Source organism: Eretmochelys imbricata, chromosome 1, assembly GCF_965152235.1.
Source record: "Eretmochelys imbricata isolate rEreImb1 chromosome 1, rEreImb1.hap1, whole genome shotgun sequence".
NCBI lineage: Eukaryota > Metazoa > Chordata > Testudines > Cheloniidae > Eretmochelys > Eretmochelys imbricata.
The window spans coordinates 154,858,837-154,930,925 of record NC_135572.1 but is presented as its reverse complement, the minus strand read 5'-3'; the positions used below and the strand labels follow the sequence as shown (position 1 = coordinate 154,930,925).

The window sequence follows — 72,089 nt, the reverse complement described above, 5'->3', positions numbered from 1 at the left end:
TAGTACATTCTAAGACAGAGTCTGTTCTCAAAGCAATTCTTTGTAACAACAACCACTCACATAGAGAGAGACTCAAAGCAATACTCTGTAACAACAGAAACAGCACCCAGAGACTCCCCGCCCTTTTGTTGTATTCATCTCGCTTTGTTAACAATTGTAATTAAAATAGAGATAGAGGATGTATGTGGATGGATGCTTGGTGTGGATAATAACTGACTGATCAGGGAGGTGCCAGCCTAAGAATCCAGTGTCCATCGGCTGAAGAAGGCGTCAAGTGGAAATAACCAGAGGACCCCCGGAGGGCAGACTGGAATCCACCCAACAGCCTCAAGAATGGGAGAACCAAAGAACAAGATAACATCTGACAGCACGGAGCCATCAGGAATGTGACATCTGCTGATTGATTCAGCAACAGCATGATGAAGCAATTCCCATAGTCTGGCATAGGAAGAAACTCCTATAAAAATGGACTCTAGAAAGTGAGAACTTTGGGGTCTGATTCTGCAAACCAACTTCCAGGAGCATCAGATGTATATCTGACGAGGCCCTGCTCCCTCCTCATTTCCAGGCCACCTGGCCAGTGGCTTGGCATGAGCAACTCTAAGGCTGGTAACTATGATAACAACCTTGCAGAACCTGCGTGTGTGTGTGTGTGTATTTGTATGAATGAATATGTGAATAAATATGAGATTGAATGGAATGTTATAGCTATAACTAACTGCTTACTATGATTCTTTCTGTATCCACAATAAATGTGGCATTTTGCCTTTTTCCCTTTAATGAGATCCTGCTGGTTTTTATTTTATTGGTATAACATTTTGGTGGAGAATTGCAAAAGGGGGAATATTGGTAAAAAACCTCAGTTATTGTAAATACTGGTGTGCACACTGCCAGCTTTATTGAGCGAGGCATTTCTATTAGGTTAACCAGACCTGCTGGCCTCCGAGAAGGTAGCAGGGAAAAACAGGTTAACCAGACCTGCTGGCCTCCGAGAAGGTAGCAGGGAAAAACAGGTTAACCAGACCTGCTGGCCTCCAGGAAGGTAGCAGGGAAAAACAGGTTAACCAAACCTGCTGGCCTCCAGGAAGGTAGCAGGGAAAAGTGTATAAATTAAGCTAAGGTTACTAAAAACGATGAGGTTTAACCAGACCTGCTTGCCTCCGAGAAGGTAGCAGGGAAAAACAGGTTAACCAAACCTGCTGGCCTCCGGGAAGGTAGCAGGGGACCTGCTGGCCTCCGGGAAGGTAGCAGGGGAAAAACGCATAGATTAAGCTATGATTTCAGAATCTAGGCTGTGTCACTTGCTAAGTAATACCAGGAGTGACAAAGAGATTAAAATATCCGTGTTAAAATGTTTAAAAGAAAACAGGGTAAGCTAGTACCAGAGGGAGGAATGGAGTCAGAAGGAACTCCAACCTCATCTTTTGTTAAAAAAAAAAATAAAAAAAATTACACCTTTTAAACAAATCCTTCAAAAATTTGGGCACAGTCCTTGGACTAAACAAGCCCTAGCTGATGTCTGCACTATTTCAGACCTAGAGGATAGATTGGCTCAGTATATCCTCATATACAAACCTTCTAGTGCTGCCAAAAGAGATGCAGCAGCAATTTGGTTGTTGTGGGAGGCATGTAAGGATTCTTCCCTCCGCTTGTCTTCATGTAAAGAGGAAAAGGCACAAACGGAAAAGGGAGCAGACAATTGGAAGGTGCTGGCTACAAATACCCAAAGCCAGCTGAAAATAGTGAAAGAGGCACTCCAGGAATACAAAAAGAGTGAAAAAGTTAACTCTGCAGAGGCTGGAGGGACACAGGTAAAGGGGGAGAAAGTCCTATGAATGGCACCCCCAGGCATAATTACAAAAAGAAAAGAGAGTAAAAAGATTAACTCTGCAGAGGCTGGAGGGAATTAAGCAGCTAAACTTTGTGAAAATGTTAAAAAGGAAAAGTGTTAGAGAAAGAGCATTCTTGGTTTCTTTGCAGCCATTCTGAAGGAAAAATGGGCCCTTTTCCAAAGGAATGTCTGTAAATTAGCCAGGCAAAAATAAACTATCTGATTAAAATCATTTGACTGGACAATTTAGTCAAATTTGCTAAAAGAACAGAAGGGGGTTCTATTGGAACTTAACTGCCTCAAATGTATAAAGGGAATGTAAGATGTAAAAAAAAAAAAAAAAAAAAAAAAAAAAAAGAGCAGCGTGGAAGGGATGTTAAGGAAAAGAAAATGTGTATGTATCTATCTGTGTGTGTGTAAATATGTAAAGTTCTAAGGACCAACTGGTTTTGTTTTTGTTTTAAATAATGCCACTAAAAATCCATTTGACTCTTTAATTCAAAGTTGCAAAACTGACAGACCTGTTTGATAGATACAGGTAATTAGTATTGTTTGGCTTTGGGATTTGGCATTTAACCCTTAAAAGGTAGCTCAATGCTTTAAAAAATTTAAAATGTTTTTAAGTTGTGGCTGCAGCAGGGCAGTCAAAATCAGGAGAATATAAAAAAAAAATTCTGGATTCTTTTTGTTTGTTTGTTTGATTTTTGTTTGTTTGTTTTTGTAACAAAATAGCAGATGAGAGTTGTAGTAAAAAAAAAAAATTAAAAAAAGACAGTGCCCCTCTGAAGCAACAGCAGGGGTGAGGTGCACAAAACAAAAAGAAGTAATGTTAGAAACACTGAGTCTTAAAATGGCTCTGAGTAATCAGACTGTCACTTTGATAAAGGTACATGAAAACTCTGTAAGCAAAAAAAAGAAATAATTACACCTTATGTAAAAATGGATCTGGATAATGTTATAGAAGTTAAACTTTGGAAGGAATGTGCATTTGCCCCAGAACATGTGCAGGGTATATTGTAGAAGGGGCAAAAGAAATGCAAACATACCATGCTACTTAATTAAAATGCTATTAGGGCTCCAAAGGGAGCCAGAATAGGTTGGGTTTTCTTTTTCAGATTGCTGTGTGTTTTGGAAGCAGAAGTTAAAAGTAATCAAAACTCTGGTGAAAGTTGATTGTGTCCCTTTTAAGATAGAGTCTCTGAGCTGCTGATGGCTTTAAATCCAAAAGCAGGAAGTGTCTGTGAAAATGCAAATGACCTAAATGATAAAGGAAGGAAAGAACTAGCAGCACAAAGGAGCTGCAGATAAAGGACTCACCTGGTCAGCAAACAAATTGTCTAACTAAAAGGCATGGGATAACAAGATAATTTTAATAAATTTAATGATAATAAGTACCCCTGTAACAACGTATAGTGTGTATGATTTTTGGAAAAATCCTTTAAGGTCGTATGGTAATGATGCTTCTCAGCTATTACCTGTAAATAAACTTAAAGCTTAACACAGCAGGAAAAACATTATAAACTTGGCCTGCTGTATAAGAAGGAAAACTGAGGTACCCCCACCTCATGGATTTAATGACTAAACAGTGGGATAATTTCCCCATAACCCTTAAAAGATAGAAGCCATTGAAACCTGGCCTGCCTATAGAACAAAAACAGGAAAATATGGGGGTAATTCCTCTGTTTTGCCTGCAATCAGCAAGGGTATTTGTAAAAGAAATATTTTAAGCAATAATCTGCCACCCCAAAAAGGGGTAGAAACATGTTTTTTTGTCTTTCAGAAAATCAGGAAAAGCTGATGCCAGCTGAAGAGCAACCCAATACCATGAATTTACTGTCACAATAGAAACTGTGTTTTCAGTTCTGTGTTTTGTCTTGTGTTTTGTCTTGTTGCTAGCACTGTTGTGTGTTTAAAAAAAAAAAAAATACTGAAGACCTGCAGGTACTTAAAAATAAATTAAGCTCTCTGTCCCAGCTACAGGACAGCCTGATACAAAAACAAGTACATGCCAATGTAGACTTGGTCCAAATTGGTCTGGGTAACCTAAAAGCCCGATGGAATCTTTGGCAATGGCTTAATACTACCACATGGCTTATGCATAAGAAAAAAATTTAGAAATAGGAAACTACACAGCTATAGCTATGGGATGCACTGAAATGCAGATACTTGCCCTAGCTACTTTGGAACACAAAACGTTCTGGGTCATATTGGGAAATATTAAGGGTTTGATGCATTTGTTAAAACAAAGAAAGAGATCATTGTTTGACACTTATCAATATGAATGGATGCAATACGTTTCCAGTATTGTAAAACCAGACTTGTTAATGGGAGAAATTGTTGTCAAAATTGCACACCAACAGTCCCTGGAGGCAAAGGTATTGAAGGTTAGCCCACTCCCCATATTACACATGGGATCCTTCTGGATACCCTGGACCTCGAGCCAGTGGGCTGGGGAGGGAGGGAAGCTACTGGACACTAGAGGTTGTACGAATGGACTCCTCAAAAGTGGGTGTGCCTCACCTTGCCTGTTGCCCCAGAACTCTGTAGTAAAGATACATCACTAGGATCATGTATGTGGGATGAATTGGAATCACAAACTCAAATTGCCTCACAGTACCTTCTCTTGAATAGGCTACATAGAAAGTGACACTGACGATTATAAATCTTAGTGTCAAAAGGGGAATTATGTTGGATCATATTAAAGAAGTTCTGTATTAAAATCACAAATGAGTTTGATTCCCCATAGTTTAAATTCCAGGGTATTACTAATTAAGAGGTCTCTTGGTTTTTGGTACTGTTTCTCTCCCTCTATGTGTGAAACTTGCAAGCTGCTAATTGTGTTAGTACATTCTAAGACAGAGTCTGTTCTCAAAGCAATTCTTTGTAACAACAACCACTCACACAGAGAGAGACTCAAAGCGATACTCTGTAACAACAGAAACAGCACCCAGAGACTCCCCACCCTTTTGTTGTATTCATCTCGCTTTGTTAACAATTGTGATTAAAATAGAGATAGAGGATGTATGTGGATGGATGCTTGGTGTGGATAATAACTGACTGATCAGGGAGGTGCCAGCCTAAGAATCCAGTGTCCATCGGCTGAAGAAGGCGTCAAGTGGAAATAACCAGAGGACCCCCGGAGGGCAGACTGGAATCCACCCAACAGCCTCAAGAATGAGAGAACCAAAGAACAAGATAACATCTGGCAGCACGGAGCCATCAGGAATGTGACATCTGCTGATTGATTCAGCAACAGCATGATGAAGCAATTCCCATAGACTGGCATAGGAAGAAATTCCTATAAAAATGGACTCTAGAAAGTGAGAACTTTGGGGTCTGATTCTGCAAACCAACTTCCAGGAGCATCAGATGTATATCTGACGAGGCCCTGCTCCCTCCTCATGTCCAGGCCACCTGGCCAGTGGCTTGGCATGAGCAACTCTAAGGCTGGTAACTATGATAACAACCTTGCAGAACCTGCGTGTGTGTGTGTGTGTATTTGTATGAATGAATGTGTGAATAAATATGAGATTGAATGGAATGTTATAGCTATAACTAACTGCTTACTATGATTCTTTCTGTATCCACAATAAATGTGGTATTTTGCCTTTCCCCCTTTAATAAGTTCCTGCTGGTTTTTATTTTATTGGTATAACAAGGGTTATGGGGCAAGTGATGCTGCTTTTCCACAATTTCAGCCCGTGCACGTCAGCGGAAGCATTCTATGTAGAAGTCCAGTCTGTTGTTTTGACCTTCAGGAGGAGTCCACCCAGAATCCTTCTTTTTGTAGTGTTGGTAGGAAGGTCTCTGTGGATTAGTATGTTGTTCAGAGGTGTGCTGGAAATATTCCTTGAGTCGGAGACGTCGAAAATAGGATTCTAGGTCACCACAGAACTGTATCATGTTTGTGGGGGTGGAGGGGCAGAAGGAGAGGCCCCGAGATAGGACAGATTCTTCTGCTGGGCTAAGAGTATAGTTGTATAGATTAACCATATTGCTGGGTGGGTTAAGGGAACCATTGCTGTGGCCCCTTGTGGCATGTAGTAGTTTAGATAGTTTAGTGTCCTTTTTCTTTTGTAGAGAAGCAAAGTGTGTGTTGTAAATGGCTTGTCTAGTTTTTGTAAAGTCCAGCCATGAGAAAGTTTGTGTGGAGGGTTGGTTTTTTATGAGAGTATCCAGTTTTGAGAGCTCATTCTTAATCTTTCCCTGTTTGCTGTAGAGGATGTTGATCAGGTGGTTTTGCAGTTTCTTTGAGAGCATGTGTCATAAATATAAAGGGAAGGGTAAAATAAACCCCTTTGAAATCCCTCCTGGCCAGGGGAAAGCTCCTCTCACCTGTAAAGGGTTAAGAAGCTAAAGGTAACCTCGCTGGCACCTGACCAAAATGACCAATGAGGAGACAAGATACTTTCAAAAGCTGGGAGGAGGGAGAGAAACAAAGGGTCTGTGTCTGTCTGTATGCTGCTTTTGCCAGGGACAGAACAGGAATGGAGTCTTAGAACTTTTAGTAAGTAATCTAGCTATGTATGTGTTAGATTATGATTTCTTTAAATGGCTGAGAAAAGAATTGTGCTGAATAGAATAACTATTTCTGTCTGTGTATCTTTTTTGTAACTTAAGGTTTTGCCTAGAGGGGTTCTCTATGTTTTTGAATCTAATTACCCTGTAAGATATCTACCATCCTGATTTTACAGGGGGGATTCCTTTATTTCTATTTACTTCTATTTTCTATTAAAAGTCTTCTTGTAAAAAACTGAATGCTTTTTCATTGTTCTCAGATCCAAGGGTTTGGGTCTGTGGTCACCTATGCAAATTGGTGAGGCTTTTTATCCAACATTTCCCAGGAAAGGGGGGGTGCAAGTGTTGGGAGGATTGTTCATTGTTCTTAAGATCCAAGGGTCTGGGTCGGTAGTCACCTAGGCAAATTGGTGAGGCTTTTTTACCAAACCTTGTCCAGGAAGTGGGGTGCAGGGTTTTGGGAAGTATTTTTGGGGGAAAGACGCGTCCAAACAGCTCTTCCCCAGTAACCAGTATTAGTTTGGTGGTGGTAGCGGCCATTCCAAGGACCATGGGTGGAATACTTTGTACCTTGGGGAAGTTTTGACCTAAGCTGGTAAAGATAAGCTTAGGAGGTTTTTTCATGCAGGTCCCCACATCTGTACCCTAGAGTTCAGAGTGGGGGAGGAACCTTGACAGCATGTGGCACAAGCTGTCAGCATAGTCTGTGTGGTATGTAGATTGTAATGGATTTTTTACCTTCAGTCCTTTTGGTATGATGTCCATCTGTTTGCATCTGGAAAGGAAGATGATGTCTGTCTGTATCTGCACGAGTTTTTTCATGAGGTTGATAGATTTCCACTCCATACGGCTAAATGCAGTGCCTTGCATAATGACAGGTTTCAGAGTAGCAGCCGTGTTCGTTGGTATTCGCAAAAAGAAAAGGAGTACTTTACATATTCTATTTCAGCTCACCATGAAAACCCTTTTTGGGAAGTCTGTCCTCGTCCATCCTGACAACATGACCTGTCCATCTAACCTGAGCTTTGGTGATCATTGTCCCAATGCTGATTGATTTTGGTCTTTCAGGGATGTTAATGTTTGAAACTTTGTCTCATCAGTGAACCTTCAGAATAGAGTGCAGACAGTGCAGATGACTTTTTTCAAGTTGCTTAATGTGTCTGTGGTAAACTGTCCATGTTTCGCACAGTTAGAAAAGGGATGCTCTCACTGCTGCACTGTATATCAGTTTTGTTGACTGTTTGATGGCGTGCTGACTGAGTATCCTATGGTAAACTCTTCCAAAGGCCTGCCTTTCATATTCTATTTACAGTAAAAGCTTTGTTATCCGGCATGTTGGAGCAATGGGAGGTGCCAGTTAGTTAAAAATTCCAGTTAACCAAGAGTTATACTTGCCAATGGAATACCAATTTTCAAAGAATTAGAAAACAATAAAATTAATAAAGTATAAAATAATATACAGGTACTCACTAATCCAGTATTAGTACTGCAATGCAAAGTGGTTGGTTTCTTGAAGCACTTAGGTGTATACAGGTAAAGTTTTCTATACAGTAGAAACAACGAGGAGTCCTTGTGGCACCTTACAGGCTAACAAATTTATTTGGGCATAAGCTTTCATGGGCTAAAACCCACTTCATCAGATGCATGGAATGAAAAATACAGCAGGCAGCTATAAATACACAGCACATGAAAAGATGGGAGTTGCCTTACCACTCGGTAGGCTCACATGGTAAGGCAACTCCCATCTTTTCATGTGCTGTAATATATGTACCTGCCTACTGTATTTTTCACTCCCTGCATCTGATGAAGTGGGTTTTAGCCCACGAAAGCTTATGCCCAGATAAATGTATTAGTCTCTAAGATGCCACAAGGATTCCTTGTTGTTTTTGCTGATACAGACTAACACGGCTACCCCCTCGGAAATCTATGCAGTAAGTTATCTTATGACACTACATATCACTGTGGACAGTGCATGGTGTACACCCAGATCACTAAAAATACACTTAACAATAAAACTATACTGAACATAATTTAAACTTTCTTTGATGATTCAGAAGGCACTTCAGGATCTTGCAGTGCCTGATGGTTATCATTATCAACATCAATTATCCTTGTAGAAGTAGAAGGTGTAGGAGCTTGGGCTGAATCTGTAATGATCCTATGACACACCCTGGAAGCTGCTTTTTTGAATAAATCCCTGATATCAGCTTGCTTGCTTGTCTTCTGCTTCTTTTGCATAAAAGTAGAGTGCAGAATGTGCAATTGTATAACTTCCTGGGCAGTGTACTCGTCCCAGTTACTGGACTGAAGATTTGTATTGGGAGATATCAGAAAAGCTGGCTAATAGAACTTTCTGGTTGATAAAGTGCTGGATAACACAGCTTTTACCGTAATATTTCTTGATCCAGGGAATCATTACTTGAGATGAGGCTGCCAAGGTATGAAAAGTGATTGACACTCTTTAGTTCTGTACCATAGAATCATAGAATCATAGAATATCAGGGTTGGAAGGGACCCCTGAAGGTCATCTAGTCCAACCCCCTGCTCGAAGCAGGACCAATTCCCAGTTAAATCATCCCAGCCAGGGCTTTGTCAAGCCTGACCTTAAAAACCTCTAAGGAAGGAGATTCTACCACCTCCCTAGGTAACGCATTCCAGTGTTTCACCACCCTCTTAGTGAAAAAGTTTTTCCTAATATCCAATGTAAACCTTCCCCACTGCAACTTGAGACCATTACTCCTCGTTCTGTCATCTGCTACCATTGAGAACAGTCTAGAGCCATCCTCTTTGGAACCCCCTTTCAGGTAGTTGAAAGCAGCTATCAAATCCCCCCTCATTCTTCTCTTCCGCAGACTAAACAATCCCAGCTCCCTCAGCCTCTCCTCATAAGTCATGTGTTCTAGACCCCTAATCATTTTTGTTGCCCTTCGCTGGACTCTCTCCAATTTATCCACATCCTTCTTGTAGTGTGGGGCCCAAAACTGGACACAGTACTCCAGATGAGGCCTCACCAATGTCGAATAGAGGGGAACGATCACGTCCCTCGATCTGCTCGCTATGCCCCTACTTATACATCCCAAAATGCCATTGGCCTTCTTGGCAACAAGGGCACACTGCTAACTCATATCCAGCTTCTCGTCCACTGTCACCCCTAGGTCCTTTTCCGCAGAACTGCTGCCTAGCCATTCGGTCCCTAGTCTGTAGCGGTGCATTTGATTCTTCCATCCTAAGTGCAGGACCCTGCACTTATCCTTATTGAACCTCATCAGATTTCTTTTGGCCCAATCCTCCAATTTGTCTAGGTCCTTCTGTATCCTATCCCTCCCCTCCAGCGTATCTACCACTCCTCCCAGTTTAGTATCATCCGCAAATTTGCTGAGAGTGCAATCCACACCATCCTCCAGATCATTTATGAAGATATTGAACAAAACCGGCCCCAGGACCGACCCCTGGGGCACTCCACTTGATACCGGCTGCCAACTAGACATGGAGCCATTGATCACTACCCATCAGTGTTGATGTTTGGCTCAGTGGTAATGGATGATGGAGCAGGTTGGAAGAGGACTTCAGTTTTTTCCAGGCATCTGATGGTGAGTCCAAACTCTTTAGTTGCCTCTTAGAAACTGTCAAGGATAAACTTAGGTCACTTTCATTATGACTAAGTTGAGCACAATCATCTGTAAAAACGCTTACGGGTTCCTAAGCCTTCAGAGACTGAAGAGTTTTCTATCAGTTCTGTGCCCCTTATGTAGATGCCATTTTGAAGATTGTCCAACTGCATAACTCAGAACATCTGCAAAGAGATCAAAAAAGGCTGGTGCCAGTACACAGCCTTGTTTCATCCCATTAGATATGGAAATGGTTTAAAAAGGCCACCACCTGAGTGTACTTGACCAGTCATGCATTTATATAATTGACATGGTGTTAATGAATTTGGTAGGACAGCCAGAGTTTTCTAGAATTTTTCAGAGCCCACTTCTGCTCACAGTGTCAAACACTTTTTTTAGATTAATGAAGGATACTTGCCTACTTTGTAAAGTGCTTTGAGATCTACTGATGAAAAACATTAGAAAGAGCTAGGTATTATTAGCAACCAACTAATATATTGGCAAAACCACAGGTGCAATCTATTCTCAGTAGGTTTAATGAAAAAAGACTAGCTGAGCGGAAGCCTCAACAGACAGTATATATAGTATCTCTAATAAGTTTGCAAAACGTGTTTTCAGTGATTTTGTACATGAATGCACTCAAATAGCAAATGTTTTACAAGGTTGGCCTGTGTACTAATGAATCAGATCTACTCTGACCAGCCTCACTAAGGTCCATGCAGCTGTAAGTAGAATAGAATAGGAGAGCGTAGGTAAGGATTCTCATTTGGCAAGTGTAGAAACATTAAAGGAGATGTTATTCTACTGATTATTGTCCATGATGCCCAGGATATTCTGCGTTATACACCAATGAATACTAGCAAGGACGAATAACACTTTTTATGGGAGGAGTCACATACTGTTGGAAGGCTACAGGTGCAATGTAAAGAATTCCCACTGGAAATCATTAGATAACTCTGACGTTTAATTCAGATTACCAGCATCCCCTTCAGGGTGTAAACTCCTCGAGGCAACAGCTGTCTTTGTTTGTGCAGCACCAAGCACTCTGTCACTGGCCTATATATACTATATGCCCTGTATGCTATCAAGACATTGGCCGCTGACTCTGCTCTGCCAACAATGCCATTTGTCAAATTTTCTAAGAGGTACTGTGGTGCTTTCTGGTATGCAGTGTTTGTGACTATTAGTCTATATAATTGTTTCCTACTTAAAGATTAACTATGAAAAATAAGTTATTTTTGATAATAAATGTTATAAACAAGTGCAAAAGAACCAATAAGTCTAAATTAGTCCATACCAAAAGGCCTACTGATATAGTTCAAGGACTATGTTAAGATTGGACTTAATAATTAAAAAATATAGGGCAACCACATTACTTATTGCCAAATTTGGCTTTATGGAAATGGATTTAATTAGTAAACAAAATAATGAGGAGATAAACTATGCTGCCCATTTTTCCCCACCTCTTTTTTAAAGGAGACTTTAAAAAATCATCTTGGCTTCTCAGCTAATCTCATGTTCCTTGACCCCAAGACAGAAGGAGCAGACCGGAGTGAAGGAAGGCCATGACATTGAGTCATCAGACCAGTGGGGATACCTAATTGTCAGAACTGCAGTCTGCAGCGGAAAATAAGACCCTGTTCTGTCTCCCTTCCCTTTTGTGTTACTTTCCCCTGCCCCACTGTTTTTTTACCTTTATGCTCTCTTAGCTTTTCAGTGGATCCCAACTTCAATTGCACTGCATGCGTTACCACAGTAAAATGAAAAAAAAAAACATTCAGCCCTGCCCTTTTGAAGGAAAAAACAAACAAACAAACAAAAAACAACCAGACAATATCCCTGACCGAAATGTAAGCCCAAGTTCAAGCAAAAAGCGTCATGGCCGATGTATCTATCTAATGCCTTGCCTCCATCCGTGACTGGCCAGCCATCAGTGTTCCAAGAGCATCCAAAAAAGCCATATTTCCCCCACCCGTTGTAACCTGTCTCTCCTCCAACTTGTCTGGTTATTAAAAACAGAAATAAATACACTTCACACAAGACTGAGTAAAATTAACCCTTTCCTTTTCACAAAAAAAAGATGTGAGTAAAAATTAAAAAACTCTAATAATTTGCCTCCAAAAGGGGAGAAACTTTAATAATACGTTTTAATTGTTTGAAATGGAATAATTATGCCAACCAGTTTCAGTGTAAATGCTTGCTTTGATTTACTGTTTTTCCTTGTGTTTAATCAATACAGTTCCAACTTTAAAATGTATGCTTTTGGGTATTTGCCAAAAAAACCCAGCATCTCTGTAGAAACCCCTCTCAACTTTTGTATCACTATTTTAATGTTGGACAATTTTAAAAAAGTTTAACAGCAATGTAACAGGATTGCTCCTTATGCTCAGAAGTCCCCATAAAAATCCACATGGCAACACATTGTCCCTCAAATACTGCCTTAAAACTTCTCTCTGTCATAAAATCTATGAAGGCCCAGCAGCAGTTAAGCAGCGGGTGTGTGGTGACCACAGCTTATCTCGTTGGTCTTAATCCTTCCATTGTTACCTTGAACGCCTTCCATCTGACTGTTATCCACCTGTTGTCACTCATCATATATTTGACTTGTAACCCCTGAGTTACAGGTAACTGTCTCTTTCTTGTATGTCTACATGGTGACTAGGTCAATGGAGCTGGGACCTCCGAGAGCAGTGGTCCCCAAACTTTTTACCTTGTGCCCCTCACCCCTGGAACCAGGGCCAGGAGCATGGCCATGCCTCTGGGAGGGGGAGGAGCGGATGGGGTTAGGGGGCCAAGGCTGGGGCCACACCTGGGGGCGGGGGCAAGACCAGAAGCAGAGCTGAGGCTGGGGGCGGAGGCTGGCAGCCGGGTCCAGGAGTGGAGCCACAGGTGCTGAGTCAGCAGTCAGGACCTCAGGCGCGGGGCCAGAAGTGGAGCCTGGGGCTAGCAGCTGGCTGGCAGCAGCAAGAGTGGAGGGGGGCCAGGAGTGGAGCTGGGTGGCACTCCCTTCCTGCTTTCCATGGGGGCTGGCCAGGGCCCCAGCCGCGCCTCCTCTGCACACTCGGGGTGGGGGGGCATGCCCCACAGTTTGGGGACCTCTGCTCTAGACATTAGAGTATTACAAATAAGAAATAACACTGATAATTAGGAATCAACCTTTTAAAAAAATAATATACCTGCATGTTAGTGCTTGATTTAATTCAGTAAATGAAACCAGCTTTTCCTTAGCTTCCTCTTTGGGATGATTCCCCCCACCCCACCCTCAAAAATCCTTTTCCCCGCTGCCATAATGAGGAGAAAAAAACAGTTACCTACCTCTCATAACTGTTGTTCTTTGAGATGTGATGCTCATGTCCACTCTGCATCCATGTCAGGTGTGTGCGCTTGCCGCATGCCCTGGTGCCAGATGTTTTTCCCCAGTGGTATCTGTAGGGCCGGTTCTAGTGCCCTCTGGAGTCATGCGCATATGTGCTGGTATAAGGGGCACCGTTGCCCCCTCCTTCAGTTCCTTCTTGCCAGAACTCTGACAGAGGGGAAGGAGGATGGGCAATGGAATGGACGTGTGCAACACATCTCCAAGAACAAGAGTTACGAGAGGTAGGTAACTGTTTCTTCTTCTTTGAGTGCTTGCTCATGGTCATTCCATGTCAGGTGATGATCCTGCACTTGTCACACACATAGGTCTCCCCAAGGCAATTCAAGCTTCTCTGATGGGGATCACCGACAGGATTGGGCTTCTTGCACAGCTCGCATGGCTTGAAGCCCAGGGATGGGGGCATGCCCCGTCCCCGGGCTAAGTCCCTCAGGGGACTATCTAACAACCTATGCTAAATTAACTACACTAATTATATACAACTATATACACTAAAATCACTGCTGAAAACAGATAGGAAAGACCACTGGTATGAACCACTTGCTGAGGCAAGAGGACATTCCCGTACCATCACTGGCAGTAAGAAGGAACTGAAGGGAGGCTGGCAGAGCATATGCATGTGACTCCAGAGGGCGCTAGAGCCAGCCCTGCGGATACCACTGGGGGAAAATCTTCCGGCACTGGTGCATGTGATAAGCACACATACCTGACATAGAATGGACATGAGCAAGCACTCGAAGAAGAACCAGGCTTATACAGTCCAGTGAGCTCTTGAATGCCTCACCTCTATCCATCCTAGATTCTCTGCCTCCAGGTTTCTTCCCACTAATGGCATTTACTTCCCTATGTCTGGCTAACTGGAAGGGCCTGTCCTCAGGGTGGTAGATATCAAAGGGCAGGGGAGGTTAAGCCTCCCCTAACCCAACCCATGGCTCTGCCCTGAGACCCTGCCCTCACTCTCCCTCTCCTGCAAAGCTGGTGAGGGGGCTCAGCTCCAGCCAGTGGCCTGGAGCTCGGAGCTTAGGCCGGTAGTCAGGGGCACTGTTCCCTCTAAGCTGATCCTAAACCCTGGCAAAACACCACGCGCACAAAAATTTGCACAGAAGCACAATAATTGGCACAGAAGACATTTTTTACGCACATGGCCAGTCAAAAATTAGAGGGAACATTGGTCAGGGGCGGCGACGGCTTGAGGTGCTGGCCATGGGTGGGGGAATGTTTGGGGCTCTAGCGGATAGGGGGAACGGGTCCTTGGATGGAAGGGCCAGGGGGCTAGCCTCCCCGAAGGAGGGGTTCACCCACCGTCCAGGCCTGTCCTTTTTACTCATCCTGTTTTGGTCTTTCTGCCATTCTCAACACTGCCAGACACTGCACTTTTGAGACACCGTGCTTTCTTGGTTTCCCTGCTTTGCTTGTCGCTTCTCCAGTAGCTCCATTAGTAACTCCTTTGCCTCCTCTTCTGCCCTGTGCATGTTGCTCAGGGTTCTGTCCTCAGGCTGTGTCTAGACACCCACCATGGCTGGCTTATGTCAGCTGGCTCGGATTCACAGGGTTTGGGCTACAGGGCTGTTTCATTGCTGTGTAGACTTTCGAGCTCGGGCTGGGACCCAGGGTCGAGGACCCTGTGAAGTGGGAGTGTCTCAGAGCTCAGGCTCCAGCCCAAACCCGGAAGTCTGCACAGCAATGAAAAAGTCCCACTGGCAGAGACCTGCAAGCCTGAGTCGACTGGCAGGAGCAAGCCGTGGATGTCTAGTTGCTACGTTGACATACCCTGTGCCACTTCCCAGGGGATCCAGGGTTCTGCGGCACCTCACCACCACCTGCCCTTCGTGCATGTTGATGGGAGTCTTGTCTGTGTCAGCTGTGGATCAGCTCCCTAAAAATCACCACCCTGTAGCAACAAAAGCACTGGCTTCCAGGACTCTGCAACCCTCTGCCTCTCTGGCCAGGTTAGTTATATTACAGAGAGACAAGATGGGTGAGGTAATACTTTTTATTGGAAGGGCTTACTGTGGGGGGAATCCGGGTGTGGGGTGCGAGGATTCTGTGTGGGACAATCTGGGTACAGGCAGCCCTGGGGGGGGGGAAATCTAGGTGTGGGGGGATAAGACAATTACCTTTTCCGTAACTGGTGTTCTTTGAGATGTGTTGCTCGTGTCTATTCCACAATAGGTGTGCGTGCTCGCCACGTGCACCGGTGCTGGAAGTTTTTCCCCTAGAAGTACCCGTAGGGGGAAGCGCCCCCGCACCCCCTGGAGCGGCGCCTTCCTGGCACGGTATAAGGGGCGCTGCGCTCCCCTCACCCTCATTTCCTTCTTTCCAGACAACTCCGACAGAGGGGAAGGAGGGTGGGATGTGAAATAGACATGAGCAACACATCTCGAAGAACACCAGTTACGGAAAAGGTAACTGTCTTTTCTTCTTTGAGTGATTGCTCCTGTGTATTCCACAATAGGTGAGTCCAAGCTATATCTGTTGGAGGTGGGTAGGAGTTCACAAGTTCTCGGGATGGAGGACAGCCCTGCCGAACTTGGCATCATCCCTGGCCTGGGAGACGATCGCATAGTGCAAGGTGAATGTGTGAACCGAAGACCACGTAGCAGCCCTACAAATGTCCTGGATGGGGACATGGGCCATGAAGGCAGTCGAGGAGGCCTGCACCCAAGTTGAGTGTGCCCTCACAATGGGCGACGGGGGAACCCCCGCCAGCTCATAACAGGAACGGATGCATGAAGTGATCCACTTAGAAAGCTGCTGAGTGGAAATTGGCTGACCCTTCATGCGCTCAGCCGAGGCAACGAACAGTTGCAAAGACTTTCTGAACGGCTTGGTCTGCTTGAGGTTGAAAACCAGAGCTCGCCTCACGTCAAGTATGTGGAGACGGCGTTCCTCATCGCATGAGGCTTGGGGTAGAGGACTGGCAGAAAAATGTCCTGACCCATGTGGTAGGCGGAGACAACCTTCGGGAGGAACGCGGGGTGTGGGCGGAGCTGGACCTTGTCCTTATGAAAAACCGTATACGGTGGTTTGGAGGTTAGGGCCCTGAGCTCCGAGACCCACCTGGCTGATGTGATAGCTACCAGGAAGGCCACCTTCCACGAGAGGTGAGACCAGGAACACGTGGCCAGTGGTTCAAACGGGGCCCCCGTGAGATGAGCCAGCACCAGGTTTAGGTCCCATTTCGGAACCAGGGGCTTGGAATATGGGTAGAGATGGTCCAAACCCTTAAGGAACCGGCCAGTCATAGCACAGGAAAACACCGAGTGCCCTTGCAACGGGGGATGAAAGGCCGATATGGCCACCAAGTGTACCCTGACCGATGAGGGCGCAAGTCCCTGGGCCCTCAGGTGGAGGAGGTAATCAAGGATAAGCTGGATCGGGGCGGCCGTCAGGGAAACACCCTGGCCTGCTACACGCCTCGAAAACTGAGACCACTTCACCGCATAGGAGTGGCAAGTGGAGGGCCATCTACTTTTGAGGAGGACGCGCTGAACCTGTTCGAAGCATGTCTTCTCCTCGCAACCTAGCCACTGAGCAGCCACGCCGTGAGGTGAAGCATTACTAGGTTGGGATGGAGGAGGCAGCCCTGAGAGAGCAGGTCTGGGCGGAGCGGCAACTGCCATGGCGGAGCTACCACCAGCCCCGAGAGGGTCCCATACCAGAGTTGCCTGGGCCACGCCGGGGCAACAACGAGGACCCTGGCTTTGTCCATCTTTATTTTATCCAGGACCTTGCTGATCAGAAGGAACGGGGGAAAGGCGTAGAGGAGTTGGCCTGGCCAGGACAGGGTAAAGGCATCAGAGATAGCGCCCCTCCCTAGGTCCCCCCTGGAGCAGAACCGGGGGCATCGTTGGTTCTGCCTGGTCGCAAATAGGTCCACCTGGGGAGTACCCCACCTTCGGAAGAGCTGTTGGAACTACTTCTGGGTGTAGAGACCACTCGTGCTGAGAGGAAAAATTCCTGCTCAAGTGGTCCGCCCTGACATTCCGGGTGCCCGTCAGGTGAAAGGCTTTTAGGTAGATGTTGTGGGCTATACAGAAGTCCCACAGACTGAGGGCTTCATGGCAGAGGGCAGAGGATTGGGCCCCACCTTGCCTGTTGATATAGAACATCAAGGCCATGTTGTCCGTGAGGACCCTGACTACCTTGGCCTCCAGGTGCGAGCAGAAGGCCATACACGCCAGTTGCACCACCCTGAGTTCCTTGACATTTATATGAAGGGGTAGGTCTTGCAGAGACCACAGGCCTTGGGTCTGAAAGTTCCCCACATGGGCCCCCCAACCCAGGTCCGACGCGTTGGACACCAGCTCCAACGAGGCCGTGTCCCTGAACGGGACCCGTTGGAGCATATTGTTTGGGGCAGACCAGCACCGCAGAGAGCTGATCACCGAGTTCGGCACGGTGAGGACTTTGTCCATTCTGTCCATGGCCTGGGAGAACCGCAAGGCCAGCCAGAGCTGGAGGGGCCTTATTCTGAGTCTGGTGTGACGGACCACATATGTGCATGCAGACATGCGACCCAGCAGTTGCAGGCAAGCCCTAGCTGTTGTCACCGGGAACCTTGTGACTGAGTCAATGAGCCCTTTCAGGGTCTCGAACCTGTCTGGTGGGAGAGAGGCCCTGGCCAACATTGCATCCAGTAGCGCCCCAATAAACTCTATGCATTGGACCGGGACTAACGTGGACTTGGTGTTGTTTATCAACAGGCCCAGGGCAGTACATGTGGACAGGAGGAGCGCCACATGATCCCTCACCTGTGACCGGGAGGTGCCTTTGACTAGGCAGTCATCCAGATATGGGAATATTTGGACCTCCTTGCATCTGAGGTAGGCCGTTACCACCGCCATACATTTTGTAAAGACCCTGGGGGCAGTGGACAGACCAATGGTAGGACCGTGAATTGGTAGTGACTCTGTCCCACCATGAAATGGAGGAAGCGTCTGTGCCCCTTGAATGTGTGGATGTGGAAGTACGTGTCCTGTAGATTGAGAGCAGCGTACCAGTCCCCAGGATCCAGGGCGGGAATGATGGAGGCCAGGGAAACCATGCGGAACTTGAGTTTCACCGTGTAGTGGTTCAGGCCTCGCAGGTCCATGATGGGCCTGAGCCCCCCTTTGGCCTTTGGGATAAGGAAATACCAGGAGTAATACCCCTTGCCCAGAAACTCCTTGGGCACTGCCTCTATAGCTCCTAGGTCCAGGAGCCACCCCACCTCCTGCTCGAGCATAGCCTCATGAGAGGGGTCCCCCAGGAGGGATGGGAGCGGAGGGCGGTTGGGCGGGGAGGAGGTAAACTGAAGAGTGTAACCTCAGGAGATGGTGTTGAGGACCCATCGGTCCAAGGCGAGCAGCGACCATTCCGGGAGGAAAGCACATAACCTACTGGAGAAAAGGAGCTTTACTGGGAGTAGGTCCCTGCTGAGAACTGGCAGGGTACCCCTGAGTGTCCCATCAAAAACGCCTTTTGCCCACCTGCCTGCCCGTAGAAGACCCAGGCTGGGAGGCAGGCTGGGATTGCCGTTGCGCACGCTTTCCATAGTCCCGCTGCTTTTTGTGGGTGGCCTCAGCAGGAGCCTGCTGCAGCTTGAACTTGGGTTTTGCCGGAGGAGGGACATAGAGGCCCAAGGTCTGGAGGGTCGTATGGGAGTCTTTCATGCCATGCAGCCTTGTGTCTGTTTCCTCAGCAAACAGAGCCTTCCCATCGAAAGGGAGATCCTGCTTCACTGGAGAGCTCAGAGATCAGAAGCCATGATGCCCGTCTCATGGACACCGCTGAGGCCATGGACCATGCAGCTGTGTCCGCTGCATCCAAAGCGGCCTACAGGGATGCCCTTCCTCCACAAGGGCCTTAAACTCCTTCTTATCGCGCTCCCGGAGGGGGTCCTCAAACTTGGGGAGGGATTCCCAGAAGTTAAACTCGTAGCTACCCAGGAGAGCCTGATGGTTTGCTACTCGTAGCTGAAAGCTTGACGACGAATAAACTTTTCTCATGAAAGTATCCAGCCTCCAAGAGTCTTTGTTCTTGGGGGTTGGGGCTGGTTGCCCCTGTTGCTCCCTGTGGTTGACCAACTCAACCACCAAGGAGTTGGGCGCCTGGTGGGTATACAGATACTCGTGTCCCTCGGTGGGTACAAAGTACTTGCGCTCCGCCTTTTTAGAGATGGGAGCCAATGAGGCTGGTGTTTGCCATAGGGCATTTGAAATTCTTGCCACCCCGCCCGGTGCTGAAGGGAACAGCACATTGAACAGGGAGTCTGAGGGCTCTTCCATCTCCTCAGCCTGGAGGTGGAGGCTTGCTGCCACCCTTTTTAGGAGGTCTTGGTGGGCTCAGTAATCCTCCTGCAGAATGGAGGGGGACGGAGCAGCAATCAGCTCCTCTGGACGGGGCGAGGCTGGTGTGGGGCTTTGGGTATCGTCCAGCACCAGAGGATCCACCACCTGGTCAGACTTGGGGCAAGGTACCGAGGACACACGTCCCCATGACCTTTTTTCTGGTGGTCGAAAGATAGACGCTGATGGTGTTTCTGAGGCCCCGGCCATTGAGCGAGCCCCCACTGGGCCACGGTGCCCACTGGGCCGGCCATGACATTTGGTGCCATTGCGCTTGTTGAGGTACCGGCAGATTGGCCTGTAGACGGGTGGCTGTGAGGGGAGGCCGGGCTGACGTAAGATCCACTGCTGCCTCTGGACCGGGAGTAGAGGTGGTCCCATCGGCCACGGGACCATGATCTTGACACGGAGAAGCGGCACCGACGGTAGTAGCTGCTCAGCGAATGGCCTTGACGGGTGGACCCACAGCAGCGATATGCCAGCAATTGACGCCCGGGGCTACGGTGCCTTGGGGGAGACTTGGAATGGGAGTCTGAGCAGGAACGGCGTCGACGATCATGCCACGACCAACCGTGATATCGCCTGCGAGACAAGGACAGTTGGCGACGTCCGCCACGGTCCCGTAGGTATTCGCTTCGCGAAGACGAGCGGTGCCAGGAGTCCCAGTGGGGACGGCACCCATCCAGACAGTCTGGCCAGCGTCGAGGGCAATCCATGTGGACTGAGCCCTGAGTGGTTCCTGGGCGGTGTCAGGAATGTTTGCTCGACCAAGACTGGTACCAGGCCAGTAGCAATTGCGGTGATCCTAGCAGTGGCTTGCCTCTGGAGTGTGGGGCCAACATCAGCATGGACATGATGTCCCTGGCTGCCTGGAGGGCTTCGGGCATAGATGACATCCGGCGAGGCCTGCTCCGAAGGGGCTGGGCTACTCCACTCAACGTGAGTCAGAGGCCTAAAGCCCGATGGGGATCGAGGACTACCCGACATGGGCCTAGCCTCTGTCCCAGACTTCCCTCGGTGCTGCTGCGAAGAGGGAGTCTTTCTGGTCCTCTTGGCATGCCCTGTGGACAGGGAGCGGTGCCAACTGAATGATGGTACCAGCGGGTTTCTGCATACTGACACCGCGGTGTGCCAGGGTCGGGGCCAATGCCGACTCCATCAGGATGGCCCAGAGCCTAATGTCCCTTTCTTTTTTGGTCTGGGGCTTGAAAGACTTGCAGATCTTGCACCTTTCGCTGATATGGGTTTCTCCCAAGCAATCTGCGTGCGGGTTGCTCCTTGGCATAGAGTGCCTACAAGAGCCACACACCTTAAAGTTTGGGGCATGCGCTGGCCTGGGCTCAATGTCTAACTAAACTAACTGAATTAGCTAACGGACTACAGGTACTACTGAGTTCTGGGGACGAACTGCAGCAAAGCTGGAGCTGAGCAGTTCTGACGCACCTTCACTGGTGGCAAGAAGGAACTGAGGGTGAGAGGAGCGCAACCCCCCTATACTGTGCCAGGCATGTGCCACCTGAGGGGTTGGGGGGCACTCCTCCTTAAGGGTACCGCTAGGGGAAAAACTTCCAGCACTAGTGCACATGGTGAGCACGCACACCGATTGTGGAATACACATGAGCAATCGCTTGAAGAACTGGATGCACAGAGGTGTGTTTCCCAGGTGAAAGTGGTGAGGGCTCTGGGGGTGGGAGTCTCAGCAGGGGGGTTGAGGCTCAATGGGGTGGTGTTTGAGTATGGAGAGCTAGGGGGGTTCTGGGTTCCCCTAGGAGTAACTGCAGCTTACTAGTTATGCCTTGCACCACAGTTTGGCTGAACACACAGGCACAGTGCTTGTATATATAGTGACAAAGTTTATTAGTACTTCATTTCAGAAATAAGTGGTTATATATAAACTAGTTCTTCTCCTGTCTCAACTTACCCAATGTTGTCTCTGCTTTTTTCAAGCAAGCCTGGCTGAGATTGCTTTTCCATGATGCAAACCTGCTGTCTGTTAGTGGCACCCAAACTTTTCCACTTGCACACCCCACCCCTGCAATGGACTCTCCATGCCCCCCCAGGGCTGAGTCATGTTAAGAGTGGAGCTAGGTAGCACTCCCTGGGGGAGGGGGGGGTGTCTAACAGTTTGAGGACCACTGCCCAAGATTAAGGATGCCAGTCTTTCTTTCTTTGCACTCCTATATATACCAGCATGTGCCCTCAGGATTTACCACTTCATGTTAGGTTTCAGAGTAGCAGCTGTGTTAGTCTGTATTTGCAAAAAGAAAAGGAGTACTTGTGGCACCTTAGAGACTAGTGTTCTGTGTCTACCAGCTTGTCATTCACATTTGACATAGACACCCCCCAATTGTAGGACATATGTACACAGTGCTTCCCCTGGCAATAAGTGGCTCTCTCACTGGCAGAGTGTGCCTCAAAAGCAGGTCACACCTAGGGCATGTGTCTTACCTGCATACTTTAGACTATGTGAGGAGGTTGGTGCACACACATTCTTTTCCTGTCTCCACTTTTATGAAAAGCACTATGACAGAGGCTTTCAGTACAGAACCAGGGGGAAGTCAATGTGCTTTGCCAGTCAGCATCCAGGTTTCTTTAGTCACAGTCTCCTCTGGGCATCCAAATCTCTCTCTCTCCCCCCCACTAATCTCTCCTTTCAGTTTTATGGTGTAATGTGTCAGTACTAATTCCACCCAGATTGTTGGAGGTGGTGTTGCCAGATTTGCTGGGATAAGTGGCATCCTGGCTCTGATGTCTTCTTCCCTGCCTTCTATTTGCTGGTAGACCAGAAGGGGTGGTGTCTGCTCACTCATGGAGCCTCATCCTTTGGGCTCTTTGGAAAAGGGCAGCTCTGGGTCTGAACTGATATGTTAGTCTTATGTCCCTGAATGTATAAGTCCTGCAGGCAGACGATTTATACACTTAGTGCCTATTGGGAAATTGACCTTCCCCCCACCCTAAAAAAGGCATCAGCTATGCCTATTGACCAAAGAAATGAGTCTATTAGAGGTCAGCTATAGTTTAAATCCTGAGAGTTTAGTATAAGGCACCTCACTCCCAGTCTCCAGGGGGTTCTTTTGAGTGTGGAGGGTGGGGGTTAGGACTGTCAAAAAGAGGGCAAAGATAAACTGTCTTTACAAACTAGGCTAGATTATTAATTTGATGCTTGGAGACAAAATTAGACTGCTCACCCATTCCCTCTCCACCCCAGGTGGGCAGGTTCATGGCTGCTCTGTGCCCCTTATATGCCTATGTACAGTGCCAAGTCATTACTATGAAAAAAGAAATTTGATGTTGCAGGCATAAGGATGGAGCCTACTGTTAAGGACAGTTGCAGGTCATTTGAAAGTTACTGCAACTGCTCCAGAATTCATTTTTGCCATGAATCTAACTCAGACACTATTGTGACAACCATTTTTTAGTAGTGCTTAGTTTTTCAACCAGATTTGTGAGATGTCTTGGCAGTAACTTCTGCATCACCCCACTCTTCCCTTGAGACATTTGCCTCTTACAGTGGAAATTAATCCTGTTTTACCAACTCTTCCCCCTAAAGTTCATGAAGGCATTCTGACTACAAACCTTGGGTAGGCTAATTAGCAGCTCTGATTCCATTCCCATTCAAGTCAGAGGCAAAAGCCACCTTGACTTCTTGGTAGCAGAGACAGAGTCCCCTTTCCCGAAATACTGTGAGCCTAGTTCTTGGTTTCAGAGTAACAGCGGTGTAATCTGTATTCACAAAAAGGAGTACTAACCACTTTGAGCATACAGCTCACTTCATCAGATGCATACTGTGGAAAGTACAGAAGATCTTTTTATACACACAAAGCATGACAAAAATGGGTGCTTACCACTACAAAAGGTGGTCTCTCCCCTCCACCCCACTGTCCTGCTGGTAATAGCTTATCTAAAGTGATCACTCTTACAATGTGAATGATAATTAAGTTGGGCCATTTCCAGCACAAACCAGACTCCAGTGAGAGACTGCTGAATTGGAATTCATTTGCAGATTGGCTACAATTAAACTTAGGCGTGAATAGAGACTGGGAATGGCTGAGTCATTATGCAAGGTAACGTATTTCCCCTTGTTTTTTCCTACCCCCCAGGTGTTCTTGTTAAACCCTGGGTTTGTGCTGGAAATGGCCCACCTTGATCACACACATTGTAAGGAGAGTGATCACTTTACATAAGCTATTACCAGCAGGACTGGGGGGGTGGGGGGGGAGAGAGAAAAAACCTTTTGTAGTGGTAAACACCTATTTTTTCATGCTTTGTGTGTATAAAACAATCTTCTATACTTTCCACAGTATGCATCTGATGGAACTGAGCTGTAGCTCACAAAAGCTTATGCTCAAATAAATTGGTTAGTCTAAGGTGCCACAAGCACTCCTATCCTAGTTCCTGTATCTCTAATACAATTGTAACCAATTTCTCTGCAGTGAAAGGCCAGTTAATCATTGGGCAGTAGCTGAAGCCCTACTTTATCATTGAGAAAAAAATGCATTGACCTTGTAATGTATTTTGGCAATAGTTTACTTTGAGGCTCCTTAATTTAAAACAGACCAAATAGAAAAATGTAAGACAAGAAAATGTAAGGGGAGGCTTTGCCCATGCCACCCTTCAGGCATAGGAGTTCCCCATAAACACTCATGAAGCTGCCTTGTCCTTTAAATGGCTCCTGTCCTGGTGCCTTTGGAACAACTCTCCACCACGGCTAGGCAGCAGATATGCTTTACTAGTTTTCGTAGTATTCAGTTGCACTCCCATTATCTACCTTTTTTTATACTTAATTCTTCAGTATTATACACAGCATCTTGTACAATGGGGGCCACACATGACTGATGCTGCAATGTGGAATTATTTGAATACTTACCTCCTCTCCCCAGAAAACCAACTTAAAATGATCCCCACCTGACTTCTGAAAGTTTTAAATTTTCCTTATAATGTCAAATAGATAATTGCTTGAGCTTCACCTCTTGTCAGATTGGAGATTAGAATGACCAGTCTGATCCAGTATAACAGTCCCACCTAAGCCCCATGTTTTTCAGAGACAAAGAAAGAACAGGGTGTTTTATCATGTGATCCTGTCCTCTAGTCCCAGCTTCTGGCAAGGCCAAATGTCCCCACATCTGCCAAATCATATTTTAAAAAGCAGGCTAACATTTTCAGAAATGCCACATGTAGAATGTGCACCAAGCCTGAAGACATCTGTCCATTTAGCTCAAGGGCAGTCCAAGGGCCCCATTTCAATTCTACAGCTTTAGTGCACATATGGCCAGCCTTTTCATCAGTTGCACATGCCTTGCGCATAGAAGGGAGTCTATTCCAGCATTCCTTTGCTATTTCTAACTTTGAAACATTATAAAACTGATTACACACAATTAGAAGTTTCATTAAAGATTGCAAAGTTTTTGGAGCCACTAAAAAACAAACAGTTCATAAAACAGAGCCTGGCCTGTTCCATTGCAGAGATGGAAATTTAGTTAGAGGGCCATGTTCATTTTAACAAACCCTTGCTAAAGACAATAGCTCTAGCTAAACAAAAGCTAAGCATTAGGAGGGCTATACCACCATTAGAATTTTACCCCATTTCCAAGATCAGTACATCTCAGTAACATGTTGGAACAGTACAATATTTAGTTCTTGCAATTTTCCTACAGTGGAAGCTCTTTCCATTAGCCAATGCACATTATCCCTGAATGTGTGGTTGTGACCCTTTACAGTTTCAATTTGGTAGATTCCACCAAGCATAGGTGGTGCTTGGAGGCATGACTAATTGCCACTCAGCAACAGTGGCTGTGCACTTCAAGATCTCACCCCTTTTCAACCCAACAGCCAGTTTTGCCTTTGTAATAGGTCTTTTAGACTAGGCAGATCCTGATTTATGAAAAATGTAATCATTCTGAAAATGAAAATTCAGGCTAACCTGACTTTAAGCTGTTTCATGTGTGGTGTACCATTTACTACAGTAAATTTGTAAGTCAATCTGCAGCTGTAACATGTCCAAGACAATGTAGGGTTTCCTGAAGAAGCACACACTCAGGTCCTGGACATTTTTTTAATCCCATTAGAACAGCCTAATTTTTTGCTATTATCTAGTCTCTCCAGGACTGCCTGGAATCTGCAGCCCCAGGGAGGTGAAGCCTAATGTGTCTAACACATTTTTGCACCCTCCCAATTCTAGGCTACTCTAAAAGTAGAATTACTGACAGTCAGAGGCCAGCAGCTCTGCCCAGAATCTCCGTGCTGCTGTTCCACCCTCTCCTACCCACTGCATACCCTAAACTCCCATTTGTGATGGGGTCCTCAAAAGACAGCTTGTGGCAATCTGCCCCAGATTCAGTAAATTGTGACCCCTGGCCAAATCAGGCTTTTAGCGCACCTTTACCTGGCATTCAGGGGCTGGAGTAAGGGATGGGGGGGAAGGAGGAGAGGAACACGACATGATGAACAAACCAAACAAAAAACCCCACAAAACACACTCACCTTCCCTGTCTACTTACTGCAGACTACAGCTTTCCCATATACACAACAACTGAGGCAACACTTACCCCTCTCAACTGATAGCTATACAGGACAACTCTACCACTATATTTTGTGCTTGCAATTTTGTAGCACATCAGAGCTGGCTGAGAATGGAACAGTCTGGCACCTGACATCTTTATGCAAGATCAAAGATTGTGCCAAATTGTTCAGTTTACAGATATGACATGAAATAGTGATGCTTAAAAATGAGTGGACTCTGTGCAGTTCAACTTTTTATTTTAATAAAATCAAGAGTAATGCACAGCACATGCAGTGCTAGCATCTAAACTAATACAATAAGCAATTACTAAACCTACAGTGACTTGAAGTTGAATTTTTACATTCAGCAAGTTTAAACCCATTCTTTGCATATGATTTTTAATCCTTATTTCTGAACTGAAAATATTGTTGGCTGGTAAAACTTGCTAAAATGCACAAGTCACTGATTATGCCAATACAACAAAGATAACCACATGTTTGAGGATTGCAATGTGCCAGACATTCACTGAAAAATAAACAAAAACAAAAAACCACACACAACTAAACAAAACTCACGCAAACAAACATCTGAGAATCTGGACACTTCACATCAGTGTTTAGAAGTGTTTCATTAATATCTTAAGACAAGTGTATCAAAACCTTGGCATGTTTAATTTTAAGTTGCCAATTTTTTTGTTTTACTATCAGAAAGTTATGGCTACACCGCCAATGCCGGGTCTGCTTAATTTGACTTAAGAGTTTAATATGACTTAAACATTAAAAGCTCACACTACCCCGAAATATATAATTTCACGCATACGGTGACATTCAACATTCAAGTGCCAGTGTTTTTGTACTGTCTTTTGGTCAAGTTTCTTTAAACTTTCAAAGAATCACTTTTAGGCTTACAAAAATAAATATTTGTCAAAAATGTTCAATAAATATTACACAAAACTAGCAGCAAAAAGTATCTAGAAATCTCGTGTGCAAATAGTTTTCTTCCTAGCTATCATTCCCATGGTCCCAAATAAATTTTAGAATCTAGTTCCTTCTCCTTAGACAAGCTGCGTTCAATCTCCAAGAGACAAAATAAGATTGGAAGTTAAGGACACGCACACAAGACCTATATAAAATTCTCTGAATGTGCAATAAAAGAAGTATTTTGTAAAAAGTTATGGGCAAAATGTACAAGGGCCTAAACCTAGACTAATTGAAATAGCACCATAACAAATGACCTCAATACTGTCAAGTGCACCTACTTAATAAAAGTTTTAGAACAAGGCACAATACACTTGAAAAAATCTATTGCACTTTAGGAGATTTTTGCCATTTTCCTATGCCACTGTAGATTAAGAGTTGATAATGGCTCTGGCCACAAAAGTTAGCACAGAAATTCCAAGTGGCAGAGGCATTTTACTGGTGGACAATACTTATCTTTGGCCAGATTTAGCATAAACAGACTATAAATACAATGGAAACCTATGCAACTAAAACTGACTAAAACTGCACTTTAATAGCAGAATTGAAACCTTGTGCAGTTATGTACATTTCCAACCTCTGTGATCTCAAGATTTGTTAGTTACTCTTCTGGAGCCATTTTACAAAGTCTACAGTAAGCCAGTTTAACATCTCAACGCAGCTTGAACAGAGTAATGTGAATCTGCATTAAAATAAAGCCTGCTGCATAATTCTTCCTGTTCATACCCTCTTGACCAAAAAACATCAACACTAGCATGCGTTATTAGACCAAAATCAGTCAGGCCCTTAAGGAGGACCAGTCACTGTTGTGGTCAGCCATTCTACCATTTCAATTTCATATGGCAGGCATTTTTAAAAAGTCTAAATAGATGAATTCTCCTAAAAACTATTTCAAGTTATCAGACCTTTAAACGTTCCCTGTAATATTCTGCCCACATTTGGCTAGCTCACATTAATGATCTGCCTAAACATTGAAAAAGGAATTGCTGTATTTACTTGCATTAACTTCAAAAACAGTGCTTTTAATGTATGCATGTATCCATACATCATCTCATCATGACTGGAATGGCTTATTAAAGACTATCAGGTTCTAAGTACCTATCCAGGATAGAGTGAGCAAATCAGAACTTTAACTTAGTACAGTTTTGCCACATTAGAAACTAATTCCATTGATATGCTTCAAGATGTTTGTTTGTTTTTTTTTTCCAAATCTGCAAGTATCAAAAGCCCTAATGCAGGCTACCGCATAAGTTTTTGTAATATTATGGATGAATCGATGATTCCTGTTTAAGTTGTATCACACCTGTGTGCCAAGGTTTGATTTTAGCTCAAGTTCAGTAATTTTGATTTTGTCAACAATTGATATCTTGAGCATTACTGAGCCAACAGGACATCAAAATAAAAGTTGTCTAAAGTTAAAGGCACAGTACATTAACAAACAAATGATCCTCAGTCACAAAATTAGAAATGCAGTTTGGGGTTGGGGTGGCTGGGAGGGGAGTTAATCCTGACTACAGCAATGGAATCTTCACCTTCAAAATAGGGCTGCTTGTTCCTTTTGTTTCTTCTGTGACCTTGAGCTCCCTTAAAAAAAATTTCAGTGGAGAATCACAGCTGGTAATGTACTGCGAGTTCTTGAAGCTACACAAGGTATAGTCTGGCTAAGTTACATGTGGTTTCCATATTAGCTTGTTTGGTGGGATGTCTGCTGCAAGCAGACTCAGTTGCCCCACCAGTCAACCCCCTGGGAGTTATAGTTTCCTCCATATCCATCACTGTTGTAGAAGCCGCCTCCATAGCCACCACCTATTAGGAAAGAACAAAACCACATCAACTTACTAAAACCTTTATGTCCTTACACAGGCTACCCTTTTCTCTTCTTCCCTGGACAGAAGCTTTCTGTGGACCAAGACGGGGGGGAAGGCAGGGGGAAAGAGAGGAGGCAGTGGATGAGAACACTGACAATACATGGTATCAAAGCTAAAAATTAAAAGATTAGGAAAGCTTCAGTGCATAACCAGTTTACAATAATTTTGGGTACCACAACAGATACATTGTGCCAGCTAAATCATCCTCTCAATTGTAAAGTTCAGTGTAACAGGCTATAGTAAATTCACAGCCCTTACACAGACAAACATTTAAGAGTTGGCTACTTTATAAAGTTTTGTTTTGTTTTAAGACAAGACTTTGTTTTCCTAAAAAAAGTTCCAGAGCTTGTTTTGAAGCTGCCATCACCGGCCCCCTCCTTTGTACTGGATTACAAGGACAGACAGACAATTACCTCCAAATCCTCTGCTGCCTCCATGGCCGCTGCTGCTGCTGCCACCACCACCGCTGCGGCTGCTGCTTGGTCGACTACTGCTAAAGCTACTACTGCCGCCACCGCTACTTGTTCGATAGTCTCTGGCACCAAATCCTCCACTGAACCGACTACACAGAAAGAGAAACATTCACAGCTTGTTCTTACTGCGGTCTGGCAGAATGCAATTATTAAGATAGCTGCTTTGAAATCTAGGGCAGAGTTTTGTAAAGCTGTTTGAAATGAATTTCTGCAGAATATAGTAGTGCCCTTATCGCTTAGTTTCAGCGCCACTGTTTGTTGCTTGCAAGCCTCTCACTGCAACTTGGAGAGCATGAGGCTGTCAATGTTCATTTGAAAGAAGCAGAAGAAAAGGCGCTACTGTCAATCTATGCACCTTACTTTTCAGTTGACTAAACCATAATAGATGGCAAGAATGTAGACTCCTAGACTGAGAGAGTTGCTTTTTTAGAGTTCAGCTATAGGTCTGATACAGTACAACGCCCCCAGTTGTACAGGGGTGAAGAGGAAGCAGCTGAAGAGCAGTACTAGCTATTTAAGGAACTAGTGACAAATACCACTAATTCACTCAAAACTGATAACTACAGATCATTAATATGAAGAATAAATGAATGACATTTCATAGGCACTTGTTTTTTAACCCCCCCCCCCCCCATATTATGCTGGGTATTTATTCTGCTGCACCATCTAGAGTTGTTTCTATATGAAGGAGTTCATTCCCTCTTAATCTGTAGCCATCTAAAGATGGCTACAATATCTTCAGCCCCCATGTTCACTGGCTTGGAACCCACAGTATAGCAGTGCAACAAGAAATATTCTTGTCCATATGGCAGCAATTCATTTATTGGTTAATAGGACAGAATGAATATCTTACAGCAGGAAAGTGTCTCAGCTGATGCAATATGATTGAGACCTTGCTTTTTACTGCATAATAGTGGAAGCTATTAAAAAAATAAAAATCACATTTATCTATTCCAAGTGGTAAAGCACACTTGGTTTTCCAATGGTTTCTAATGTGTAAAAAAAACCAACCTTGTCTTATTTGGTCCTATTCCCAAAATGATTATTCAGCTCTTAAAAGAGGAGTTATTCCTATCTAGTTTAACTGGATTTTGGAGACTTTCAGAATAGGAGATTTTAACATAGAGGGGACTTTAACAACAAGATGTGGCTTCCTACAGGGGGCTCATTTTGAAACAAAAACTGAAGGAAAAAAAACTAACGGAAAAGCAAATTCTCAGAGATCCTTTATAGTAGAGTTGGAAATACAAATGAAGGCAAATGTTAAGACCAACAACTTGGAGCAGTTTAGAGGACTCACACTGCAATCACAGACAGCAATACTAAAATCTCTCAGCTAAAACTGTCTTCCATGTTATCTGAAGTTTAATTAAAGCAAAGGTTTAGGCAATAGGAACCTGAATCTGCAACCGTGGAACTGGCATAAAATGGATTATGCCCTTAAGTAGTCAGAGTCCTATTCGAGTTACCTCTTCGAACGCCCACGACTGCTACCACCCTTATGAATCTGCTCATAAGCCATGTTTTCCAACCATGATGGTACTTCCTGTTTCGCTTCAACAAGGAGATCCAGCAAGTCCTTGGTGATGTTTATGTTCCTCTCATTGAAGAATGAGGTGGCAAGCCCTTTAAAAAAATAAAATTGATTCTCAACATTAGGTAACTTGGTATGATGCTTCAAGACACTATTTCTGTGTAGCTCAGATGAATGTGTACTTGAACAGGAGGAAAAAAAAGTACTTGGTGGGTTTTATATTGAACAGGCTAGGCTTGTACTGAACTTTAAAGATATCTGAAATTGGTCTTAGGACAGGAAGCTGCCTAATAAAATAAGTATCCGTCACAGACACCACTAGGCTTGAGGGAGTGCAGACAAACTAGTTAGTTTCTCTTTACTTGAGAGCATCTCAGGCAATACGAAACATTAGAAAACTATGTAATTGGGGTATTGCATAGGAAGATACCTAGCAGATGCTGAATTTCCTCTGAGATTTACAGTAAATCAGCAAATGTCCAAATATTTGTTCCCGTTTCCCTCCCTGGGAATTCACTTTGAGAGTTCTCTCTCAATGAAGCAGAAGTGTCAGTGAGCCTTCTCTTGTGGCAAGTTGCCTTATTAACCTGATGTTAGGTAGCCAGCCTACAGGACTTGGTATAAATTTTAATCCAGATTATGCTGTTATACTAGCCTTTGCAGCAACAACCTGACTGCATGCCTGACTGCAAATAGTTTTACTTGTGTTTTAACAGAACGTGCATAAATGGCAGTTGGTCCATGTGCACTTGCATGCAAGAATTTAGCAGCTTTTTCTTAAAGAGAAAAGTCAACTGGAGCTCTGCTATACTGGTTTCTAGGGCTGTTATTTAATAAGTTAACACATGCCATTAACTTAAAAATTAATCAGCTTTAATTGCACTGTTAAGTAATAGCATACCAGCTTAAATTTAATTTTTGGATTTTTTTCTACATTTTCAGATACTGTAAATGGTTGTGTGGTTGAAATCAATGTGTGAACTTCTATTAAAAATACTTCTGCTATAAACAAAAGAAATAATATTTCAATTCACCTCATACAAGTACTATAGTGTAATCTTTGTTGTGAAAAGTGCAACTTACAAATGTAGATTTTTTTGGGTTCCATAATAGCACTCAAAAAAAACAAAACAGTGTAAAACTTCAGTGCCTACAAGTCCACTCAGTCCTACTTCTTGTTCAGCCAATTGCTAAGACAAAATAATCTGCTTACATTTACAGGAGATAATGCTGCCCTCTTATTTACAATGGTCACCAGAAAGCAAGAACAGGCATTTGCATGGTACTTTTGTAGCTTGCATTGCAAGGTATTTAGTGCCCGAGACGCTAAACATTCACATGCCCCTTCATGCTTTGGCCACCATTCCAGAGGACATGCTTCTACGCTGATGCTGCTTTTTTTTTTTTGAAAAAAAAAAAAAGCATTAAATTTGTGACTGAATTCCTTGGGGAAGAATAGTATGTCTCCTGCTCCATTTTACCTGCATTCTAACATCTGAGACTGCTATAACTAATAACCCAGCACATTGTTCATTTTAAGAACACTTTCTTTACGTTTTGTCAAAATCTGCAGTGAAGGCACCAATGTGAGATTTCTAAAGTTTGCTACAGCACCTGACCCACTGTTTAAGAATCTGAAGTGCCTTCCACAATCTAAGAGGGATGAGGTGTGGAGCATGCTTTCAGAAGTCTTAAAAGAGCACACTCCTGATGTGGAAACTACAGAATCCAAACCACCAAACAAAAAAAAGCCAACCTTCTGCTGGTGACATCTGATTCAGATAAAAGTGAACATGCATCAGTCTGCACCGCTTTTGATCACTATTGATCAGAACCCCTCATTAGCATGGATGCATGTCCTCTAGACTGGCGACTGAATCACAAAAGGGATATATGAACCTTTACTGCATGTAGCACAAATACTTTGCCACACTGGTTATAACAGTGCCATGTGAACACCTGTTCTCACTTTCAGGTGACAAAATAAAAAGCGGGCAGCTGCAACTGTAAAACTTGTTTGTCGGATTAATTGGCTGAAGTAGGACCAAGTGGACTTGCAGGCGCCAAAATTTTAGCTTGAAGCCAAAAATAAAACAGGTTTTTTGGTACTTAATTTTACATTTGTAAGTTCAACTTTCATGATAAAGACTGCATTACAGTACTCGTACGAGGTGAATCGAAAAATAGTATTTCTTGTTTATAGCACAATTTGTAATATAAAGCGAGCACTTTACACTTGTTGTAATTGAAATCAATATATTTGAAAACTTAGAATATTGTTTAAATTTTGGATGTTTTCTAAAAAATAAATCAGTTAATAATCACTTGACACCTACTGGTTTCCCATACTGCCTTCCTACCTATTCTACTATGGCTTTAGACATGGGGGAGGAGGAGAGAAACTGGAACAATAAAAAAGACTTGCATGGAATTTTGCTCAGTTTAATAAAACTGGAATTAAGATTACTGCTACAAAGACTAGACGTGGGTTTGTCTGAAACAGTAGGTCAAGTAAGCTTTGTTTCATAGTTCAAGTTTACTCTATAGCTAATCTATATATAGTGTTACTTATAACCCACTGGAATACTACACTTGAAGAGCATCTTCTAGCAGACAATTCACTTTTAAGAGTCTTACCAAGGTTTCCCACACGGCCTGTACGACCAATGCGATGCACATATTCTTCAATGTCACTTGGCAAGTCAAAGTTTATGACGTGTTTCACATTTGAAATGTCCAATCCTCTTGCTGCAACCTAATGGTGAAGAAGTTCAACTGTCAGCTCTTAGCAAAGCTTCACAAGAATGAAGTGAAATTTAACATACATCTTCAGAAAGAAAAATTAGGGACTTACTGCTGTGGCAACCAGAATTGGGCTTCTGCCTGAACGGAACTGGTGCAGAGCTTCTTCTCTGTCTCTCTGAGAGCGATCTCCATGGATGCTTGTACAAGCGTATCCTTCGTGGTAGAGAAAGTCCTCCAGAGAATCAGCTCCCTTTTTAGTCTCCACAAACACCAGAGTCAGTGAATCTTTGCCTAATGCAAGAAGTTAAACTACAGATTTACCACCAGCAATACTACATCTGCAAATATTTAGCACCCCCAACTGGTAAAAGGTAGTTTCTGTATCTTCTGTTGCAGTTTAATTGTGTATTTATTACATTACTTCATTCAATGAGAGATGAGTACCAAGGCCATTCCCCCTCCCATGATGTTTATATTACCCAAGAAGTTTATTTGCATGCATACTGTTTTAAGTCAAAGCAAAAACATTCACAACATATGAAAAAACAGGGAGGAAAAGACTAACAGCTTTTCCTCCACCTAACATAGATTCTCATTACCTGAGCCATTAGAGCTGTGTTGAAATTCTCCCAAACAGTCTTTACCTGTGGCATTTAGCAGGTCAAGCAGAAATGACCGTTTGTCTGACTCTTCCACCCACACTACTTTCTGTGTGATGTTCTCAGATGTAGAGCCAACTCTGCCAACAGCCAGGAAGATATATTCATCCAGGAAGTCACGGGCAAGCATCTAGGAGGTAGACAGACAAAAAAGAAATTCACCATTTTTCCCCCCACAAGGACTGGGGGAGTTCAGAACGTACATTAAGCTTGTAGGTCAAAAAAGCCTCAAGCCAGACAGTACCTGGATTTCCTTGGGAAAAGTAGCACTGAACATCATGGTATGACGAACTCCCTTTGGTGGCATAGTATCTTGTTCAACAATACGGCGAATTTGAGGCTCAAACCCCATATCAAGCATGCGATCAGCTTCATCCAGTACCAGGTATCTGGGAGTAGATGAAGAGGTTCAAAATTGCTTAAGTGAGGAAAACCGGGGTTTTTTTTTTTTTGGTTTTAAAAAAATCCACACACACCAGGCTATTTTTTCCAACCACCATTAACTATTTAATGTAGTATGTCAGAATTATTCAGTGATAGCTTGTACAACCCAATGTGAGTCAGGAAGTATTTATGAGCTATATGCAGCTTTAAAATAACAGAAATAGTCAATTTAACAGTATTAAGGCATCCTTTTACAAATGTTTGACAGCTAATTTGACAGCTACAAATGTTTGGCAGTAAAATTCTCTGCACACACCAGTATGATCATTCCCACTGGAACCTCAGCTTAGAGTAGGGTTTCCTCAACAAATTTTGGTTGCCTCAGAGCGTGACCACCAACTCTTGGCTTACTGACTATTTTTCCTAAAATACTAATTAATTTTAGGAAAAAACCAAACATGCATATAAGTGTCCCAAACCATTGTAATTTATGAAGAGTTTGGGTTTTTTGTTGTTAACTGAGTAATAAAAATGAAGTAGTTGTCTCTATTCTTTACCTAGCCTAAACAGAACAGAAACAAGAATAAGGTGTTTTGCATGCTCTTATCTTTTGTTTCTTTTGCTGGCCTTTAAAAAAAGGCCACACATTTGCTAGCTAGTAAGCCTGCTGCTGTGAAAAGTGGTATTTGTATGTTTGCTTCTGTGAAAAATATTAATGAACATACAAATATCACTTTTCACAGCACATTTACTCAGCACTGGCAAGCTAGGGGACAAATTAAGCTGTGGATGCGGAGGAAGGTAGCAGGGGCCAGCTCAGATTTGGAAGGTGGGGGGTGAGCCTGGAGCCAGCACCTGAAGCCCTGTGACCAGGAGCCCACTGTCATGCAGCTGAAAGATGCAGCGGGGGCCAAGGGTGATGGGTGAGCCTGGGACCAGAGGCCAAAGCCCCGGGGCTGGGGCCTTGGGATGGAGTCCACTGCTACACACCCAGAGCCCAGGGATAGATGAGGCAGCGGGGGCCATACAATCATAGAATATCAGGGTTGGAAGGGACCTCAGGAGGTCATCTAGTCCAACCCCCTGCTCAAAAGCAGGACCAATCCCCAATTAAATCATCCCAGCCAGGGCTTTGTCAAGCCTGACCTTAAAAACTTCTAAGGAAGGAGATTCCACCACCTCCCTAGGTAACACATTCCAGTGTTTCACCACCCTCTTAGTGGAAAAAGTTTTTCCTAATATCCAACCTAAACCTCCCCCACTGCAACTTGAGACCATTACTCCTTGTCCTGTCCTCTTCTACCACTGAGAACAGTCTAGATCCATCCTCTCTGGAACCACCTCTCAGGTAGTTGAAAGCAGCTATCAAAACCCCCCTCATTCTTCTCTTCTGCAGACTAAACAATCCCAGTTCCCTCAGCCTCTCCTCATAAGTCATGTGTTCCAGACCCCTATTCATTTTTGTTGACTACAGGCAGATGGTGGTGAGCCTGGGGCCAGCGCACACACAGGCCACTGCATGGCTGGGGCCAGAGCCTGCTGCCCTGTGGCTGAAGTCCGGGGCCGAAGGAGGCAGTAGGAACCAGGTGTGGGGTTTTTTTTGGGGGGAAGGGGGGAGAGGAAGTGGTAAGCCTGCGGCCTGCTGCTCACCACCATGTGGCTGCAGCCACAAGCCCAAGCCCCACCGCCCCCAGGAAGGTGGAGAATTCACACTAGCTGCCTGCTCCTCCAGTATTTCTGGCTCCAGAGGGGGCAGGACTCAACTCCTTCTAGCAGGCCCAGGGGATTTCCTCCCCCCCCCCCCCCCCCACTACCCAGGAGGCAGGGGACCCAAGAGAAGGCTCTGGTGGCCATGTTTGAGAAACACTGGCTTAAAGCATCCCCTAGCTTGCCAGTGCTGAGTAAATGTGCTGTGAAGAGTGCTATTTGTATGTTCATTATTTATACAACAGGTATAAAGGATTAGTATTGTGAAATTTAACTGTTCAACTAGTAAGCCTTTCCTAAATAACTGTCTAGCAAAACATCAGAAAAATCCTATGGATTACTATTGTTTACATTTAGATGTTTTTTCGGTGTACAAACCAAACAGCTAAGACCCAGGATCTTGTCAGAAATTCTATAGACATTTCTAAGATTATCAAATTCCGAGACCATTTCACCTACTTGCAAAAGTCCAATCCAATCTTTCCCCTCTCCATCATGTCAACCAGTCGTCCTGGAGTTGCCACAAGCAAGTGACACCCACGTTCCAAGTCACGTATCTGTTGACCAATGTCAGCACCACCATAGACAACGCAAGGACGAACTTTGGAACGATATGCAAACTGTAAGAACAGAACTAGTTATTTTCTGTTTTTTTAAAAAGCTCAGGATATTGTACTGACAAGTTGCCAAAGATACCTTTCTGGCTTCTTCATAGATCTGCACTGCCAGTTCTCTAGTTGGAGCCAGGACTAAAGAGATTGGGTATTGCTTACGGCGTCCATACCTTCCATTTTCCTGAAGGACAGACATTTAGAATAAATACTTGAAACTAGAGCCATTTCAAACCCTGCACACATGCTTCCTGCATAATTCTGAAACTTTGCCACCAGCACAGCACTCTCGGCTGAGCTTGGATTACAGACAAAATAGACCATCAGCAGCTTTCTTTGCTCTAAAGTGGACCACTACGGCAACTGAGGCTCTCAATGTTATTTATATTTCAAAGGACCTGTTGCTGAGTTGTTAAAAAGGAGTACAGGAAGTCTTCCACTGCAGAAAGTCTCAATCATGCTTTAGGCACTGGTTCTAAAGACTTGTGTCCCAGGTACACTATCAGGTATACCAGGTGACAATGCTAACAGTGTGTCTTTAGGGGGCAGAACTGCAGAGATTTTAAAAACTCCTGGTGAACATTACTTACTTTTAAGTCTGAAAAAAGGGATTCAATACTCTGGACTTTTTTTTTTTATTGGGGAAAAAAAAAGTCTTATTGCTGCACCAGGGAGTAACTTTACTTAGAAATAGCCACATTTCAGGGTAGACTGCTAAGGCTACAAGACATGCTTATTACCAGTATGTTTTTTTCAACCTTCATTCTGGAAACCACACTGCAAGCGATCCTTTCTTTTTGAAGATTAGGTGACTAGTCCTAAAGAAGAGTTTAGTCCCTAGACTATCAAGAATGGCTCTGTAGTCCTCTACCGGCCTAAACTAAACAGAAATTTGGCTGCAAGCAGTTTTGTTTTAAGGTGTTCCTCTTGTTATAAGAGCCTGATAGTTATAGTATGAATGTTTGTCTGAATGAAGACAGGATTTGTTCATTAGATGGTAATACGCTTTGTTTGTGAGCCAATACAAAAAAAACCATGAGGACCATGATGCCTATAGGTGAGCAGACAAGCAACAAATGAGCAGCTCTCTGAAACGCCCCCAATAATTTAGAGGGCAAAGAAATTGGGCACAGGCCTCTCTGAAACAGACTGCTTGTTAGTATGAATGCTATAACTGGACATCTCTAGAAAGACGAAACAAGAATTGCAGACAAGGAAAGCATCTTTTGGTGGACTGAGCTTGTTTTAACATTTCTGGGATTGCACATCTAAGAACTTGCCTTCATAGCCCTCAGAGCATCACCTGGACCATCTGTATAGATCTGACTCAATATTGGTAGAAGAAACGCAGCAGTTTTCCCAGAACCTATAAGAAATACAAAGGTTAATCTTGACAATAAAAGCATCAATACTTCCATTGAGTTATCAGCCACAACACCTTACACAGTATTCTATACACCTAGCTGAACTAGACTGTGCTCCTGACATTGCTAACAAGGCAAGAGATAAAAATGGTTACCTTTTCGAAACTGGTGTTTGAGATGTTGCTCATGTCCATTCCATTTTTGGAGTGTGTGCCCACCACATGCACTGGAAATCCCCCCTGCCAATAGTATCTGCAGGGGACGGCTCTGGTGTGGCACATGTATGCACAGGCATAAGTAGTGCTGCTAGCTCCCCTCCACCCTCAGTTCCTTCTTGCTGGAAACTCCAATAGTGGAGGAAGGGGTTAGGTAGGGTCATGGAATAGACCTGACTACTACATCTTGAAGAGCGCCAGTCACAATAAGGTAACAGTCTTTTCTTTGAGGTCCATTCCATTGTAGGGGACTCCCAAGCAGTACCACTGGAAGCAGGTAGGTGTTCATGGACATGTTGATTGCAACAATGCTCTGCCAAAGTCAGTGTCATCTCTGGCCTGCTGAGAGTGATGGTGAAATGCACTGTAAACATGTGCAGTGAAGACTGCATGGCAGCCCTGCAGAGGTCCTGGATAGGGACATCTGCTGCCTTCCTGGTGCAAGACACCTGAACCCTAGTCAAGTGAGCCCTTGCTATCAGAGGCACAGCCTCCACTAACTTGTAACAAGTATGGATGCAGGTGGTGATCCAATTTGAAATCCTCTAAGAGGACACCTGGAGGCCCTTCATTCTGCCAGCTCTCATGATAAAGAGTTGGGTTGGTCTGTGGAAAGGCTTGGTGTGCTCCCAGTAGAACGCCAGGGCATGCCAGAAATCCAGAGTGTGAACCTGCCTCTCCCTATTGGTTGAGTGAGGCTATGCACAGAACACCAGGAGGAAGATATCCTGGTTGACATGGAAATGCAACACCACTGTAGGCAGGAAAGCTGGATGGGGCTGCAACTGGACCTTGTCTTTGTAGAATACCATATACAGTGGCTCTGAAGTGAGGGCTTTAGTTTCTGATACATGCCTTGCTGAGATAATTGCTACAAGGAATGCAAACCTTCCATGACAGATGGGAAAGGGAGCAAGAAGCCATGGGCTCAAAGGGAGGGCTCCGTGAGCCTGGAGAGAACTAGCCAAGGTCCCATTGGCAGAAAGCTATTCAAGGTCCTTCAGGAATCTGACTGACATCTCATGCAAGAATACAGATTTACCTTGGATGCGAGGATGGAGAGCTGATATGGCTGCCAAGTGCACCTTGAATGAAGAAAAGGCAAGGCCCTTGTGCTTTAAGTGAAGCAAGTAATCCAAGATGAACTGTAAAGGTAACTGGATCAGGGAAATGTTGCGCTCAAATGCCCAGTAAGAGAAATGCTTCCACTTTGCCAGGTAAGTTGCTCTGGCGGAGGGCTTTTTGCTTTCTGAGAAAACCTCCAGTACCTGACTAGAGCAGGCTTGTTCCTCTGGATTCAGCAATGCAGCATCCACGCTGTGAGGTGGAGAGGTACAGTTGGCTCCTGCACTCCCAACAATGATCCTGTGACAGGAGGTCTGGGTGGTTGGGCAGAGGCCATGGCCAGTTCCATGAGACAGTTGGAAAACAGGAGAGCAGGATCCAGGACACAGGCTGGAAAGTCACCTTTGACCACACCCTCAAAATGCCTGCTTACCACCCACTTGGTTATGGGTGGAGCTCAAATGGGCAGAGGATGGTGGCTGGTGGTCTTGCTGGTGCTTCTAGCCCTTGCCCTTCTTACAAAAGGTCTCTGACTGAGGTTGGCTCTCAAACCTCTGGGTCTGTTGCAGCTTAAACCACTTCCTTACTGGCACGTACAGGCCCAGTGTGCAAGGTAGCCCTCAAGTCTTTCAGGCTGTGTAATTTATTGTTTTCAGAGCAGACAAACAGTGTCAGACCATTGAATGGAAAGTCTTGGATCAACTGTTGAACCTGTGCTGAAAGGCCTGACAATGGCAACTAGGACACCCGCCTCACTGAAATAGCTGAGGCCATGGTTTGGGCTGAACCTCTGCGCTAGTATCCCTGGCTTGCATCTGAGGCCACTTGTAAGGCTGCCTTGGCCACCATCCTGCCCTCATCTAGGATAGCCAGGAAACCCTTCCTGGGTTCCTCTGGCAGGGAGTCAGAACTTGGCCATGGACTGCCAGTTATTAAAATTATAGCAGCTAAGCAAGGCCTGGTGGTTTGCCACTCAGCTGGAGATGTAGAATAAGTTTTTCTACCAAAGAGGTAGAGCCGCTTTGCTGCCTCCTTCAGCGTTGAGCACAACACAAGGCCAACCAGGATCATTAGCTGCTGACACAATCAGTGAGCTTGGGGCTGGGTGGGTATAAACATACCACATCCCTGTTAATGCTGCCTATTTGGAAATGGGGGCAGCGAGGCAGGTGCCTGCCACAGGGCCTTAGTGATTTTCATCACTCCCTTGTACACCAGCAATGCCACTGGCAGGGGCTGCTGCACTCAGTACATCAAATGAGAACTCCTTGACCTCCAGCCCCATGTTTGAGGTGACCATCTTCAAGAGCTCCTGGGGAGCCTTGGCATTGTCCTGGGGGGAACTGGGTGAAAGGGCTTTGCTATCACCTCATAAGGTGAGGATGAGGAGGCAGGTATGTGTCTGCCAACTCTGCCACAGGATCCTTAGCCAAGGCTGGCTAAACCCAGGGAGCCTGCTCTGACTCTACATCCGTGTCAGGGGGTGGGCGAGAGGCTGTTGCTGACAATTTGTTGGATACCTATGATCCTGTGATGGCTGGGGAAATCCCTAGGGGTTCCAGAGTTGGCAGGGGCAGGCCACTGGCCCTGGGGCCATGCTGGCAGGAATGCTGGTGCCCTTGATGGGTGGTCCTAGGCCACAGGCAGAATCTCCTCCCTGCTGTTGGAGCCTGAGGAGGGGGGAAATACACATCTGGGGGACCAGGATGGTGCCAAGGCTGCCTATCTACCCTGATCATCAGTTCTGGCCCTGAACTTCTGCAGAGGATCTGTATGAGGGTGATGGCTCCCAGTGCTGTGATCCTGGCCCCAGTAACCTGGCAACTGACACTGTGCTTAGTGAGGGATGCAGTTCTGTTGAGCAGGAATGTGAGTAGACTGACATGTCTGAGACTGCTGACATGCTTGTGGTGAACTGTACCAGTGGTCCAGCAATGGGGATTTAAGGACTGGTGTCTTAATCCTCTGGATTGGTGCCATGTCCTGGGAGGGTGGCTCAGGTGCTCAATTGCTCAGCCCTCACAGATCTTTGCTCTTCTCCAGCCCTCTCCTTCCCTTTACAGGATGTAGGGGAACATCCCCTCCCAGCCTCTTTGTTTTTTAGCCAGTAGCAGCAGATGGGCGCTTGTCTGAGGCCGGCGCCAGCAGCACGCTCTGCAACCAGGCAGTGGTGTAGGAGCAGAATCCAATCTGGTTGGCTCTGAGGCTAAGGAGCACCCAGAGACGAATATCCCATTCCTTTGTGTTCTGTGATCTGAAGCTCTTGCAAATGTGACATTTGTAGCTAATGTGAGTTTCCGCTAAGCACTTCAAACAGCTCCTATGGCAGGAATCAGCAACCTTTGGCACATGGCCCACCAGAGTAAGCCCCTGGCAGGTCAGGCCAGTTTGTTTACCTGCAGCATGTGCAGGTTCCCACCTGACCACGGTTCACTGTCCCAGGCCAATGGAGGCTGTGGGAAGCAGTGGCCAGCACATCCCTCAGCCTGTGCCCCTTCTTGCAGCAGTGAACTGTGGCCAGTGGGAGCCACAATCTGCCGAACATGTGAACATGGCAGGTAAACAAACCTGCCTGACCCACCAGGGGCTTACCTTGGCAGGCCGCATACCAAAGGTTGCTGATCCCTGTTCTATGGGAACTCCTCACTGGCATGGGTATCTTACAACAGGCAGAAGATTTGAAGCCTGGGGACCAGGGCCTGCCCTGTCCCTAGGCTAAGTCCTGTTTGGGACTAACAAATCCACTAAAACTACACTAAGAGAACTATTAAATAAAAATTCTAACTATATACAGAAAGTTCACAACTAGTCACAGCTGAGAGGAGTAAACTTGCAGAGCAAAGGAGACATTCCAGCAGCGTCACTGGCAGTAAGAAGGAACTGAGGGTGGGGGAGCCGACAATGCTCCTTATACCAATGCATACGTGTGCCACTCCAGAGGGCGCCAGAGCTGGTTCCCTATGGATACCACTGATGGGAAAAAACTTCTGACATGAGTGCATGTGGTAAGCGCACACACACACACACACACACACACCCCCCCCCCCCCCACAATAGAATGGACATGAGCAGCCACTCTTTAAGGGCATATCTACACTTACTTCCAGTGTGATCAATCCCGCAGGGGGTAAGGGGGGTTGATTTATTGTGTCTAGTGAAAACAGTAATTGACTGCTGAGTGCTCTCCCATTGATGCCGGTACTCCACTGGAGCGAGAAGCTTATTTTCATAGCTGAAGCTGCCTAACTTAGGACTGACTTAGCTAGCCTGCCACCACCCCTGCCCAGTGTAGACCAGGCACTCAAGGCAAATAATTTTACCCCCCCCACCTTTCACTACGTTCTGAGTTAATACTGATCCCACTTGGGCCAAAGAAACACTATAAAAACATGGCAGTTGTCTCAATAGACAGAAGCCACCATCTGCCATTAAAATTATGTACTAAGTCTTAAAAATGCTGTATTCTAAGTACTAAGAGGCACCTGGCACCCTCAGAAGAGGACATGACAAATAAGTCACCCCCACCTCTATTATTGGTCAATCCAGATTTTGTGCTAGTGTGCTCTTGCTCAAAGGATAGCAGGCTACAGTTCCCAGTATGAGGGAAACTCAGGAGCACTAAGTTTGTCTGTCATGAGCAAGCAGCTGCTTCCTTTCTTTTTAGAAATTTTTATCATCTGCAGTCTGAAGATTTGATCCAATTCCCACCCATTTCAAGCTCAACTGGAAAGTCAAAATTGTTCTAGGTGCAAGGTCAGAAACCTACCTGTCTGGGCACAGGCCATCAAATCTCTCTTGTCCTTGATGATAGGTATAGCATGTTTCTGAACTGGAGTAGGACGGGTGTAGCGAGTGAGCTCAATGTTGCCCATGATAATTTCTCCCATGTCAAGGTCACTGAACTGTAACAGACATGGGGGGTGGGGGGAGTAGAAAGAGTTAATGGAGAATTGACTTCAGAACCTTCTCACTGAAAATATAACTCAGCCCAAGTGACTCAAGTATCCATAAGATTAACCTGCTCAGTACATGTACATAAAAAACAAACTTAGCAACATTTTAAACTTGACATATTCAATGACATACTTGGTTCCTCTTTGCCTGTGTATAAGCAGCATAAAAGTTTAAGACCAAGTAGAAGTCAGGCTTCCAAGCAAATGAGACTTATGCATAACCATAGAACTAGTGGTCTCATCATGTGACATCCCATCTAAAAATCTTCTTAGAAAGCTTTAAAAAGTGACAAACCCCAACCTCATCCCTACAACTAAAGCAACAAGCAGCTCTCGCACCACTTCTATAGACCAAGGCATCTTCCAGTAAAATCTTTCAGGCATTTAAACTGCACCCCGCCCCCCAAAAACCCACACACACCACACACAGAAGAGCATCACTAGTTCCTTCTCTGCCCCCTTCCCTTGAAATCTGTCTTTAAAGTACTGGTCCTTAATTCAGAGTTTAATCTTGCACAAAAGACCAGTGTGGTCAACTGAGAAGCCTGCAAGTCATGATTAGTTCATCATAAAGAGATGCTAGAAAGGCAGACGCTAATCAGATATTCCAAAGTTTATTAGTTGTCCCAAAGCTCTTGCGGACTGACTACATGGCAGGTCTCCTGATCATGGACATACTGGCAGGCCATCACATGTGCTGAGAACCACTAAAGTCATAAAAACCCCAGAAAGCAGTGTTCACCTGTTGCTGCCCTACTTCACCATAGAGTAGAATCTATCTATCTGTACAGTAACTGAAGTGGAGATGTTTTATCCCTATGGGTGGTCCATCATAGGATTGATATAGAATTCTCGAAGCACTCAAGCAGGAAACAAGGATGGGGTATAGGGTCACCTTGTCATGGTAAAAAGGCAGTATAGAAAAGGTCAGCCATGAGTGCCCCCAGATTCCCTACCCTTCTGGCCAAAGTTATGGTGATTAAGAATCAAGTCTTCAGGAACAGGTAGAGGAGTGAACAGCTGGAGGACCCCACAGGTTCAAACAGAGGGTTCCTTAAGTGAGGAAACAGATTATACAACATGCTAAGGAACCTGGCTATGGTAGAGTGAGGAAAAAAAATAAAGTCCTTTGACTGGTGGATAAGAGGCTATATAATAGCAGCCAAGTAAACTGCAGTAGAGCATAGGTGATTACCTGCTGGATTTATAAAGCACCAGGGTTATCAAGTATATCTGAGGCGAGATTCAGAAAGGAATCCAGACTGATGGATACACTAGACTTGAAAGCACCTCAGCTTTTGTAGATAGGTTCTCTCCTTGCTGCTCAGGAGTAGGGACTGAACCTCAGGACAGTAGTCCAACTCTATGCCATAGAACCAGTTAAGGAACTATGCCTTATGGTATAGAAATGAGATGGGTTATGGTACCAGTGTCCTGCTATCTCCAGAGATTCGCTACAAGGGAAAGACAAAGGCACTCAGATGTGAGGCAGGTCCAGGAATCATTCTTGCCTTAGCTAGGAAGATGCTATTAGGATAGCTACTACTTGCTTATTTCCATTTGTTCAAAGCCCTGAAGATCAATGGTGTGGAAGCAGGTGTACAACTGAGTGGCCTAGGGATAGAGAGGATGCCTCCACCCATGGAGATTAAACTATTCCCTCAAGAGCAGAAGGGCTGCAGAGATCTACTTCCAGGAAGACTTGATTGGCAAAGACTTTAAAATATCAAGTTGCTGAGTTCCTAGTCATGGCCTTGGAAGTGCCTGCTCAGACAATATGCTATGGAGTCCATTAAAAAGGGACACCCCCCCCCCCCACAACCTCCTTGCTTGCCTCCCCCCTAGGACTTTCACCTCTGGTCCAACCCCCACAGCTGGTCATACCCTGCACCTGTCCTCAGGCCTAAGCACAGAGGACATTACAACCCAGCCACAACTTTGGACAATTACCTCATTATGGCAGTTGACCTTCCATAGCCTGGGCAACAAATAAAAATGACCCTATTCAACCAGACACTTATGGATTCCAACAAATTCCAATACCTGCTAAAGGACAACAGCTCCCCAACCACAGGGCAAGGAGTCAAGGACTGAACTGTTACCATTCTACACTGGCCTCCAAACAGCCCCTTCCATCCCCACTGCCTACACAAAATGGGGATGTGTTGCAGGGTATCCAAAAAAACAAGAGGTGTGGAAACTCAAGTGCCCGTGGTGGGAAAACAAAGGCTGACTCAGACATGATGAAACAATGAACCCAACCAAAAGCCTACCTGCATTCCCAGAGTTCAGCATAGGGACTTATCAAGTAGTTCTGGACACCCCCTAAAGGAGTTCCAAGGAAAGACCCATGAATCCAATCCTTGCCCTTCCTGGCTTGTGAATGGGTCATGCACACCTGATTCAGAGGAGAAATCTTCTGTTCCTCCTTCAAACATACAATAGTCTGACCAACAAAAACCCAACCTGGAGATTTCAGCCCTAGCCATCTACTGCCCAGTGGCAAAACTCCCATTCCCAAGCAAGCTCAGAGAAACGAGCAAGAGACCAACTACAAGCTCATCTAACTTAAGACCGCATTCTAGACCAGCACAATCTGGATTTGGGCCAGGACATGGAACTAAAACAGCTTTAGAGAGCATTAGTGCCACTTTCAGTCAATAGATACAGGACAGACATCCATTCTCATTGGCCTCTCTGCAGCATTCAATGCAGCTGTCTTACTAGAGATGTGATGAGTTCAGGGTAATGCACTAAAGTGGCCTGAGTCCTTTCTGGAGGGATGCACCCAAAGAGTAGTGATGGAAACTACACCTGCACCACTAGAACCCTTGCTTGCAGGGTTGTACAAAGATGGTCCTTTTCAATATCAACATGCAACTAACAGGTGAACTGTAAGATCATATGGACTCAAGTACAGCAAGATGCAGATGACAGCTCTACCTATCCTTCAGCACAAATAACACAAGACAGCCCAGTGCTTGGATGAGGCCAACTCATGGATGAAGCTGAACCTGGGTAAAAAAAAAACAAAAAAAAACCACAGGTGGTGCTAGTGGTCAGAGAAAACTATTGAGTTCACAACCATGGTGTAGATTGCAAGTTCCCATTTACAATGGGTCAGTTCAGTATGTAACCTAGGATTGCATTTGGATTCTTTTGGCCACCGTTTCACATTGCAATAGCCACAAGTAATGCTTTTATCATCTCCAGTTGGCCAGGAGACTGTCCCATGGTGGTGAAGACCTGGCCTCAGTCATTCATGACTGTCATCTCTCAGCTGGACTACAGCAATACACCACCATACTTGGGCATGAAAAAACCTTCAACACTTTGTAAACTCTGGCTAGTATAAGACACTGCAGCTCATCACCTCACAACACAAGCTACTGTGAGCATATCACATCTGTCCTTCACTCTAAGTGGATTCAAAATTTTATGGGAAGCCAAGTTGTAGGTCTCTGTTCCACCCCCACCATACCACACCCTGCACTGCCCCAATGCGCATCCCACATCTAGATCCCCAAACAGCTGAACCCATACCCCCACCCAACCAGCACCTTGACACCCCCTGTGCAGCATCCCATTGTCCCTGCACCCTGAACCTTCCCAACAAGCCTGTGCCTCCAGATCCCCATACTGAGCTGCCCACACCCAGAACCCTCTCACCCCACACTAGGATCCTGCTGAGCTGAGCCTGTCCCATACCTGGTGTGGAAGGGCAGGCCCTTGTGCTGCATCAAGGTTGGGTGCAGTCTCACTGCTGAGTTGGGGGGGGGGGAGGGGAAGGGGAGGCAGGACCAGCTACAGGGTGCTCCCCATTGCCATGCTGAAGCCTCTACATTTTATTTGACAAATAAAATTTGCAGAATTTTAAAATACCGTGCAGAGATTTTTTTGGTGCAGACTTCCCTCAGGAGTACACAACAGAATTCAAGGGAAAAAAACTCTGCACAGGAGACAAACCTTCTCCATGGGTGATGAGACAGTAGAATGAAGTCTCCCAGGAACTGAGGGCCATAAACCTCACCACCTTCTACTCTAAGTGCAAGGTGCAGTTATCTACTATAAGCACATTGCAACAGGTTTCACACACAAAAACCCAACAACTTACAAGACACTTCACCACATATGCTTTGAGTGAAATCTTTCCAGCTGCACACCTATGATGGAGCTATTAAAACATAAGGGAAGCTGTCAAACAAGTGAATCTCACCATTCAGAGCTTGCTTACCAACTGCTCGGTCACGCTTTCTGATTCACTGAAGTATGGTGGATCCACTATGTATCAGGAGGAAAAAGTTGCTGGACATAGTGTAAGCATTAGAAGAACCAACTCTGATTCATCAAGTTTCACCTGGAAGTTTACCTGGTATATGGCAACTGAGTCTAGATTCAATATTAAAAATTTATAAAAGCTTACACTTTCAATATGTGGAGGACAGTTGCTGCCTGTTGCCTCAACAGGAATGTCATCATATTTCTCAAAGTTAATGCCTGTATTGCCTCCGGAGAAGAGCTCTCTGAAAGCAGAAGAAGATCGAAGAAATCAGTATTCCACTAGTTAACCTAGATTTGATTGGCATGCTGATACCTAAATGGAGTTACATTACTCACTGTTCCAGACGATCACTTGGTGGAAGTGGTTTTGACCAGTCATCTTCATCTGACTTTTCAGACCAGCGACTATTTCCACCACGGTCAAATCTGCCAAAGCCACCCCTATCACCACGACTGCCAATGCCATCATAGTCACCGCCTCTTCCACGGTCCTCAAATCTAAACACAGCAAAAAACCTAGTTAGAAATCTAGCTCAACAAGGGTGGTTGTCTGACATGGAAACTGAGGCCCATTACATTTAACTGCATATTAATTCCACACAGTAGGTAGAATAAGGTAGTGCAATTCCAGATTTGGAATATAAAATTCAACAAAGCAGGGCCCTGCCCATTGAGCTGGTGTATATTACATATACCCTTTGTTTGGTAAAAGTTAGTGACTGATGTTTTTTGGGGAAATCTTAATAGTGCTGCTTCATACATTAACTGCTCAACTGTTTGTAAACAAGAGCATGGATAGCCTAATAATCAAAATAGGAAGCTAACTAATTATAGGAGTTAAGAATTTTTTAGAATACTGTTACTTAAGAAGCAAGTTGAGAGAAACTGACAGTTTACCTGAGGAATGGCAATTCAGAATTCTCCCTTTACCCGAGTTTGAATTACAGGTTTTAGTGGACACCTGTTCTAGAAAGGTGAGAGTTTTGTACAATGGGGAGGCACATTAAGCAATGTTAATTCATTGAATGTACTTTATAGTAAAAAAAATTCACAACTGGCAAGTTTAACTTGCTCCTACATTTTATTCCTCACACAAATAGAAATTTTCCAAACTGAAGTACACTTGGCCCTTTGTCATGTCAATACGTGCATTATACGGGCAAGCTCCCTCTTTGTAAAATGGGCTTTGGATAAAAGGTAGGAAAAAAAAGTCCTTACCTGGGTTGCATTTAGTTTTAGGTCTGGTAAACCACGTTTGAGAAAATTCAGGATACGGGACTAACGAGTCGAAAAAGGTCATTCTCACCACACTTGTGCATACAAACATGAGGTGTTTAGAACTGACCAAATAAAGGGAGAGAACCTGCAAGAGTCTTGCCCAATTGTTTTATTAAATTCACTCAGATTGTTCTCAGCTACACTTTTAAAGAGAAAAAAAATGAGAACATTCTAACTTCAATTGTGTCATCTTACATTAATCACTTCCTCCCGATAACTAGTAAGTGTTCATCAATGATGCAAGCATCCTATTGCCATTTCCACAGAAGTGGCAAATCACTACAACTCAAATATCATTAGCTAGTCCAAAGACTCAAGCCAATTCACTCAGTATTTCTCAACCTTTGTGCTGGCAACCCCCTGCCTTAAGCTTGGGGCTTCAGCTGCCCTGCAGCACAGGGCTCCAAGAATCTGCTGCCTAATGGGGCTGAAACCATGCACTTTAGTTTTGTGGTGCCCTAGGCAATTGCCCTGCTTCTTACCTGCTAATGCCAGCCCTGCTTACAACCCCTAGGTTGAGAAACACTGCTTTAAGTTATTTACAACCCTGCCTACCCTGAAAGACTAGTTTTCCAAGCAGGGTTCTCATTCTGCTGCCCCAAATTAATAAGTAGCCCTGCTTCCATGTCATATTGAGACCTGAAGCTAGAGTGTGGCAAGATCACAGTTCTACCATAAAACTGGTATTAGTGCAGATGTAAAAAAAAAAAAAAAAAGTTTTGCACTGCATGGAGCAAGAAGATACTAACCTGCCTCCTCTTGACCCATTCCCACGTTCACTGAAGAAGCTTGATTTTCCACCACGGTCACTCCGAGCACCAAAGCTGCTGTATGCATCCTTGTCTCTACCAGAATTCCACCCACTGTCAAATCCTAGACATGGAAAACAAAAGGCTTACTTTTCTAGTCATAAAAAGTCAGTACATCTCTGTTCAGGGTAAGAAGCCAATTTCAACACGCAAGAGACTCCTTTCAATCTAAAGCCACCATGAAGGTGCACATGGGTTAGGAGCTAGCCAAAAAGAAAACATCGGAGTGTATTCTCCCCACCCCCACACTTTAGTGATTTAGCACAGGAGATAGATTTCAGACACATGGCTCGCTATACTCATGTAATTAGAGGATATTGGAAAGTTGTACAGTATTAACGAAATGACAGGTCAAGCTAGAGATTCACATTTTAGAGTCCAACTATGCAGTTATTTAAATCTACACTACACAACTTAAAAACAATGACTTAGTACAGGGATAGTGAAAGTATGGCTTGTGAGCCACATACAGCTCTTAGTGTTGAAGTGTAGCTTGGAGCCCCCCCCACAAATTCTCCACCTACCAGATGGAGGGTGGGCAGGGAGAAGGGAAGCTTGGGACCTCTGCCTTACAGCAGGGTGGTGGGGTTGGGACTTCTGTCCAATAGGGAGGGGGTCTTGGAGTTTCAGCTCCATGGAGTGCACCTGCCAAGGCTTGGGGCTGTAACAGGAGCAGAGCTGAAGCCCTGAGCCCTGTCAGGTGCACCCCAGCTCTTGAATTCTGAGACTGTTGTATGTGGCTACCCGACTTAGTATAAAATAGTCTCAGTATGCTGTGCTCATAACATCAGTACCTGAATTGTTGCAGTTTAAAAAAGCCCCAATGGAAAGCAAATTGAGCTCTAATTTACTAGTCTAATCATATTCTGGCAAGGAATGTCCACAGGTACTTAATGAAGCCACTCTTCACCACTCCCCAGCCATAGTATCTCATTCCTTAAGAGTTCCACTGTACTGCAAACAACAAGACACCCATGACTGGCTCAATTGCTATGTTATCATACATTGTTAACAAAAATTGGAACTACTAGCAAACTGCTACCCTTGAAAAGTCTAGCTTTGGAGTCGGGGAATCAAGCTGTTTTCCCCCCCTTCTTGTGCATAAGTCTGAGTTCCAACCTCCCTTGGCTGCTGAAAACAAAATTTCTCCAACCCCTACAAGAAAAGCAGGCAAAACTCCCCAGTCCCCATCCAAAAGTGAAGGGGTCAGTATGTCTGTGTAAAATGATATCTTTGCATCCAGAAGTTTTGAAATTGTGACCTGTAGGATCTACTTTGAATGAGCCTTCTGACCTTCAAGAGCAGGAAAATCAGACAACAGACTGTCCCTATCTTTTTTGGGGCTACCTGTTTTGAGACAAGAAATGAAATACTAAGTCAAACAACTCCCCTTTCCTGTAAAGACACCAGGAGGGTTAAAAGTGAAATATCTAAGACAGATTTGCAGATGTATGGAGTCATGAAGAACAAAGTTAAAGTTTTGTGATAGTTGTAAGTAATTCAGAGAGACTAAAAGCACTGACACATTGGTTTTGATTTGGGAATAGTTCTAGGACCATATCTGCATTTTGGTCAGGCAACCTGCAGTTTAACATCTCAAAAACCTTTATTATCAAGACAGTTTAATGACTAGAAAAGGCACCCCTTACACACAAGCAACAGTATGCTGTCATTTTGTGGGTGCTTTCCAGGGACAAAGTTAAGAATCTGAGATTTTGATTACTCCACTTGAGCTAGAACACTGGTTTGTAGTTATGGCACTGGACTGGGAACAAGGAAATCAGTTTAATTCCTTGTTTAAGTACAGACTTCCTGCATGACCCTGGGCAAGTCACTTTGGTAGCATTTCTCTCGTTTTAGACTGTAAACTGCAGCAAACTCCCACCTCTTGTATTCTCTATTTACAGTGTAAACTCTTCAAAGCAGACCTTCTATCCATGTATAATATAGCAGCAGCAAACATAATGGCATCCCAATCTCAATTAAGGCCTGTAAGCCCTACTGCTTGTATCCTGGTAGGTGAAGACAAGCAGATCAGCACTAAACCAGAATTTCATAAGCCACAAGCATTCATGTGAGATCTGTCTCAAATGCTACAAACTTAAAGGGAACTGAAACTTTCAGCAGTAAAACTATTCTAAAGTTGTTATGGCAGAGTAGTTCTCATCATGTCTCCTGCAATTTGGTGTGGAGTGCAATTGGCTGAAAGGTGACAGTTTAATAATCCCCTCGCCCACCTCTGTCATCATGTCCAGATCCTCCTCTAGATCCAAACCCACTGCGATCACGATCATAGCCATTCATCCGGCTGTCTCGGTCATAGCCATTCATATAGGCATTACCTCCGCGACCAGAGTCCCAGTTGGGGGAATCTTTGGCAGAGAATAAAAAGTGAAACAATTAAAGGAAAAATGTCACTCATGCCAGTGAGCAGTTTGCAAGCTCCATAGCACTAATCCAGAGGTGGTGTGTAATCTTTACTGCCAGAATGCAAAAAGCTGCAGCAATACAGAATCCTTCCAAAGACAGGGGATCCTTTTAGGTTGCTATCCTTAATTGGGGTCACAGGCCACCTATTGGGAAGGATCCATGGCAAGAACACAGTTTCTAGTTTACAAAAAACTTGTTCACAAATTGTTAACTCTTATCGAGGAGATTCCAAACTCAGCCAAAATCAAGTCTGAGTTTGTTCAAAAGGCTTCTCTGAAAGCTAGTTTAGTTAGATAGGTCAGAATGTTAGTGACCTGGAGCAAACATCAAGACTATCCTGTGCACTATGGTTATTGTCATACTATAAGTTGGAGCCTGCTGCAAGAACTCTGGGTTGTTGAGAATAGCTCCAGTACTTCATATGAAGATAATTGAAAAATAGTAATTGAAGGAGATTTAAGATTCTCCCCTCCAACTTTATGTGCTCCTTAGTTAACAGGTTAGAATAAAGGAAGCCTGACGGCTTGGTTTAAGAGTCAGGAAAGCCAGATTTTAGTATGTTACACAGGATGAACTCCTAAGAATTTTGGATTATTATGTAGTATACTGTGTCACATAAGCGAAGCTTGTTAGTCAGACAAGCCTTACTAGCAAGGCAGTATTGGAAGACAGCTCATAGTAAGAATGGTTTTAAGAAAGGGGAATAAATGTGGTTAACAATGAATCAACGACTGGGTCCAGAGAGTTAACAGCTACATTAATGGGAGAGGTCTCAATTGTTAAGATTTCACTGGTGCAGAAAGAAACAGATCCTAGGAGGTGAAGATTTTGATATCCTCATTTCCTATATGGAATGATGCAGCAAGACATGGGCATAGTGAATTAGTTTCAGCAAGGTTTAGACCCAGTCTCACTACACAAAGTTGTGCCAGTTTTAAAAGTCAGTCCATCTTTCAATTGAAATAGCACAGCTTTGTTTCAACCAGGCCTTAGTAAAGAGATATGCAGCCACTCAAAGACAAACATCTATACCAAGGCAGTCAATGTCATACTAGCTAGAGAAAGTAGTATTCAGAGCGAGTCTTCACTCTGAGTGAATTGTAATCTTAAACTTGTGAAGGCAAGCAGAACAGATTACAAGTTTAAGGAATGAGCTGTGCAGTTAATGCGCAAGAACTAGGAGACAGTATTTTAAGTGGTGAACTACACTAGTGATGAAAGAACATGGCAAGCAAGATGCAGGATTTTACCTAGTGTCATTTATACCCATGCAAGTGTCCAAGTTAGACGGTACACACTTTCCTCCGCATGAGGAAGTGCAACTCAAATAAGCCAGTGGAAGTCAATTTTAACTTTGAGTCTCATTATGCATGATGGCTTTCATCAGTTTCCAAATACAGAGAAGTCTCAAACCTTGGTGCAAATAGAACTGCAATGTTAGAAATACAAGTCTGATGGGAGCTGACTTACTCTGCAAGTGTTTGTTGAGACCTTGGCTTTATAACTATTTACTGGCAATCTTTGCCAAAGTCATTTTACAAGGCTTTCCCAGTAATTGAATGGCAACCTTTCATCCCCCAAATTACTACTAGACCCCATTGCCTCAGACACCAGTTCTAGAGAAAGCCATGCTAAATGTTGTACTATGGTATAGTAGACAAAGGCTTAGGGGGAAAAACAACAATTTAAAAAACCCACCAAACATGCTTTTAAACCTACTCTTCATCCATCCGTGGTGATTAAATGCAGAATGGTGCTGACTTAGGGTAGTTGTCCTTTTAGCCAAATTAGCTAAGGATAAAAGTCTACAAGGGTGCCATTTCTTACCAGTGTAGCCCCACTGTACTCATGAAAAGCAAGAACTCATCTATACGCATGTCTTTCTTCTGCTTTAGAATTGGTATAAAGGTTACCATTAATTACAGCCCATGAACAATAGCCAGCATCAAAACGCTTTGTTTTGGAAGCTTGCTTGGATACCAGATACATGTATATTCTTAATGTCACTTTAAGGTAGTTAAATATATCTTAGGTCTGTAGAAGCTGTTAAAAGTGTTACATAAAAACATTTTAAGCCAGGCAGCAGATAGTATACATGTATATCCAAAACAGCTGAAATGCTGTCAGCAAGGACATGGTTGCCAATTTATTTAAAATGAAAAAAAAAAAATGCAAATTCAAATATCACTTGTTAGTTCGTTAAGTCACTGCTGTATGGCCAGTTCCAATTCATGCTATAGAATAGCATAGTTATACATCATTGCACTGATGATATGGACTTACAGCTTCTTGGTAGTGGCCCTGAATTGGAATGGTGGTTTTTCATGTAGTTACAGATATTTCCTGTCGTAAAGAGAGCCATGAAAACTCCAGGGATATAGCAGAGTCAAAACCAAAAGGCTTAAAGAAAGCTTAAGACACAGAATGTATTCTATTATTTCTCCAATCAAGCATAGTTCCATCAACCTGATGATCAAAGAGGCATTACAGAGAACCTAAATGTACAGAGATAAATTTGTAGCCATACCAGGCAGTTAAAAAGAAAGGGGGAAAGACAGATTTCCCTAGAGGACAGACAAAATTCCACAAGTTAAAGGCTTTTGTTTTCTCCCATGCATGCCACAGACAGTGGCTGGCACATTCATGAGTCAGCTGAACAGTATAGCATCTCATTTCATCCAGTAAGATTGAACAGTGATTTAGCCAGTTAGTGATATGTAAACCCTATTAAAGAGCAATGGTAGAAATCTTTCTTTAAGTAGTATTATCTTGGGCCAGCAAGCATTTGAATCACTTCCACTTCAGAATTACTTGAACACTCCGCCTACTCTACCAGAGAAGGATTTGGTAGCAAGATGGTCTCCGTAGGCAGTTCAGAAGAGGATTTTAAGGATGTACCCACATCAGAAATAAGGCAAATGCAGAAGTAGCTCTCTTCTACCCCACAACATGGCCTTGAATCCACAGCACCAGGATTCTCCAATCAGTAACTGCATCCTGAAGATTAGAAGCTATGTATTTTTTGTAACAATCTTGGAAGCAGGCTAGAGCATTTTCTGCCATCTGTAGTAAGGTGAAGTAGTGGCATCCCCATAATCTCAGGGCTATGCCATGGGTAAGTTTGGAAAGTTGTGGGCTAAAGGAAAAAAAATCTCATGTCCATAAGCAATGACAATGGGATTTAGAATGAGTTACCCTGCATAGAAGGGGGAAGTATCAGCAGTACTTTGGCTCCACCTTCCTGTAGCTGAGCAGTCAGGGAGGTTTGGGACTTCAGTCTACTAGGTCTGGCCCATCCTATTACTTATCAATCCATTATTTATATGCAGTATTTTCAATTTAAACATGAATTGACAATTTTCTTTACCAGACCACTCTTCAGCCCCAAAGGCTCTACACATTCCAGCATATTCAACTGATAAACAGGCTGACTTGGTGCTGCTTTAGGCAATGCCTACCTAGGGAAAAGGTGTAATTTAATGTTAAGGTAAAGGTTAGTCATAGTATGGAGGGGTATGCTTTAACAGCCACAAACCTGGAGATTAGCAAGTGCTCTGCTCAACAGTTTTAACCTTGAATTTTAGAAGTGCTTGCAAGCAGAATAAGTCCGTTTATGGTTTGTGCTAAATGGCTCCAGGAGTACTAGGCTGAAAGGTCAAATTAATTTCCATTTCAGTATCTCCAAAAATCAATTGGTGCCATTATCCCAGGAATACTAGTACTTCAGACTACCTAATGTTGAGAAGTGAATTAATACAGGGATCTCCAGAGTTCACTAGGTTATCAGAAGTTGCTAAGTCAAGTAGCATTCAAGATGCTTTGTATTTGTTTTAACTAGTCAAGATTTGACAATAAAAATCTATTTTAAGTCATACTCTTGTAATTAATGAATAACAGAATACAGAGTTTATTGGATGGATTACTGTTGTGGTTTTGCTAAATTTAGCACCATACCAGATTCGAGCTAGTCAGTCTTCTTTCCACTAGCAAGTTGCAGGAAGTAATGTGACACAGCTGATTGACACTTCAGTAATACCCATTGCCAGGTTCTGTAGTTTTAGTTGCCCAATTCTAACTATTAGGCCAGCGGTCAGCAACCTTTCAGAAGTGGTGTGCCGAGTCTTCATTTATTCACTCTAATTTAAGGTTTCACATGCCAGTAATACATTTTAATGTTTTAGAAGGTCTTTCTATAAGTCTATAATATAGAACTAAACTACTGTTGTATGTAAAGTAAATAAGGTTTTTAAAATGTTTAAGAAGCTTTATTTGAAATTAAATTAAAATGCAGAGACCCCTGGGCAGTTGAGTGCCACTGAAAATCCCCTTGCGTGCCACCTTTGGCACATGTGCCATAGGTTGCCTACCCCTGTATTAATCCATTGTCAGAAATTATGCCCGTGCCATTTTTGCTCTACCTGTTCAAGTGGATATCATGTCCACACTCTACTGCAGTGGAGTGCAAATACCACTCATTGAGCTGTTTGAAGGACTTACCTCTTTCAGACTCACTAAGAGGGAAAAGAAAAATGAAAGAAGGCAGGATTCCCCTCCTATGTATTACACTGACAGGGATAATTTCTACACTCCCTCCCAAACTGTGAACTATCCATAAATAGGTAAAGATTAGACAGCTTCATTTTATCTGATGCCTCACTATTTTATTCTACCGTAAGCAGCCCTCTTCATAAGCTATACATAAACCACAGTTTATCATATATTCCATGTTTCCCTATGGCAGCAGGAAACAGGTTTGTGGTTTTGGACCATAGGAAAAAAAACAAGGGTATACCACTGATACTGCACTGCTGCTATTACCCATGGGTTTGTTTGTTTTTTTTTTAAAAAAAGACATTACACAGAATCTTAACTGAAGTGTACCAGAACCATTTTTACTACTCATGCCAGCCAGCAACAGTATGAATGTTATCAATCTCAGGTGTAGGGAATCAAGAAGTGCCTCCTATCCACAGGAAAATGGATCCAGACTATATACTTCCTCAGAAGTGACAGCAGGAGTGAAGTTAAACTAATTTTTGCAGATATCACACTGCACTTGAGATATCCCCACACTAGCACCAATGAGGGATTAGAACCAAAACTGCTGACCCCAGATCACTACAGCGAAACAATAGTTTGTAAGACTAAGAGTCCATCTTGCTTCAACATGGTCCATTTGTTTATAACCTATGCAACTTGGAAGCTGATGTAGTCTCAGGCTCCCATTTCACAAGTAGCTTGGTAGACATCCTGTGCAGCATAATCAAGTGACTGTTCAACTACAACAAAGATCAAATTTAGTGTTTAAGCTAATGATGCAGCCAATGAAAGCCAAGGACTTGTATGACTATGTAAAGAACAATCTAGCAGTATACATAGTCATTTACACTATGACGAGTAGTGTAAAAATATCTTACTACTGAGATGAGCGTTCAATCATGATTGGATACTTGCAGTTGTTCTTTGCTGTATATTAGCATTAATTAATGCCACCACATTAACAAAAACACATACCCTGTTTTGAAGGTTCTCTATTCCGTAAATGAGGAGGAATGTATCGACCTTCTAAAAAAAGGAAAAAAAGGGAAAATAGTTAGTTTTGTTCAAGAACCACATACAAATGTGTAGCAGCAACATCTGTTAAAACTGGTCTTCTCCACCAAAAGGGTCTTTATCCTGAGAAAAATCTGGTTCAGCTACCTGCCTTAGTCAGGGGACTCTTCATACAACCACACCATCCCAATTAAAGCCCATAGAACCTGCCTCAATTCTAGAGGCTTCAAAAGCAGCCCAAGACACTGCAGTTATGACAGGCATTGTGCCGTACACTGTTTCACAAGAATGTATTTGCCAACCCCTTCTATTCAACACAAATGTAATAGTGCTATGTGGCTTTATGGCTTCATAGCAGAGAATTGGCTGGTTCTCCAGTTTTCCTTGGTCAGTGGAGTTTGGCAGCATTTTGGCTAGCTAGATTTGACCCAACCCTCTCCTCTAACATTCGACTTCTGAGACTAAGGGTAGAACTCCGTTTTAGCATGTTGACACTTCAGGAAGCACTGGCCTTACATAATACCATTTTAGAGGACTTTCCCTAGTAAGTCCATTGAAATGCTTCTTGCTGGCCTCCCCAATAGGGACCTTTCAGAAAGGACATCTTGTTGCATCTCTCTAGAGAATACCGTTTATTTGGTGGGCTTGAGTATAGTATAGTAAGATGTTCTATCTCTACAGTACTCTACTACTTGAGCATCATCAGTCTCATACAGATGCTGTCAGGAGATGTTGAGGTCTCTAGATATCCAGAGACAACCCCACCCCACCCCTTTCAGAGCACTACTAGAAGCAAAATGATTGCTCCTTTGCTCCCAATTCACTACCTCAGCAGAAGAGAACACCAAGCTACCTTTGCTTCATAAATGTGAAATCCATTCAGTCTAAAGGAAGATTCCCTACTGACACCACCCATATCAGGGCCTCAATCCTGTGGTGCAGTTAAAGAGCCTCCCAGAAATGCAATTAATTCCATGTGCCAGAAATTGCAATTCATGTCTTCAAAGCATCACTTAACTGACAAAGTGGAAGTGGACTGGCATCCCAGAACCACTATGAGAAGATGCCTATGCAAGACAAGTAACAGCCCCAGTAGGCAACTAAATTTGAGAGTTGAAGGGCCCCTCATGCAGCTTAGCTTCTAACTAAATGCCTGCTTCAAAGACTTATCCAGTGGTGAAGACCAGAACAACTAGTCTCAACCTTGGAGACCAGCTTCTGTCAAGTTAAATCCTTAAGGATCTGAATAGGTTTTGCCTTTAAACAGAGAAGTATTAACCCATGCTACTCATTGATTCAGTGCATCCCTTTTCCCCACCAAAACAGTCAACCCCTTTGATTTCCCTCCTTACATTAAGTCACTTTTAAAATAAAAGCCCAGAAATGGGTTGTTTTTCAAAGCTGTACATAACAGCCAACAGCTATTTTTCTACCTATATATCTGGGTATAGCCAAAAGAGAATATGTACATTTTTAAGTTATATACTTACTTGCTGTGCTTCCACCACTCTGAGAGTCTGAGGAATTCAGGTCTAGACCAGCAAACTACCAAAAAAAACAACACACAAACCATTCCTGTAGTTTATATTAACACATTGCCATCAATTCATATCATGGCATTAAGAATTAGATTACTAATGAAACTTGGGTTGCTATTTGGAGCACTGGAGAGGTTCATAAGAACAAATAAGCTTCTAATGTACAGGAAGAACAATTGTAAAAGAGTTGAGAATGATCTTTGGTCCTATTCTACTTCCATAGCGCAGGGAAAATTCACTTTTTGAATGTTTTTATGCTCACAAATGAAAAGTGTATCACATGCAATGGCTGCTTGGTAACCAGAACTTAGCTCCCAGCACTTGCAATTCAACAATTAAGATGATCAAACCAAAAACTGCCATCATTTCCCTCTTATGCTACTAAATTTTCTTTAGGACCATGGGAACACTTTAGAAAGCATCCTTGCAGTGTTTTCTACAATGAATATCAAGGTTCCCAACACACGATTTTAAAAAAACCATGGTTGTGCCAGAAGTGGAAAGAGCACAGAACGGTTTTAAGGCACAATAAATAAAGTTTGATTTTTGTGTAATCATATAAGATGGCTGTCTTCCTTTCACTAAACAGTATGGGGGTAAGGAGCCACTGCTTTAGTAACACTTGCAAAGTAACTATATGTCATTCAATCTAGGCCTTAAGCACTAGAAAAGGGTTGGTTTAGAATTTTATTTTAAGTTTTCTTTTATGATAGAAAATACTAAATTGAAAGATTAAAATATATTCAGTGGGTATACAAGCTTTTGATACAGGTACATTACTATGTGTTAATGTATTAATCTGCCTGTATTCGTAGCTTTGTTTTCATTAATATTAACACAGGCAAAACAAATCTTGCTATTACAAGACAAGCTGTGATTTGCCAATAGTTGTCACAAATCGAGATTCAACGTGGAGTGGGGTTAGGTAGCCTACTAGTTGCACAAACCAACTACCATTTATAAAAAAAATTCCAAGTAAATCTAACTCCTGGAAAAGCTGAAGTACATTTAAGCCTGCTTACAAGAATGTCTACAAGTGTTCGCTGAAACCACGATTGTGTAAGACGACAATTTTTTTTATGTAAGTGGAGATGGCATGCTGCCAAAAGCCAAGTGGAAGAAACCTTCCATGTGCACACTGTTCTTGATGTCACTCTATGTAACTTGCATAAGGGGGGAATGTTTCCATTTAGGTAACAGATGCCCAACTCCCACTTCAAAATAAAATTTGCTAGTTTTTTTCCAATCCTATGCAAACAAAGTACACAACATATGGGCTGTTAGTTTCAGAGGTATGGTGTTTACACTTGCTGCCTACTGACACCACTGTTGTGACAAGCAAGCATCACTCCAATTCTGGGGACGGGATCGGGGGAGAAGGTAACCCAGCGCAGAGATTTCTCCGATTTGGAGTTTCAATTGTATCCTTAACACGGCCTGCCATTTTAACCTAAGGCTTATGGACGGGGCGGAGTCGGGAACCGCTGCAGCCGCTGTCCTGGCTTTTCCTCTCGAAGTAGGTCAGACAGCCGGTCCCGGCTCCGAGGAAACACGTGACCAGTTGCCGGATTAGCCGGGAGGCTGCTCCCTGCAGTATCTGAAATCCCCGCCTGCAGCGCTTGCTGCGCCGCCGCACTGAGATGGCTGCCGCAATGGCAAATGCCGGGAGGAGGGGAGCGGGTTCCCCGCCACAGCGCCGCCCAGCGAGGGCCAGACTCGGGAAACGAGCGAGCGCGCAGCGCGAAAAAGCAAGGCCAGTCCAAGCAGCTCCCCGGGCTACTTGCCCCGCTTCCTTTCCGCGCTCCCAAAGCGCTGCTGAGGCACGAGGCCAGAGTCAATACCCGACCCCGCGGCACGAGTACATTAGACCTGCGGGCCCCTAGCGACTCCGGGCTTATTTCCCCCCCCCCCCCGTTAGATGCGGCCACCAGAGGCTCCGCCCGCGGGGGGAGGGGAGGAGGCGGCAGCGCGAAGCCGGGTCCGCCCGTGATACTCGCCGGCAACGTCTCAGATACGTCCTGGCCCAGCTGCGTCACTGGGGCCCAGGCAGGAGCGGGCGCGAGAACAAAGAAACCCCCCTCCCCCCAGTCCCGGAGCGCGCGAGACAAAGGCCCGGCCCAGCCCGCCGCCTGCCTCCGTCACTCGCACAATGGCCGCCATTGTCGTCCCCCCCCCCGCCGTTCCCCGCAGCCGCCGCCAGGGGTGCCCGGCCTCACACAAAAGCCGGGCTTAGGGCCTGCTCGCCAGGCCGCAGCGACACGCGCAGCCCGGTGGCCGGGAGAAACCTCGATCCCTCGCCCCGGCCCCGCGATCGAGACCACCGCGGCGATTAATCGCAACAATTAAGTGCGCAAGAAGCCGGTGGGGGGGAGGGGGGGGCTAAGCAAGAAAAAATATCGCGACGTCATCATCAAGGATTGAGGCCGAGTTCGTAGGTTTCAGGATAATCGTGACTCGATGCTGCTGCTCCCTCCTCCGCCCCCATCGTCGCTTATCTCGCGGCCCCGGCGGTCCCTCACCTGCTGGTCTAGACTGAGGGCATTTTCCACCGCCACATGACTCATAACGAGCGATCGTCTCGGGAGGTCGCGCTCCGCGTCTAGAGAGTCAGATTCGCCGGGTCTCGAACTCGCTGCTGCTGCCGCTTGTTCACCTCGAATCGTTTCGCCTCTCTAACTGAAACCCCCCCGGCTCGGCCCGCCCCTTATATACCCCCGCCCCCTCCCTACCAGCGTGCTGACTTCAGCACGCAAACTACGCCCCCTTTCGGCTCGCTCCCTTCCCCCGCCCCTGCAGCAAGGATCCCGCGAGAGAACCGGCAGCTCTCGATTAAGGGAGGGGAGGAATCCAGAACTATCGCGATATCTCTGCAGGCTCGTCCCCTCGGTTTTCGATGGAGGAGGCTTCGGAGACGTCGCGCGAGATCTCCTACCATGGGCTTCTATGACCCCAAGCGGAGCCGCTCGGCTTTTCTGGAGGATACCGCGAGATCACCTCCTTAGCTGTCCCCTCACACCCACCCCCGGATTCTAGGAGAAAAGACTCCCGAAGTATCGCGAGATATTTTCGCTTTCCCCGCCCCCCCCCTCGACTCAGAGCTCGCGATAGCGCGCAGTCAGCCTTTCTCTCGCGCGGCTACGGAACGTTCTCTCCAGAAGGGACCCGAATCTAGGTCACGTGGGCGGCCCGGCGCGGGCCCGCCGCCATGTTATGAGCTTCGCCGGCGCTGCTGCGCAGGGTCTAATGGAGGCGCGGCCCGGCCCAGGCTCGAGCGCTGCGAGCCGCGGTTGGGTGCGGGGCAGAAACTGCTCGTGTAACCGGGGCGCGGCGTGACCCGCCCGGCCCGAGTGTGACCTAGAGCCGGAGCCCGGGCAACGGGGGGAGATGACCCCCCCGCGCGGGCTAATGCCCCGTGGTAGCTGCCCACGCCGGCCTGTCCCTGCCGCCCCCAGTGTCGCTGTTTCTTCCCGCTCTGGAAGATCCAGCCTTGCCCCCCCCCCCCCGCCCCGCCAGCTGGGGGGATCCGGGCAGCCGCCTCTGCTCCGGCCTTGGCTGCGGCGCCCTGCCTCGTTGCTGCTGCCATCGTCTGCCCGGCACATGGCCCTGAACCTGGCAGCTCTTGTTGCCTCCATCTCCCCCTTTAGCGTCCCGCAGCGGCTACACCTCTAGGCGCGCCTGCCCCAGCCAGCCTGTGCCGGCTGGGACCAAGTTTAAGGGTCTACACAGAAATGCACCAGCTTGTCTTTTGAGACACCCGCTCTACCCATCAGATCTCTTATTTCGCAGCAATGTCCGCTGCGAGTTTTGGTTTGGCAGTGATGGTAGCCTTGTCTCACCTCTGCTTCTGCCATAAACACTGTTCTCATGGTTCCCATCAAAATCCATAAAGTCACCCACTACCTTATTCTCAAGATTCAGCTGCGCTGTAATGTCTGTGGCATATTGCTAGCCAGTGTTGGCTAGACAGGCAGGCAACTAGCTCTTGTTTATTATGCAAGAGCATGATTGTGTGCAGAAAGTGCAGTAACAGTAAAACAAACTTATGTTTCATGCACCTGCTGTATCCACAAACCTTGAATCTGGTCCTGTAGATATTAGTAATGTCAGTCACTTGAGTAGTCCCATCAAGGTCAATGAGACTACTCAACTTGTAGGTCAGAGCCCTCAGCTGTAAATTATCTGGGCCAGGAATTGAACTTTTACTACATATTTGTATAGGACTTAACACAACTGGGCACTGATCATGGCCTCTAGGGCACAGATCCACAAAAGGCCATAGGCACTTAAGTCCAAAAGTTTGGCACTACCAAATTCCTCAAAAGCTGCTCAGCTGCTGCTTAACATCCCTTGGCCCCTAGCTTTTTGCCATAGAGAAGAGGTTCTCATACTGGGTGGCACGGAATGTATGGGGGGGACACATGAGAAGCTTTAGCAGAGGGAAATTGCACACATTCAGAGCTAGGTGGCTGGAGAGCAGTGGCTGCTGGTTGGGCACCCAGCTCTGAAGGTAGCACCACCCCTAGCAGCAGCAGAGAAATAAAGGTGGGATGGGATTGCCACCCTTACTTCTGCACTGTTGCTGGCAGCAGTGGTGCCTTCAAAGCTGGACACCTGGTCAGCAGCCACCACTCCCTGCTCTGCCTTTAGAGCTGGGTACCAAGGGAGGCAACTGTTGGCTAGGTGCCGCCGGGGGAAAGACATAATCTAGTACAGACACAAAGAAAGGGGGGGGGGTGATTAAATAAGTTTGAGAACCACTGTCTTTGAGGTCCCATGGCACGTACAATACTGCTGGGGATGTGTGAAACACCTATCTCACACTTAAGCCCCAGCAAGCACCTCAAGCCCAGTGAAGATAGCTATTACCCTACCTATCTTGCCTGCAGGACCTGATCTGGTAAGTAAGCTCTGAGCACATGTACTGGATCATCGGACCATATAAGACTCCAGAGGAGTTGGTGCCTCCCTTGTAACCTTTTGTCTAGTTAGTGGTTATAGCTCTCACCTGAGGTATCAGCGATCTTGGTTCAAATCCCCTCTCTGCCTGATGGGCAAAAAGGATTTGAGCCGGGGTCTCTGACCTCTTGAGAAGTGTCCTAACCATCACTGTGGAACAGCTTCAACAGGAGAGACTGAAAAAGACACGCTCCCATGAGAATATCTTATAGCCTATGGTTAGGACACTCCCAAGAGGTGGGACTGGAAGTCCCCTCTTCAGATCCTTTCATCCCAGTAAGTAGGGGGAAAAATGAAGCTGGGTCTCCTCCATCCCAAGTGAGTGCTCTAACTTGACCTGGGTACTTTCACAATGTAGATACACCCTTAGCTTGGGGGTGGGGGAGGCACATACACCCACATCACCCATTTCACAGGGGTTCTTCCTCTACAAACACAGGGAAGGAGAGCATTCCCACCGCATCATAAACATAGGTTGACTTACTACTGTTATTTGTACTATCCCTATAACACCTGTGCATCAAAATCTTTTCTCTCCTATTCAAATGTGATTTGCAACCACCTCCTACCCCAAAATTCATACACAGGCTTCCCCCAACCTTCCCTAAAATTGAAACTCTACAATTTGAAGTCCTCTCCTAGGATTAAACTCTAGCAGACTTGGGTACAAGCAAACAACCTTCCAAATGAATTGTACATAGCCCCTTTCACAGACATATAACAACTATTTAAGGAGCATTATCTCTGTTTTTAGGCAACATATTTACCATTCTTCTGCTTTGTTCCTCCATAAAGCTCTCCTAGCTGAATGTGTCTTAACAGAGTTAAAAAAGCATGTCTGTTTTCCCCCCAGATGTGTCTATTTATGTAATTTAAATGTTTGTAGGTGTGTCTCCATCATCGTTGGTGCCTAAGATTAAAGGAAAACTGTTGGGTAGTTTAGAACCCAAATTTAGTGTTTAGAGGGGAAAGGGTTCTAGAAAACGTATTGTTAACAAGCGTTTTAATTCATTTTCTTCTACATTTTGTTTGGATTTAAACTTCCCCCTACAATGTTTGCCACCCTGACACACCCTGCCTCCCTCGGCACCCAGCCCCCACTGAGCCCCAGCCACTTTCACCTGGACCCCCCCCCCCAGATTCCGATTCCCACTGCACCCTGAACCCCCCCAATGAGCCCCTGTGCACCCAGGTCCCCAAACCCCCCGCATTTGGACCCCACACTGAGCAGCCCAAACCAAGACTGCCCCACACAGAACTCTCTCACCTCACACTTGGATCCCCCCACACTAACCCTTCCTCCATACTTGGAGCCTGCCAGGCTAGCCCCACACCTGGATTGTGGGGCAGGGCTGGAGATGCGTGCAAGATTCTGTTCCTCTTGCTCACTATCTTGGTGCACCTGGCATGGAGGGGCAGGGGGCAGGCTTCAACAATACATTTGTTTGATGTGTGTATTGCATGTGCTGAAGAAAACCATGATTACTGGACAGGGTCTGTTTTGTGCTGAGAAAACATCTTAGACTTATTTTATTGAACAACAACAAAAGGTAATAGCCCTTCCATCTCAGGAGAACAGGGTGTATTTCTTTCTAAAAATATAGGGAAAGAGAAAATCCGATCTACCAGTCTTTCTGAAAGACATATTTTGACATATGTCATATAAGGATTTCATTTCAGTTTAGTAAGGTTAATAAATAGAAAGTGGTTATTAAAAATGAGATTAACTCTGTGGCAAGTGATGCAAGCAGATCTGCTTCATGCAGGATACGTGTGCCATAAGGAGAACTTATGTGCAAGATAAAGATCTCAGTTTGGAGTGGGCTGTACAAATCTTGTTTTGTTGATGTTGCTTTCCCTTTTCTTCTCCTCCTGCATGTTTGCCTGGAGTTTGGGGAATAAACTGAAAGCTGAATTCAACTGAAGTTCATCTGATTTCAGGTCCTCATACACAAATGGACCCAGGTTCACTCACTGGACACCCAAGTGGAGCAGTTGTGTGGAATAGGGATGGAACCAACAGGTATCTTTAGAAACATCACGGGGCTCTATAGCCTCTTCTAGTTCCTATAGAAAGAGCTAGAGATCAAAGGGCAGGTCTACCCAAGAAATCTGCATCAGCGCAGCTGCACTGATGTAGCTGTAGCACGTCTGGGGAGGATGTTTTAAGCCGATGGAAGAGAGAAGCTCTCCTGCCGACATAGGGCAGTCGACACAGGGTGGGTTAGGGTCAATATAACTATGTCAGTCGGGTTGGATTTTTCACATCTTTGAGTGATGTTGTTATACGTCAGTAAGGGTGTAGTGTAGACCTTGCCAAAGACTCCTGTGCCTTCAGTGGGAATTAGATCAAGCACCTTGAGAAATTACTCTAAAAAACTATATCGAGGATATAATTTTCTATTACATTCCATAGCAGAGATGGGCAAACTACAGCCCACGGGCCACATCCAGCCCTTGAGTTCCCAGTCGGGGAGGCTAGTCCCCAGCCCCTCCCCCACTGTCCACACGCCACCAGCACTCTGGCCCGCCACTTCTGCTGGGTGGCGTGGCTGCGAGCTCCTGCTGCTCTGAGAGGCATAGTAAGGGAACAGGGAATGGTGGGGGGATGGGGTTTGGATAAGGGGCAGGGGGTTTTGAGGGGCAGTCAGGGGACAGGGAGTGGTTGGATGGGGCGGGGCAGTCGGGATGGGGAGCAGGAGGGGTTGGGTAGGGGGTGGGGGGGCAGGGGACAAGGAGCAGGGGGGTTGGATGGGTCAGGGGTTCTGAGGGGGGCAGTCAGGGGGCGGGAAGTGGGAGGGGGTGGATAGGGGGCAGGGGCCAGACTGTTGGGGAGGCACAGCTTTCCCTACCCGGCCCTCCATACAGTTTTGCACCCTGATGTGGCCCTCGGGCCAAAAAGTTTGCCCACCCCTGTTCTATAGGATGATGCAAAACATCTATGGAAAAGTGACTCTGTGACCTTTAAAAGTTTTAATTAAAATATTACTCTGTTTTAAATTAGGTCCATCAAATTATTTTACTATATCTAAAACCAAGAAAAGCTAACAGAAGGGAAAGACAATTGCGTCTACATTAAGATAAATACAGTATTTCTATATTAAGACAATGTTTATGTAACTCTAAAACCAGGGAGACATGATTCATAGTTACATGAAAGTGTCTGGTTCTGTTTATTCAATAATTTGTTTTTATGTTAATGTTGATTTTTAACTGGTAGCTGGTAAACATGGCAAATAATTAAGTTAAAATTTTAAAAAGGGTGATTACATAATGAACATAAACTGTATTTGTGATTTCAAGTACATTGTAATTTAACTACCACTAACAATTGGTAAATCCAGAAATTAGACTGATTCATATTAAGCCCCTTGCCCCCCCAAATATAGAAGTCAGATTATGCCTATGATCCTCCTTAACCCACACAGCAAAGCAAGCAGAAAGGAGGTACTACTTCCCCTCTAAGGGGAATGAGCATTTGTACTTTCACTATCCCCGACATTTCTTGGTGGTGGTGGTAGCTGCTACGAATGGGAGAGATGACACCAAGCACTGATGCTAAAAGGCAAAAATGTGAAGAGGCTGGACTTGTTTGGATGCAAACTTCATTCTACAGGTAGTCTGCAACTCAGAATTGCAAACCAACAGGGACTCGTGAGCACTATGACTTCATCTTCTGGGAGAACATTCTAAAATGTGCAGTAATGGTGGATGAGGGCAAGCCAGTTGCCAGAACTGCTATCCAGGACACTTTGGAGGATGTAAATGCAGCCCAATCTCAAGATCTGCTGAAAAGAAAGGGCAAGGGTTATAGGAAATAACATCCGCCACCCTCTTTTTCAGCATCAGTGTGCTCATCCCATCCAGCCATCTCGTTCAAACAGACATTTTGTTTCATTGGTCAAGGGCAATGTATCAGTTACTCTAGTTCCATCTGTTTCCCACCTTTTGTTTACAGATCACTTACCCACTTCCTGAGTGCTTAGACCGACATAACATCGGATTGGTGGGTCTTAAGGATGGTGGAACTAGAATATGCCCTGTGACAGGTTCAGTCACAGAGATCCCTTTGGGACTGTCACCTGACGTGCTGAGATTATCTCTGAGCCCGTTTTCCCTGCCAGCTTGGGACTCCAGAACCCTGCCTTATTGAGCCAGACATGCTAGCCTGCTGCAACACAGACCCAGGTCTGAACCACGCCCCCAAAGCTGCAGACTTTAACTAAAAACTGCTCAGCAGGTTTCCTATCTCCAGCACCCAGACCCCAATGGGATCCAAACCCCAAATGAATACGTTTTACTCTGTATAAAGCTTATTCAGGGTAAACTCATAAATTGTCCTCTCTCTGTAACACTGATTGAGAGATATGCACAGCTGTTTGTCCCCCCACGTATTAATCACTTACTCTGGGTTCATTAATGAACAAAAGTGATTTTATTAAGTATAAAAACTAGGATTTAAGTGGTTTCAAGTAATAGACAGAACAAAGTAAGTCACCACGCAAAATAAAGCAGAAACACACAAGTCTAAGCCTAATACATTAAGAAACTGATTACAAGTAAAATCTCACCCTCAGAGATGTTCCAATAAGCTTCTTTCACAGACTAGACTCCTTCCTAGTCTGGGCCCGATCCTTTCCCCTGGTAGAGTCCTTGTTAGTTCCAGCAGACATCTTAGGTGGAAAGCAGGGGTGTTCTCATGACTGGCCACCTCCTTTGTTCTGTTCCACCCCCTTTTATAGCTTTGGCACAAGGTGCGAATCTTTTGTCTCTCTGGGTGCCCACCCCTCCTTCTAACTGGAAAAGTACCAGATTTAAGATGGATTCCAGTATCATGTGACACGGTCACATGTCACTGTAAGACCTCATTCTTCATTACCCACGGGCTGGCCCACACGTACACAGAAAGGCTTGCAGGTAAATAAACCATCTACAACCAATTGTCCTAGTCAATGGGAGCTATCAAAATTCTAAACCACCATTAATGGCCCACACTTTGTATAGTTACAATAGGACCTCAGAGTTATACTTCATATTTCTAGCTTCAGAAACAAGGATGATACATGCATACAAATACGATGAACACACTCAGTAAATTATAAGCTTTGTAATGATACCTTACAAAAGACCTTTTGCGTAAAGCATATTCCAGTTACATTATATTCACATTCATAAGCATATTTTCATAAAACACGGAGTGCAACGTCACATGCCCTTCATTCAGTTCATTTCTACCCCTCCTTCCCACCACCCTTCTCCACCACTCTCATGAGGTTGTCCTTCAGCAAAAGGTTCAATTGCCTCTTCAGGCAGGATCCATAGAAGAAGTCCCACTGGGCCTTGGGGGAAAGGCTTCTACTCTCAGTAACTCCTTATCCCCAAAGCAAAAGGAGGTCTCAGGCCTATTTTAGATCTAAGAGAGTTGAACAAATTCCTGAAGAAAATAAAATTCCGCATGATTACCCTAGCCTTGATTATTCCCTCCCTGGAATAGGGGGACTGGTACATTGCCCTCAATTTAAAGGATGCTTATTTCCATGTCGCAATACGACACAACCTTCGGAAGTTTCTCAGATTTGTGGCAGATGAATCCCACTGTCAGTTCACAGTGCTCCCATTCGGTCTCTCAGCTGGTCCGCGGGTGTGCACAAAGTGCCTGGATGTGGTGGCAGCACATCTATAAAAATCAGAAGTTCATGTGTTCCTGTCCTTGGACTACTGGTTGATGAGAGATTGGTCTGAGGCTCAGGTGTTATCCACTGTATCCTCCATCCTGTCCACATTCGACGTCCTGGAGCTTCTCGTAAATTGGAGCAAGTCAATTCTAAAACCGGTACAGAGGATAGAGTTTATTGGAGCAATCTTAGACTCCACAAAGGCCAAGGCTTTGCTACCGCAATCCAGATTCCAAACAGTACAAGGCTTGGTGCTGCAACTTCTCACCATGGCATGCAGCTGTCTCAGTCTCTTGGGTCACATGGCAGCATTGTACCTATGTGGTTCAACACACCAGACTGCATCTTATTAATCTGCAAGCATGGCTAGTATTGGTGTGTGTCCCAAGTCGTCATCATTTGGACAAAGTGGTTTAGATGCCCTTGTCAGTTTTGTCATCTATGGATTGGTGGATGCACCCTCTGAAAGTCTGTGTGGAGATCCCCTTTATCCCCCTGCTACCAACCCTAACTCTAGTCACAGATGCATCAGCCCTGGGCAGGGGGACTCATATGGGGTCCCTGCAGACTCAAGGTCTCTGGTCATCTCAGGATCTAATGGTTTATGACTAGCCCATTCAGCTTTCCTCCCACATATAGTAGGAAAGAACTTGTTAATTCTAACAGACAACTCTACAACTATGTTTTACATAGACAGGGAGGAGCACCTCGGCACAGTTATGCCAGAGGCAATTCACCTTGCTGCTTACCTTCCGAGGAAGCAGAACAAGTTGATGGATCAACTGACCAGGACCTTCTCTGAGCACCACCAGTGGTCTTTACTCCCAGACATTGCCAGATCCATCTTCCAGCTCTGGGGGACTTCCCAAGTGTACCTATTTGCAACAAAATCCAACAGAAAATGCCATCAGTTTTGTTCCCAGGGCGGGTCTCAGCCCAGGCTTACTGACAAATGCTTTTCTGCTACCCTGGAGCGACACACTCCTTCCCTCCGGTTCCCTGGCTGCTCAGAGTGTTGTTCAAAGTCAAACAAAACCATGTGCATCTCATCCTTATAGCACCGGCGTGGCCCCAACAACACTGGCACTCAACCCTACTGTCCTTCTCAATCAAGCCTCTGTTGTCTCTCACACTGGAGCCAAACATGGTTTCTCAGGATCGTGGCTGCCTGCTCCATCCCAACCTGCGAGCCCTCCATCTGACAGTATGGATGTTTCATGGTTAATACCTTTGGAGAAATCCTGTTCTAAGGATGTTCAGAATGTGTTTCGGAATAGTAGAAAACCCTCAACTGGGGCATGTACCTGGCTAAATGGAAGTGCTTCTCCATGTGGTCCTGTCAGAAAGGTGTATCCTTACACCATGCACCCTTGAACCTCATACTGGACTATCTCCTGTGTGTAAAACATCAGAGTTCGGCGATTAGCTCTGTAAGACTACATCTGGCAGCTAGTTCAGCCTGCCATACCTCAGTGGATAATAGATCCCTTTTTCTCAAACCTATCATTACCAGATTCCTAAATGGATTGGTCAGATTGTACCCACATGTGCAAGATCCTATACATCCTTGGGATCTGAACTTGGTCCAAGCAAAGTTGATGGGACCACCATTTGAACCGCTTGCAACTTGCTCTCTGCTCCACCTCTCTATGAAGGTAGCATTTTTATTTGCCATTACCTCAGTCAGAAGGGTGGGCGAGTTGAGAGCCCTAGAGTCCCCTTATACAGTTTTCCATAAGGATAAAGTTTATCTTCGCCCTCACACAAAATTTCACATGATGGTAATCTCTAATTTTCATGTTAACCGGGCAGGCTATTTGCTGACTTTCTTCCAAAACCCCCATGCATATGGAGAT

General features: G+C 45.0%; 1 protein-coding gene across 3 annotated transcripts; it reads right to left on the bottom strand.

Moving 5' to 3' along the window:
• Positions 1-26,398: 26,398 nt before the first annotated feature.
• DDX3X (DEAD-box helicase 3 X-linked) lies at positions 26,399-62,273 on the bottom strand. 3 transcript variants are annotated; one of them, XM_077817468.1, is made up of 18 exons: positions 62,122-62,273; positions 59,555-59,609; positions 58,026-58,076; positions 52,319-52,453; positions 50,022-50,145; positions 48,331-48,492; positions 48,137-48,236; positions 43,527-43,662; positions 38,397-38,482; positions 37,202-37,300; positions 36,965-37,125; positions 34,659-34,803; positions 34,355-34,544; positions 33,865-34,046; positions 33,648-33,765; positions 30,946-31,102; positions 29,417-29,565; positions 26,399-28,941 (listed from the first exon to the last, which is right to left on the bottom strand). In XM_077817468.1, exons 1-18 carry the CDS (start codon positions 62,164-62,166, stop codon positions 28,856-28,858), a joined length of 2,181 nt encoding a protein of 726 aa, XP_077673594.1. In that variant the 5' UTR covers positions 62,167-62,273; the 3' UTR covers positions 26,399-28,855. The 3 variants fall into 3 exon arrangements, with proteins under 3 accessions (XP_077673594.1, XP_077673605.1, XP_077673615.1); XM_077817479.1 differs by having other exon boundaries at positions 34,400-34,544; XM_077817489.1 differs by lacking the exon at positions 52,319-52,453 and having other exon boundaries at positions 34,400-34,544.
• Between the last annotated feature and the right edge of the window lie 9,816 nt (positions 62,274-72,089).

Coding starts and splice junctions, on each gene's coding strand:
- DDX3X (XM_077817468.1), bottom strand. CDS start 62,166: ATGAGTCATGTGGCGGTGGAAAATGCCCTCAGTCTAGACCAGCAG. Junction 58,077..59,554: donor GAGTGGTGGAAGCACAGCAA/GTAAGTATATAA, acceptor TCCTTTTTTTAG/AAGGTCGATACATTCCTCCT. Junction 38,483..43,526: donor GATGGCCTGTGCCCAGACAG/GTAGGTTTCTGA, acceptor TATTTCTTATAG/GTTCTGGGAAAACTGCTGCG.